Below are 72,089 nucleotides of genomic sequence, written 5' to 3' on the forward strand. Positions count from 1 at the left end.
TGGCGCCTCTCAATGTCAAGAGGATGATGCAACTTCCTTTAATATTACAAGATGGTGGATGACGCAATGTTCGCAGTTGTTACACTATGGTATTGAAACCTACATATATATATATATATACGGTGATTTTGAAGCCATGATAATGGAAAGAGGGAAAGTGAGGAAAACACGTATTTTTCAAATTCATATTCTATTTATCAAGAGTGTAAACAAAAACCTTTCTCGGTGACTGCAAAACATAAATTGCATACAACAAAATGTATTATGCGTTTCACCACTGAGACAGGATCTTGTTCATTGAACCGATCACCATTTAATACACGGGGATTCCTCGGTCAATGGGATTCGAAAATACGTTCTGAGGAGCACTAGTCCAACGTTCTACCAACCAGGCTCTCCCGGCCTTAGGACCCACTGAGCTATGCCGGCTGAAGCTCAGCTATTGGTAGGGTCTCCCAATTATAACAAGTCAATGGTAGGGCACCAGATCATGAGTAGTACCCTGGTCTTCTTCCCATGAATCCCAAAAATAAAAGCCGGACTGATTCTACCTGGACGACATGGATTGATTAAGGACTTGAGAATTAGATCTGGGAATGTTCGTGTGCTGTATAAAAGGGACGCTTTGAAAAAGCTGATTAAGAAGCATATCGTATATTATGACTTGAACTCTTGCAAAGATTAGAAGACCCCAAAGATTAGAAGATCTGGGAAACAAACTTTTGGCAACAGGTCAATGGTGAGGCACCAGTTCATGAGTAGCACCCTGGTCTTCTTCCCTTGAATCCCAAAATAAAAGCCGGACTGATTCTACCTGGACGAGATGGAAAGGGACGGATGGATGGGACGAGATGGATGGATCTTCCGCAGTAGTAGTAATACTTAATTTACTTAACATTAGAGCTGCACAATGAACTATTAGCGACCGTATCGAAAACTCCCCTGAGGATGATCCGAAGACGCGTCAAGTAAATTTTGATCCCTTGTGGAAGGGACAGCTCCCTAACTTTGTTAGCCCGACAACCTGCGAGCGAAATCAAGCCCCTTGCGGTAGAACAATTTAGTGTGGACAGATACCCCGCACCCTCGTTCCCTTCGCAGTCTAATCAAATTGATCACTCAACTACTTATTGACCACTGCCAGTAATGCTTAATTTCGGTGATCTACTGGGAACCGTGTGTTGCGATCTGTTCAGTGTGAAATGTATGGATGTTTCTTACAAACTTGAGAATGGGAGCACGAATTTGGATAGGATTTTTTTCGTGTGTCCAATATTTATGAGGCGGTTTGAAAACAATTACCCCTTTCCGGAGTCTTGTAGTTTATTCTAAATATTGAGAGAGAAAAATAAATAAGAATAAATTACTTTGTTGAAATTTACGGATTAAACTTTCCTTCATATCTTTGGAATGAGTTAACTTAAGAGCACAGCTGTTTTTATTACAGACTAGCCGCCTAAGGCGGCCAGCTGTCCGCCACGCTGAAGGTTTTCACAAATAAAGTTTTTTAAAACATGGCCGGAAATCTGAAGATTAGTGGACAATTAAAGTGTTCCTGTCCAGCAATTTTGTCTTCATATCCAGTTCTGCTGCAGATGTGTTATAGCTCTTGAGGATGTTTGAAATTATATAGCTACAACGCTTAAGAAAAAAAAAACTAAAATGCTAAATACATGAAAAGAACACGAAAACGAATAAATTTTTTATGGTATCAATTTCTATTTCTATATAATTTTTTATGGTATCAAATTCTATTTCTATATCTGTTACGTCAAGCACTCAGGTATTATAATTTGATCTAGTTGTGCTTGTATAATTTTGATCTAGTTGCGCTTTCTACGTCATTTTGTTAACATCGTTTGGTTTGTTATTTAACATCGTTTGGTTTGTTATTTCTAAGTTAACTTTCAAAAAATTGGCTGGCATCAGCATTTTTATTCTTTAAGTTGTTTATTTTTTCTTTTGGAATTCGTTCCTTTTTAGCGAAATGTTTTTCAACCTAATCGAATTCTTTGCCGACTGTTCTCTGTATATATAAAGAAAATAAAGTAAATATTTTTAAAGTGTTGTGAAAAGAATTTTTAGTTGTACAAAGTACTACAATATCGCTATAAAAATTATCGTCTTCGCTTAAGAAAAAAAAAAAAAGAGCGTGGAAAGAAGAAGAAAAACTTATTATAACAATTATGAACAGCGACAAATATATCAAAGCGAAGCGTTCTATTTACGTATCGAATATGTTGCCACATTTTTAATACAAAAGTTAAACTTTTCTCCACTTTAATAAATGTAAACTAATGCGAACTTTACAATTAAATTATTAATTCCTTCGTATATTATTGGTTTAAGTTGTCGAAAATTAATATTTCAATTGTAAGGTTCGCATTAGCATACATTTATAAGAGTGGGGAAAAGTATATGCATTTTTTAATAGTTTTTTGAATATGGCTCTTTGAAGACGAAAAAGCAGACGAAAAGCATAGACTTACAAAATGACTGATAACTAAATAACTAATCAAAATTTTTGAAAAAGAAAAAAAATACTTCTTCATTATGTCAAAACACAATTATGGGCCGAGTTTCGTGCCCGGGCGAGGCTTCTGGGGCGATATATTGTGATTACAGACACACACACACACACACACACAGCTGCGTTTATTATTATGTATAGATTACTAATATTTCTCGAATCATTTAGCGAATCTACTTTAGCTTTTTAAATACAACATTGAAAAAAATATGCTTTTTTTGTTTTGTTTTTTCAACCAGCATTATATATATATATATATATATATATAGAATTGCAACAAAATGTTTTAATTTCTAGCATAATTAATAATAGCAAATTGATTTCACCAGTATTGTTTTAATCCGTCGAAAGCGTCATTTAGCCAATAAGCATATTTTGTTTTATTTAAAATGTTAGCATATTTTGTACTGAACATTTTAATAACAAATTCACCACGATACCAATTTTCGCCAAATCTGAAATATTGGACCAAAACGCCTAAATCAGATCAAGTAAGAGATAATAATTAAATACCCTCTCACTTTTGCAATATGATACATATTGTCTTCGTTTTTGACTGTATGAAATTAAATCTCGAAGTACTGGAAGTTCTATTAATTCAAAAAGGCAGACCAGCTGGTCACTGTTGGCGGCTAGTGCTAAATATAAATAAGCATACTAAATGGCTAAATAAGCAAATAATGTCTTAGTTTTCTATAAAAATATCCATTTGAAATAGTCACACATTATGACATTTAGAAATTATCACTGAATTCTATTATTTCTAATCGAACTTTTTTTTAAAAAGCTAAGGAATTTTAACAATTTAAATATTTACTTTAAATCCGAGTTGACAACAAATTTTTTAGTTTTTTCCAAAATAATTTACTAAAAATCGGCTTCATTTTCAACTATATAATACGAATTATAAAAAATTTTAATAAAGGAAAATGATAAGAATAAAATGAGCTCACCGAAATTTGGAACGTGAGAAAAAATTTCGCACGCCTTATCCAAGCTGGCTGAATTCGAAAAGACCTCTTTCATCACAGAGAATTCATTCAAAACCACGGTATACTTTGTTCCTAAATATACGCTAAAAATACAGAAAAAAATGAAAGTTTTTAGCTAAAACTTCGGTATAAGAAATAAAATAAATGAGTCATAAATTTGTAAAATTCGTTTACACAGAAGTGCCATTTGCTTGTGAATTAGTCGTCTTTGAGAGGGAAGAGATTCTAAGCTCTTGACCCTTGGGTCATTCAATTTGCAATGCATTCAGATAGCTAGATTTTTCCAGTCTACAATATACCGAGAATCGGCGGATTATGGAAGAAAGCCAAGTGATTTGACAAGAAATGACATGTGACATTGAGAGATCGTGGTGAACGCAATGAGAGTACGTACGATTCCATATAGCCTGCCAAATAGCACGTAGCCAGTTGCTGATGCTTGCGTGTCCATAGATTTTTGTTTATACAGAAGTGCCATTTACTTGTGAATTAGTCTCCTTTAATCGTGGAGAGATTCTGGGCTCTCAACACTTGGGTCATTCAATTTGCAATATATTCAGATAACTAGGATTTTCCACTCTACAATATACCGAGAATCCATGAATTATGGAAGAAAACCAAGTGACCTGACAAAAAAATGACACGTGACATTGAGTAATCGTGATGCACGTAATGAGTACGATACTACATAGCCTGCCATATAGCACGTAGACAGTTGTTGTTGTTGCTTGCGTGTCCATGGATTTTCAAAGAATATCAAAAGTCAGTACAGATTGCGGCAGCCAGCTTCGGTTCCTCTTGAATATAGAGACCAGATCTTAGATTGTCCTCAATTGACACCATTCCAAATTTCAGACCATGTGGTGTGAATGCTGGGTACTCGAAAATGTGTCTCGGTGTTCCATAGATAATGGAAATGTGAAAATGTGTTCCATTGATAATTCTATGTCGTGGCACGTAGCCAGTGAAGTCCAAAATTAGATCGAATTGTCAATATGGGTCTCCGAAGCTGTAGACCTAACTCGTTACTAATTTGTTATCTCTAATTCAATGGCACTTGTGCTATCTCTAATTCGATGCATTGTACAAATTACATGTTTGGTGTTATTTTTTATTAATTTCCAATGCCCACCACATTTGGCCACCATATGCCATCGTGGTACTCAACGGGTGAAATTGTTGATCTCTCTTTTTTATGGTCACCATATAGGTGGATCAACGTCACCCGAACAACCTAAGCAAGACAGAACAGAAAGAGAAAATTTACATCCGTGCCCAAAGCTGTATGCGAACCCGGAACTTTTCTGACATGATATCAGCTCCCTGACCACCGTACAAACTGTCGGGTGGGTTAATCCTAATAATATGAGCAAATGCAGTTTATTAAACTTGAAGCAAAAATAAAATTGTAATTGGAAAGAAAGACAAACAAAAATGATTGTCAAAGTGAAATAATTAAAATTAATTCCTAAGAATTAAAATTAATTATCTAAAATTAATGCGATCACAGTAAAAACAAATTTCGTAAATATAAGATATTAACTCTTATTAAAAATAATATATTTTTTTACATTTTTATAGATAACTAAGCTACTCCACTCCTTGCATAAAATCCATGAAAATGGTGACCTAGAATTATGTCATAAAATAAAGTCTTAAATTTAGTTAAAGGAATTAAATATAAACTTACCCTATGATGTCACCGTACTTTTTCCTCATTTTGCTCAGAGTTTTATGAGGTTCTGAACCTAAAAAGGGTAGACTTCCAAATATCGGAATCATGGGTGGCCCCGGGGGCAGTTTTTTACCCCTTCTAATTTTATAAAAACTTGCTAGAAAGCATAAAATGGCACTCATTGCTATTAATAGCAGTACATTTGTAACAGAATAAATTTCACAAATCGAATTTAGAATATACATGTTAAATTGAATTTTATATAATACTGAGCACTCTTTCAACGTTAATTTCCTACTCCCCCGCAAGAAATAAAAATGCATCCAAAATTGTGAAAGATTTTTATAAATCTACACAAACAATGCGCAGGTGGATAATCGTAACTAGCTATTGAAATCGTGACGACAGTTTTTATGTATGTTAGACATTTCCTTATTTTTTTTAATAGTCAAAATACTTATAACATCTTATAGGATAATTTAAGATTATATGAAAGGAATATAACAGGAGTATAATATAAACAGGATATAAACAGGAGTTAGCCTAAATACCGGAAAAATTTCTATGCTAAAGCATTTTTTTAACTTTCTAAAAAAATACATAAAGAATCCTTTTATAAGTGTTTAGGTTATGATATTTCTCATACTTAGCAATGAAGCTTAAAACTTTTAGAGGTCTGAGAGACTGACAATAAATTACAAACACAAAATAGTGTTTTTGAACACGCTATGCCAAAAAATGTAACAAAAAATTATAACTTGTAACAATTATTTGGTTATTATATGCAATAATCTCACATAATAACCAAAATTAATTAATTTTCGTGACCCTAGCTTAAATTTTAATAGAGATCTGGACATTTTATAAAACAAACCAAAAATTTTGTCGTCTTTCGTTTTTTCGTGATAACTTTAAAAATATGCAATTAAATTATTATACAAAATTTTGGGGGCAATTTAAAATTAATTGCAAAATTATTGCTCTGAGATTTTAAGAAATTCCGTTTAAAACTTCACAAGATATGAGTAATTAAAGTAGTTTATTTTTACGACACATGTGAGCAAAAAAATTTTTTAAAAAAATAATAACTGTCTTAATTCTATTTGACATACTAATAAAAAAAGTTCGAATTGAATATCTTAAAAATTTTTAAAAGTTTCTAACAATTTTCGCAATATTTTTCGTACTTTTTAAAATAAAGCTCAAAATGATAAGGGGTTTTATACACATTCCTTTGTACTATTAAACAAGATTTATGAAAAATAAACCGGCATTGTAGGGGATCCTCGCCCATGCAAGTATCCTTTTCTTTCGCCTGTTTTCTTTCCTTATTAAATCACATATAGATATTATCATTCACGTATTATCATTTGTTATTTAATTCTGTCTCATGATACAAAATAATATTTGTAGAAGGTCATTTTGAGCTTTCAACTGTACAAAAACTACAGTTTAAACTACAGTAGTTTTTGTACAACAGTACAAAAACTACTTTGAAAATTGCTTGAAACTTTTTAAATTCTTAAGATATTCAAATCTGGCTTTTTTCATTTCGCCAAATACAATTCACTACAAAATTGTAAATAAAAAATAAATAAATAAAAATAAATAATTAAAAAAAATATCCGCACATGCGCAGTATAAAATAATTATTTTATGTACTTAAATTGTGCACGGTTTTAAACGATTTGTTTTTTTTTTTTTTTTTTTTTTTCTTTTTTTTTTCTTGNTTTTTATTTTTTTATTTTTTTTTTTTTTTTAATTTTAATTTATAAAAAATATTGTATCTATTTTTGGTGTCTTCGAAAAAATTTTTTTAATTTTGTTGAATATTTTCAAAGTTACAGCAAAAAAATCAGTTTTTTTATAAAAAAGGTTAACATCTTCATAAATATTTAAGCTCGGCTTACGAAATTTTGTGTAATCATTGCATATAATAACAAATGTGAATTTCAATTTTATTGATACATTTTTTTGGCATAGGGTGTTCAAAAACATTATTTTCCGCTAGTAATTTATTGGTGTCCTCTCTAAGAGCTTTAAACTTTAACTTTCTCAAACCTCTACAACCTTTAAACTTTATTTTTAAGTATGAGATATTGCATGATGTTATAAAAAGTTATAAAAAGATTCTTTTAATATTTTCTGAAGTTATAAAAAGATTCTTTTAGTATTTTCTGAAGATATAAAAAGATTTTTTTAGTATTTCTTGAGAAATATAAATAAATGTTTCAGTATAGAAGTGTTTATATTATTTTGACGACCTTAAACGTACCGAAATTATACAGCCGAATCATACGGCCCGATAACCAGTCAGCATAATGCCTCATTGTCATCAATAATAAAGACAACGTACATCACTTTTATGCAAGCAAAAAAAAGAAATATTAAAGAGTTGAAAAGATTTTTAAATTTCAACTCTGATCAGGCTACTTCACAAGTATGTAAAAGACTTTCTTTTTATACTATAGATGGCAGCATCAAGTTTTCAAAATTCACTGTTTGCTTTACTCTCACGATATGCAAAAACTTTAACTTTCGAAACTAAAGCTCTAGTTTTTTCAAGAGTTATTTAACTCCCTGACAGTAAAAGAAATTTAAAATAACTGAAGCTTTTAACGGTTTAAATTCGCCAATTAAAAACTTAATTAATCAGGTCGTAATTAACTCATTTTTTAAAATCTTAAGTGTTTATCAATGAATATTCATCAATTCATCCTTTTGGTATTTTAAATATAAAATGGGTGTATTTATTTACACATTATTAAATTATAGCGTTAGTTCAGGAAAAATTTGTTTCGAATACATTAAATTTTTTCGTTGAAGAGCATTCGCTTAACACTTGTAATATTTTTCAATATCGGAACAGATATTTGAGTGCATATACTCTAGATGGCAGCACTACTTTAAAGCACTTAAGCTTCACTGAAATGTGTTTAAAATGAATCGATGTAGTGGCGTCATCTTTCATAAAAATATCTGTTTTATAAATTTGAATTTAAGCTGTACGATGGCATCTTTCTCACTTTGCTTTCAGTGAAATAATAAGAAATAAATATTGCTTTTTTTTTTGTTTTTTTATAGCGGAAAAAAACAGAAAAGTCTAAGTTTTTGCAGATTATTTTAATCATTTTCCAGTTTTTATAAATTCAATTTTTGCTGACCCATTTTCGCAGAATTAATTCAAATTGAAAAGTTATAAAAGCTCTCTATCTTAAAATTATTTCTTGAATAAAATTTTGAAAGCCTGTTTTACAGGCGGTTCTTTTCCATTCAATCGCTGATTTATATTTAGAAAATCAAAGTATTTAAAAGATATGAAAAAACAGAACAAAATTATCTTTCTCTGTGGTAGAATCAGTAGTAGAATAGCTAAAAAAAGTAAATGTAAAGAAACTAAATTTCCTTAAATTTAAACCTACAATAGTTCTTAGAATTAATTATAACTTCAGTTCGTTTTTTTTTTTTTTTTTTTTTTTTTTTTTTNTTTTTTTTTTTTTTTTTTTTTTTTTTTTTTTTTTTTTTACCCTAAAAGTAGAAATCAGAATAAATTGTTAATTTGAAAAAATTCTAATTCCACGATTGAAGATAAAATTAAGATTTTTTTTATTCGAGATAAATTTATATCAAGCAAATTAAGATCACAATACAAAAGTGAAATTATTCCCCCAGCTATATTTTACATCCATGCTAAATTAAGAGAACTGCATAAATATACTCGAGAAAAATCGAGAATAAACTTTTCACTCATTTAGTTTCTTAAAATATTCATTTGCTTCTCCACTATTAAAAAGGTAAGAAAAATTCTAAATTCTAAAATAAATTAATTAATTCGTAATTAAATTGCATAATTGGAAGCATCCGAAATCAGTCGTCATGATTCGTCATAAATCATTCATCATAACTAAATTTCTTATAATAGTTGCCTAACTTCCAATCACAAAGTTCAAATTACTAAGTCTTATATTTTTACATGATGGTTTATTTAGTTATATACTATATATGCATATAAATTTAAACGAATAAAAATCTACTTTAAAATGACTTAATAAAGCATGTTTCGATTTCAATAATATTTTATTTTTATTGAAGTACAATAGGTTAACCAATATTTTAACTTAACGAACTTTTTAAGTTATATATTTTTGTTTTACTTTGAAATGCTCTTTAAATTAAAATAATTTTAAATTTATAATTATTTTTTAAATTAATAGTTTAATATTTATTTTATATAATATTTTTTAATTTATGTATTATTTTATAATTTATACATTACTTTTTAGTTGGAATATTATTTTTCAATTACATTAAATATTACTTCAATTTAAATATTAAATGAATTTCAATAATATTTTTATTCCAACACAATTTTTTACTTAAAATATTATTTTCAATTTCCTATTTTTTTAATGGCATATTATCTATAACTTTGTATACTATTAATATTCTACATTATTTAGTCATTTAGGAAATGTTTTTAAAAATCAAAATTATTTTTTAATCTGAATAATATTTTTAAATGTAAACCTTAATTTCCGGCGAGACAAAATTTAGAAATTGGTTGAATATGGTTCTTCAGAAATACAACTTTAAATATGCGATTTTTTTTAAAAACTTGATGACTCAAAAAATATTCTCCCAATTGAGCTCCATTTTTTTTTTTTTTTTTTTTTTTTTTTTTTTTTTTTTNTTTTTTTTTTTTTTTTTTTATACTTTTTAATAACATTCTTTAAAAAGATGCCTAAATGAAGCAATTTTTAAAAAATGATTATTATTAAATAAAAACTTATTTCGACTATCACTAAATGGAAAATTATTGAAAATTAATTTCGCATGCAATTATCGTCAGATAGTCAATTTTAGTATGCAAATAGTGTGCAAAAGAAAAAATTTACAGTGTGCAAAAAAATATTACATAATGCAATTTTTTTTTCTTTTGATTGTTTAAAAAATTTACAAGTAAAATATTAGGACTCAATTTTTCCAAATTGCGGCCAACTTGAATATTTTGTGAATCATTTAATTTATACATATTTGAATATTGTGTAGACCCATCCGGATTAATAAGAATCCAAACTCGTTAAAAATAAAAAGTAGATAATAATGTTACTTTAAAGTTAATGTTAATTTAGCGAAAGAACATTTTTGAGTATGGTTTTGTATCGAAAATAACCACTCGCTACGAGACGAGTCAAATAAAAAAAAATTGTGACTTAAATCAACTAAACAAACGGTCACTTTTTTCCATCGCTTTTTTAAAAAACCTTCTAATGATAAAAATATATCAATGTAGAAAAAGACTCTGAGAAACATAATTTTCATTAAAAATTTCTACAATTAAAATTAATTATTTAACAATTAAAATCATTATTAATTATTTCGACACTTAAATGTAATTCATTATTTTAAAAATTTCTCCGTTCAAAATTTTGATCCTTCAGATTCCATCAATTTGTGCTGTAAAAGTTAATGTGGAAGGAGAGTTCCATAACAATTCACATATTTCAAAGTTGTTATGTGTATATTAAATGTATTTTACCTCCCCAAATATTAATATTTGGGGAGTGTAAAAGGTTAAAGTCATTATATTTGATTAAAATTTTGTCACATATTTTTATTGTTGAATTAACTTTTTGTAGCCGTAGATTATTTCAAATACAGTGAAACCTCTCAGAAGCGACCACTTTCAGTTCCACAGTAGAGTGGTCGCTAATGGAGGTTGGTCGATCTTAGGGGTTACCTTCATTGACTTCAATATGTTATCGAAGGTACGTGATTTCTCGCAGACTATTTCTATTTTACTCAGTGTTATTTTTTTTTTTTTGGTCCTGAAATACCACTTGTGTTGGTATCATGAAAATCGGATCGATAAATAAAATTTAGCGTCATAATTTGGTGTCATCTCGAGTGCTGTTTTCAAGTGATATCTTTCAGAGATCACGAAAAAGATCTCGCTAAATAAGAGCCACTCACAAATATATTAAATATATTTAAATAGCCGCGATGGCTCAGGGGATAGAGCGTTCGCCTTCCAATGAGGTGAACCTGGGTTCCATCCCGGCGATGGCTGGTCGATACGAATTCTTTTTCCGGCTCGCATCGACCACAGTGCTGACGCAAAATATTCTCAGTGGTAAACGGATCATGGGTTAGAGTCCCTTTGCCGTCAAGCTAACCGTAGGAGGTACTTGTGCTCTTCCTCTCCATGTAAGGCAAATGCGGGTTAGCTGTCCTCCACAAAGACAAATTTGTCCCAATACTCGATCCGGAAGCTCCCTTGCCTTCTGGATTGGGTTCAAAATTACAGGGCTATGGAGTTGAACATTAGTAGTCGTAAACCCACAAATTGGGTCGGCTGTTCAACGATGGTTATAAAAAAATATGTATATATATTTGAATGGGCCGGGATAGACTGGTTGGTAGGGCTCTGGGCCCATGTCCAAGAGTTCGTGGGTTCTATTTCTGGCCGGCCAAAGATTGATTTTCGACTGATTTGGCCGAAGATTGAAATTTCGACTGATGCACGTTAAATCTGTCGAGTCGCAAAGTCCTCCATGTTCTCATAACAAATCAATGCATCTGGAGGTACTGATTCAGGAGTTTCCTTGTCTTCTGGATTGGGTTCAAAATTACATGGCTACGGAGTTGAACATTAGTAGTCGTAAACCCAAAAATTGGGTCGACTGTTCAATGACGGTCTTAAGATAAAATATATTTGAATCTACTAATTTGTTTGTTAATATTTTTTGCTTTGATATTTTTCCGTCTTTCTTTATTTGACCTTTTTCGCATCTTGTGTAGAGGATTGCCGGTCTGTGGGAGACAAAATTCAACGAAAATCGTTTCAATAATCCGTGAAAAATCGAATTTTAAATCTACGACTTTTTTAATATTCAATTTTTCAGGAATATTCGATCGATTTCGCTCACATTTTGTATTTTGCCATGTAAATTTACAAACTATAATGTGATGCAAAAACATTTTATGCTTTACAATTCATTTTTGTTAGATTATTATGAAATAAAATTATAAAAAACAATAAATATTTTCGAAAATTTGTTACTGCATGGAATTATCTTTAGACGATCGAATTTTATAATTTTGTGCAAAAATTTTCATTTCTTAAATTAACATTAAGAGGTCCAAAATTTGACCAAACTATTGGGGCCATACTTTCCAGATTGTGGCTGCCCCATATTTTTTATGGGACAAAAATACGAATCCGTTGAAGAAAAGGTATGTTTATTCAGAGAAAGTATGCTTTGTGTCTGATTTCTATACTTAAAATATCGGCTGCACTAATTAATTTGTGGTCCCACTCTTGAACCATTAACATTGAGTTCTAGAAGGTGAAGATCCGATCATTAGATCAAAAGTTATTCAGAGTGATCCTTTCTTATTTTTTTATTTACGCATTTTACATGCGTTTGAAGACGCTGTGGATCTAACTGTTCTAACTCTGAGGACTCCGGTTCTCATGCTACATCCTAAAGAAAGAGTTTTCCGTTGGATTTACCAAATATTTTATGATGAGCCACTGCAGCTCAAGGGATAGATTGTTCGCCTCCTAATGAGGTAATCTAGATTCGAAATCCTGCTGTGGCCAGTTGCTACGAATTCTGCTCTAGGCTCGCACCAACCACAGTGCTGACTTAAAATATCCTCAGTGAGAGATGGATTATGAGTTAGAGTCTCCCTGTAGTGAGATTTAAGTCCCTGCCGTCGGTTTTTCGTGATTTTGCTCTCCATGAAACATAAATGCTGGTTCATTCCGACAAAAGTCCTCCACGAAGATTAGTTTTACCCAATGCTTAATCCAGGAGTATTTTTGTCTTCTAGGTTGGGATCAAAATTACAAGGCCACGAAGTTGAACGTTGATAGTATTAAACTCAGAATTGGGTCGGCAGTTCAACTCCGCTCATGATATAAAGTAAACTATTTTTTAATATTACTGATTTGCCAGCTTGCAACTCAAGATAATCTTAAAATATCGTCTATACTTATTAATTAGCTTATTTGAGGTCACCCGTTCAAACCATTAAGAATGAGTCCTAGAACGTGATGATCCGATCATTAGAGCAGAAGTTATTCAGGGTATTGTAATTATTTAGCTTCATTTTTGATCTTTTCTAAAATGACTGAAAAATTTTTAAACGATGCTGCATACTGTACCGCATACTGACTTACCAGTTATTGCTGACGGAGCTTGCCTTTTTCGAGCAATAGCATACATATTGTAAGATACTCAAGTTACGGCTCGAGAGGTGCGTGAGGAAATAGTGCAGCACTGATATAAGCATTGATATGAGTTTTCTGTCCTATCTCATGACAGCGATTGGAATAATTTTAATAATTCTGCTGCCTACTATGATGAAAGGTCACGAAATCATACCTACGGTGGCTTTTCAATTTAATGTCTGACGGATGGATTTGAAATTACTAATGAAATTCAATACATAGAAAACCTTGAAAGTATCACGAGCACTAGAGATTTACAATGGGCTATTTGCGACTGACTTGCTAACATCTTTGAGGATGGTCCGAAGACATGCCATCACAGTTTTTATCCTCTGCGTTGCGAATATCTCCCCCGCTTTGGTAGCCCGACGACCTGCGAGCACTTTAAAATAGAACAGTTTAACGAGGACAAATACCATGTACCCTCGGTTCTTTCGCAGGATGATCTATGTGGTCACCCACTCGAACACTGACCTCAGCCATGGAGGCTTGAATTACGTAATTAACTGAGAACCGTGTCGTAACGATCAGTCAACTGCGGAACTAAAATTGTTATCAAATTATAATTGAAATTAAATTGAAAGTACTTCGCAGCGGGCAAAATCTACGATGATAAAAATCTGTTTATCTGTTATTTAAAACTAATTGAGTTGTAAGGATTGGACGTGAAATTGAAAAATTAGAGTATTCAAATACTGTTCTGCCATAATTAAATACAGTAAGTTTACATAGTGCACAAGATAATTTTAAAAGTTGACAAAGCTGGTTATCAAAGAGACAGTTGTGGATGGTCCCCTAAGCGATCGACTTTGGAGCAGCCAAAGCGATAGAAACCTTTGACTTTCTAATTTTCTGAGTTAACATCGAGTTCCATATCGCACACCATATCGCTCCATATCCTCACATCGAGTTCCATATAGTGGAACGGGTTTGAACAAAAGTAAATCAACTGGTAATTTATTATTTGTGATTCTGATTAGCTTATTATATAATATAGTAGCACGTCTGGAGTTGGGAAACCTGGTTGGCAGGTTGCTGGACACACGTAAATCCAAGAGGGGGAATCGGATTTCGAATCCAGCTGGCCAAAGACTCCTCTTGTTGTAAATGGTGACTGGTGTACGTTAAATCTGTCGGATTGCAAAGTTCTCCTTGCTGCTATAACAAATTATACTTCAGAGGGCACTGAATTGGAGATTGATCGTTCTCTGGTTCAGGTCAAAGTTACGATCTGTATATGAAGGAATGGTTCCATATAAAGGGGTGTGCCGCATGAGTGCGACAGTAGTCGAATTCTCGGTGCCACTGGAAAGCAAGAACAATCGCAGTCCTTGCCTTAATGGCCTACGCCAACAACAGTAGCACGTCTTTCTACCACATTAATCACGGGATTAGTTTTGGCTTAAAACTGTAAGGGCAACACAGGGGTAGTTTCAACTCTTCCGGTAATGTTTCTCATTGCCTAGTCTTGAAAAGTCTTAAGAAGCTTTATCCCTTTAGCAGAAGTATGATCAGCACCTCAATACAATTGTTCAAAATTGGTTGCTTCTTCTGCATGGAGCTTGACCCATCTGTATAGATTACGTGGATCACTTAGTAATTTTTTCCTCTAGTATTAAGTGTAAAATTAATTAGTAATAAGAAGGGGTACGATTTAGGCAACTGTCCTCCATAGATGTACTACGAGAACGTAAAACAAAATTATTATGATGCATACACAAAGTGCCCGCTGACTCGCCGGGGGTAGAAAGTGTCACGAGTACCGTGATCCGTGATTCAAAAGATTAATGGTTCGACTCAATAGAAGTTTGAGGAAATTATATCAATTGCTGTATTACTCTATTGTTTCTATAAAAATGATTAAGAGTGTTTTTCAAAGGCTCCGTCGTCATATGAAATGATGCTTTTTTGCGAATAATATGCCATTTTCATAGCTGCTGTGAGTTAGCAACTGTTACTCATAACTGTTAGGTCAATCTAAACTAGCGGCGTCAGCTCTTATTTTGCAAATGGCGCAAAACACAAGTATTTAGAAAAGCCACAGTTTTGCGAAAATGAAAAGCATTTGTGGTCTAATTTTTAAATATTTAAAAATTTACTCCAATGCTGCATTACTTGGACTCATAAGAAATTGCAAAAATCGTGAATAAAGCAGAGATTTTGATAAGTTTCGTCTAGTTAGAAAAATTTGACCAAATTGGCAATTTTTAAAAAAATTTAATAACTCTTAAGATATTTAAGTTATTTGTCTGTTCTAAAGCCCACATAATTCTTCTCGGCAATTTCATTTATATATAGTTTAAAATCATCACATCGCTTCAAGTGTAATGCAATTAAACTGTGGTTTTCTTATTTTCCTTGGCAACAGTGCTTCGAAAAACAGCGTTAAATCTATTATGTATTCAGTGCACTTCCCTTTAATTATACATGAAATCGCTTAAACATAAAACGATTTCCGTAAAAATTGCGCCCACTTATTAAGAGTCCGTTGACACCCCGGTATTGGACAGTGGCAATAGCATCCTTCTGATATAATGAATATTCTATGATTCGATGCACCAGAAGATCGAGGCAAGTAATTATATCAAAAACTATGCTACTGTACTAAATTTCCGGTATATAGTCCTGAATGCCATTACTTTTTGCCATAAAATGCATCGTTGCCGCAAAATTTTATGTATTAAATAATTAATATACCGTAATTTTCGCAATAATCTTTACTGTAATATATACCGCATAATCACTAAATCTTTGAAATTATGTAAATATCACTGTAAAAATTAAGGCACAAAATTTTACCGTAATATGGATTTTACAGATGCTCCGCTCAGCGTAATTTTACCGGAATTTAATTCGGTGTTTTTTACAGTGCGTAAGGTTCCTATAAATGTTCATAAATTCGATATGCATTTAACGAACATCTGATCAACTAAACATAAAATTTCGTTAAAAAAGGACGTAACTTCTCAAAACCCTCACGAAGAAGGGGAAAAAATTATTATTAAATCTTTAATAAAAGTTATTATTACTTTCAGGTACTTAGGTACTTTTACGTAGCACTAGAGCTGCACTATGAGCTATTGGCGACGGAATGGGAAACATCTCTGGAGATGATCCGAAGTCATGTCATCACAATTTTGATCCTCTGCAGAGGGTCAAAGCGAGAGGTCCCCAACTTTGGAAGCCCGATGACTTGCAACCGAAATCGAACACTTTACGATAAAACAGTTTAACGAAGTCCGATACCACGCACCCATGGTCCCAGCGCAGGTAAATCAAAGCGGTCACCCACCCGCTTACCGACCGCAACCAGTGATGCTTCACTTCAGTGCTCCACAGTCCCGCAGTGGACTGATCGTTAAGACACGGTTCCCAGCAGATCACTGAAGTCAAGCATCACTGGCTGCGGTCAGTGTGCGGGTGGGTGACCACTTGGATCAGCCTGCGTAGGGACCGAGGGTGTGCGGTATTGGTCCTCGTTAAACTGTTCTGCAGTAAAGTGCTCGACTTCGCGTGCAGGTCGTCGCGCTACCGAAGCGGGGGTTCCATCCCCTCCGCAGAGAATCAAAATTGTGATGGCATGTCTTCGGATCATCCTCCGGGATGTTTCCCAGACCGTCGCCAATAGCCCATTGTGCAGCTCTAGTGTGACGTGGATTAACAACAACAACATAAAATTTTTCAAGGAAAAAAATTCTCTAAACATTAAAAAAAGATTATTATTTTTTTATTGAAGAAATTTTCTTCCGTACAATTAAAGTACAATTCCTTACAGACATATCACAAGGCTGCCTTTCTATGCGTTATCGCTTGCCAAACGCTCTGTACTATGAAGGTTGTGGGTTCGAATCCCATGTTAACAATGGACTTTCTCTAAATTGTGCTGTCTCTTTTATTATTTAACAATGGTGTTTATAGGCCATTATTAGCATCGAGCACACTAATTTGATACGACATAATATATAATGCTGTTCTTCTCTGAATTGTACTGACCCGCAGTGGACTGATCGTTAAGACTCGGTTCCCAGCAGATCACCGAAGTCAAGCATCACTAGCTGTGGTCAGTGTGCGGGTGGGTGACCAATTGGATCAGACCGACAAAAGGCTTATAAGCCTTAATTAAACACAAAAGCATGCAAATGCATGCTGTAACAATAAGTAAATAAATAAAAAGAAATACATGCCTATGTTACTTGTTGTCGCTTAAGTTAGACGATAAAAGCATATAGTATGTGCACACAGTTCACATATATGTAATATATACATGAGTTTTTATCCGTAATGTATTCAAACTAAATCCGGTTCAAAATTATTCACAAATTACTGTACTGATTACTGTAATAAACCCTCCAGCTTCTTAGCCCATCAAGAAAGAAATGTGAAAGCTTATTGAGATTTTTTGTTGTTGTTGAAAGTTTTAATTAAAAATAGTAGACTTTCTGTGTTGTGAGATAATGTCTTTAACGTTAAAATATCTAACAAGGATATTTATTTATTACTGTAATACTTTCAAACTTGATCTAAGTTCGATTCCTAAGTTCGTTTCTAAGTTCGATTTCTAAGACTAGATCAAGGTAATTGTTTATTGTTTGTGTATTGTTCTCTACCGTATATCTTATATATTGAAATATTTTCATCCATATTGTGTTTGACTCAATGGCTGAGAGGGAAAGTTGTCCCGGGATTATGGGCATATTATAGAGAGTCCGACCGAATTTCTTTAAAAAATTTAAAAAAAAAAAAATTAAAAAAAGTATTTTTGCTCCAATAAAAAAACCTAACTTGTTTCTAAAACATGTAAAATTAACCTAAATTATCGTTTGATGTCATTGTGCATCAAATTTTGAAATATTGTTTTGAGTCACTTAGTATATTCCGTTATTTTTCTCACATAAATTGTCAACTATACAAATAATGATTTTATTTACATAAATTATTTTCTTCTACAATCCACCATCTATATGATGTTTTCCATTTCTTTAATTTCTTCTAAGAGCGCATCTCTGCATCAGATTTTGGGAAGAAGCATTCTGCGTATTATAGCGTTCTCAACATTTGACGGTGTTCCTTTATCATCCACTTTTGATCAAAGATTTGATCACTTTTTACCTGCAAAAAAAAAAAATTTAAATTTTTATATTCTCCCATTTTTTATTGATTTAAGATGTACTATCAAACTTTGGTATAAACTATTATGTTCCCTAATTTAAAAACAAGCAATAAATACTTTAAAAAAATAATAGTAATTAGGTCTTTGTAAATAAGAGAGCATTTTTACATGCTAGCGAAAATGAGAAACAAAAAAAAAAATATTAGAAAATAGTAAATTTTACTGCCGTATCTACAGTTCAATGATATTTTATACTGGATTTTATAATAATTGATTATTTTAAAATTTCATTTTACTTAAAAAGAAAAGAAAAAGAGTAGTATTTGCAAAATATTTGCTCTAAAATTTGCAATTTTATTCGATTTTGCTACCTTGAATATGTAATTCAAGAGTAGTGTGATTTTTACTTTAGAGCATGGCACAGAATTACTTTGCAGCTTTTGTGCCCTTATACTCTCTCTAAAACTCTAACAATCAAATCTGCCTTTGAAATCAAAGCCTATTTACAAATTTTTAAATAAGTTAAGCAGAAAGGCTATAGAATTAACTACTTTCTATAGGTGTTTTATAATAGGCAATTGGTAAACACAGCGTGATCACTTTAACCTTGTGCCATACAAACCTGCATTAATCCAATTTATATAAAGTTGGAAAATCCTCAGAGGTAAGTGCGTTGTATGCCAATCCTTTTCTAACTGTGCGCGTAAGTGTAGAATTGTTAAAAAATAGCGGGGTGTTCTTTAATCCAGCCATAACCCCTTAAACTCCCCATTTGAATCTATGGTCAGTTAACAGCATGATATTTGACACTCTAAGCGTTTTCAATCTCACAATCCACTAAAAAGATTTGTTTTTATTGTAAACTGACAAAAATTCTAGTAAAGACATCTACAGGAAAATGACTTCGCCAAACAAAGCTAGAAAAAGAATTCTTGTGCACTGAGTGGAAGCCAATATATGCGACAAGATTCTGCCATAAAAGACACAGAAAACAATTTGATAGACAGGGTGACTATCTTTTTTGCTTGTCCAATTTGCACAAATCTCTGGTAGGTCCTTCCCACAATGCGCCGAAATTGACTTTTTAAATACATTTCGCACTTAGAGATTGCAGTAAGTCGTCGCCATACTGTGAAGAGCTTTTCATAAAGTGAAAAGTCATTTAGGTAAATCTGTGTCCTGGTTTAAACTCTACTAGGAGTGGCAGTTTATCCTTTCATAGATGACATGTTCAAGACGTGACTAACAAGTTGCCATGTATTGATATTATCTTGGTTTTATCAATAAAGAACAGCGGAGTCGTCAGTGAAGAAAGGACTTATGGCCCCATAAAGAGTCAAATAAAATCTTTAATAAATGTTACTTAATAAAGGTAAATTGCAAGGTTATCTATGGTACGTGCTTTAAAAATATAATTTTGACATTCAGTCTATGGAAATATCAAATACAATATGTATAAAAGTACAAAAATGTATAAATTTTTGAAGCATGTGAAATTTAGTTTTTAGCTCAGAAAGAAAAACTTAATTTTAAAAAATTAAAGTCAACATTTCTTTTAAAAAAACATTGTAAAAAATTCTGAATCAAATTACGTAAAAGGTACCTCAAGGTGCCAGTACTTTCTTACCGTAAAATTTTGCGGAACAAAAAAATCGGATATACCGTAATTCTTACAGTAATATTTATGATAAAATCACTGAGTAAAATCACTGAGTATGGTAAAATCACTTTTATTACGGTAATCAAATCAAAATCAAATTACGGTATAAAATTTTAGGATAAAAATGAATTTTACGGTTAAGTGGGTATTACGGATGCTGTACTCAGGAAGCAGCATTTTTTACAGTAATTTGATGTGGAATTTTTTACAGCATAATTATGTACATTTAATTTTAAAATCGTATTTCTAGTACAGTTAAAAAAAAAAACTCGGTTCAGGAGATAATGAAAACGCAAAATGTTTTCTAGTATTAAGGCGTGCATAGAAAATGAAGAAAAACATGATATATATAGTAAAAGTTTGCGTGGGGTCATGATTATTTTCGTTACGCGTTCGTTTATTAAATCATTTCTGGAAGAGTTTATGTATATTTATAAACACAGAATTTATAAATTCGGTGATTCATGAGTACAGAAGTTCCCGTCTATGGCCTTTTCTTTACAGTGGGCAAAATCTTTAAACTCCCCCCCCCTTCCCAACAAAAATGATGGTCTTAAATACCCAATTAATCTTAAGTAATACGCTAAGTGAATTTCTTTTTTCTTTTTTTTAATTAATCATTCTCCATTTCTAAGACTATTTTAACGCAACCTTTCTACAAGGTCCTAACTACAAAAAGTTAAGTAAAATTAAAAAATTAACCCGAAACTTTTGCCTTATGAAAAGAGTTCAGAGAAAAAGAGGCTAAAATCATATCTAATAAAGTAAAAAATACTCGAAATTTCATTCACGTAACTCACAAAATATGAAACGTTTGACAACTATTTCGTTGACATGAGTTATCACAACTCAGCGAGTAGGAAATATTTTTGCGCTCGGCTCGACTGAGTGCGATAAAGATCATCTCTATCTGCAGTACTGCATAAAAGAAGGCTAAACTCCTCACTTAAGTGAACCCACCAGGTAAAACAATGAGAATAATAAATAAAATAAAAAGAATATTCATATGTGCCGTGGCGACGTTTTGTCGCATATGGGCGTGTCAGTGGTTTGGATCTTTTCTCATTTGTTTTTACCGACCACCACGCCCTCTCAGCTATGAAATGACATCATCAATCGGCTTTCCGACATCCTCACATTTGTGTGTTGCCACATTTTCACAGCAATTCTGGAAATTAAATGTGCGTTAATGTAGGTCTCGGAAGTACGCTTTTTCTTTGAAATTCTTTGGTGAACGATTTTTGCTAGGAATTTCGCATAAAAAAGCCAGACCAAAGAAAGATTTAATTTTTTTTTCTTCCCTTTTCTTTAAAAAAAAAACTTTCTTGTGTAAAATATTCACATTGAGAATTTTTCGATTCGTCTATGACTAACTTAGCGGAACTATAAACAGTTAATGTAGGACAACCGCAAGGGGGTTACACTTGCATCCGTCTAAAAACCCAAAATTTAAAAAAATTGATTCCAAATTCACATTTTTCAAAGCGATTCTCAAAATAAATCGTCAGTTGTGTTAGTCTCGAACATGCGCTATTTTTATTTTGTTTTTGTTTTTTTAATTCTTTGGAAAACGATTTCTGCTAAAGAAGTTCATGTATCAATTCGCCTGTCCTATGAAGAATTTAATTTCACTTTTTTTTCTCCTTTTCCACTTTTCTTTAAAAAAAAAATTCTTATGAGAATTTTTTTATTCACAAAAGTAGTTTTGGAAAACATTGCATCACTCTAAAGCAAATTCAGACAACCTATAAACCAGTAATGTTGCTTCAAAATCAAGGACAACCGCAAAGGGCTAAAATACAAAAATTAAGTTAATCTAATTAAGTTAAACTGAATTAAATTAGTTTAGTTTTAGTTTTAAATATAATATAATATTCATATTTATTTCTCTTATGTGGCACCATAAACTTGAGAATTTCTCTATCCATTGAAAATATAGTTATTTTTCGATTTGTTAGGTTCTCTTAAGAAAAAATTTAAGTAGTATTAAAAAATTAGCTATACGTTAGATATTTCGATTCATTTTGTTTGGTTTTGTTAGGTTGTTGCAATGAAATAATTATTGATACTTTAAACACATTTTCTAGCAAATAATCAAAAATATATTGCTTTGAGATATTGCTTTAAAATTAAATAGGTAGAGAACAAAAGCATTTATACTGCTCGTGAACTAAGTAAATTCCTGTGTTAAAAATATTTCAAAATTCATATTGCGACTATAAAACTTCCATTCGTGTTACACAATCGAAATTATGCTTATAATCTAACCGAAATTGGCTTCATTTAAGATGCACAGTCGTACACGCTATTTCTGTTTGGAGCATTTTGGGAACACTACATGTCACATTTTTTTTACCTTTCTTGGGCAGACTACAAAAATGCTAGAAATAGTTGAGAAAATAACTTTTTTTTTAACTCATACCAATTGGGTATACTATAGCCTACGTCACAGATCGTGTTATTCCTACTAAATTTAACTAGTAAACAGCATTTTCTGCGAACCTGATTTCTATCATCAAGTAAAAGCATCAAACGAGTGTCTTGTTATAAGTCGCTACTCGCCAGGTTGGAATTGTATTAGTCTAGTTCCTTTGGAAATAATTTATATTGTTGTTTTACCGAAGTTTATGAATTTAGTAAGCATATTTAAAACTCAGTTTATTAATTAAACTAAAAGGTAAATGTTATTCCTAGTAAGTGGAAGTAGTTGTGCTTTTTTCATATTATACCCAATTGACTAATGTTCAATAAAATAATAATACTTAAGAAAGTTAATTATTTTTATTTTTTTATTTGCTTGTTTGTTTATTTTCTTGCTTGTTTGTTTATTTCTTCCTTTATTTATCTATCTATTGTAACGAATCAAGCTATACTGAAGAAACAGTTTTTTATAAATAAAAAATAAATAAATAGATAAATAAAACATTTACTTGGCAAAACAACCACACATCAAAGCAAAGATTAAATTGAAACACCCGTAACAGATAAGTATAAACTTTTCAAAAATAAATCTAAATATCCTTAACAGTGAGTTTATGTAAACCTTAAATACACGAAAACTAATGTTAATAAAACAAACTCATTCTTCAACGTTCCAAAACTTGTCTCGTTTTTTTTATTTTTTTTCTTGATCTCGTTATTTATATCATAGTACTGTTTTTCAATTCATGTTAACCAGATATTTTTAGAACTCTATAACTATCTATCAATTTTTTTGTTTGTTTGCCAATTTTTAAAGAGATTTCCGTGTTAAAAAACGCATCAATTTAAAACACCGATCTCTGTTGCAAAAACATTGCTGTAATCATGCGTTCAGACCAAAGCTTACATCGTCGTCTTAAACACACAAGTAAAAATTCCATATTCCATGTGGATATTTGAAAAAGATTCTATATCACAGATCTTTTTTTTTGAATACTTCATATCACATGATTATTTTTTGGGGGGAGGGGGTATGAAAATAATCGATTGAAGATGTGCATTCATGTTAACACCGAAACTTTGCGATCCATTTTAGACAAATACACCGATTCTTTCAATTATTTTAATGCTGTCAAACACAACATATTCCTAGTGGAAGATAATTCGATATTTTCATCAGTGACGTGACGGCCCAGGATGGGTCCAGGGTTTCTTCAGTATTCCGTTCCTTTAGAATTAGGTGCTCTTGATGATTTCTCTACGTTTAATAATATCAGATTTCTTACATAATATGTGCATTTCGAATCTCGCTTCATGATCAAACTAAGGAGGTAGATTTTCGTGGTTTTTCTTTTATTAAATTAAATCATCTTCAATTAAAGAAATCATTTTATTAAAATAAGAGTGAAGAGCTAGGTTTTTTTTTTGAAGAAACACTTTCTAAAAATTGACTATACGTACAACTTGAGCAATTCCTTTAGCCAATAGAAGATTTATAGAAGACTTCACGCTATTTATAACCAATAGATGTTTATCACTGCCTTCTTCACAAAACCTTCACATTCGTTTAGAATTCATTTTGGTTGAGTCCACCTCGGAAACAAAAGGGGTGTCGCAGATTTGGGAACTATTACATAAAATTCATCTTTCCTCTATAAAAGAACAACAAAACAATTTTTTTTAAAGTTATTAAAAAGCCTATCGAATAAAACTGGAATAGATATCAAACTTTTATTAGAATTGTTAGAATCTAAAGGTTAGCTGTAAATATTGAGAATGTAATTTATATTAAAAAAACAAGATTTTTTTTAAAACTGAAAGTATACATATTTTACCGAAGTATAGATATCAGTTATTTCACAAATTATTTAGGGTGGTCCTTAAAGTGCCGAAAATTGTTTTATCTCCCAAATTAAACTGAGTTAATCAGCGAACTGCCTAGATAATCAGTATATTTCTTACTAGACTCCTCTTTAAAATGAAATAAGATCTATCGTAGAGGAACTGCATCATTTCCACACACTTAAATAAACATAATCCTATTTATTGATTTTTCGGTGTCTGAATAATCAGGTTAATACAACCTAACAATCAACAAATTAGTTAATAGAATCAATCGTCAATCAATTAAAAACTTTAGTGCAAAGAATTAAACTGTTTGAAATACCATTACAATTAATGAAATTAACAAAATATAATTTATTTTCTCTGTGTTTCAAGTATCAGGCTAATTAAGAACAATCAAATCAACAATTTGCTTGGTAGAAAGAGAAAAGCAAACTTCTGAGCTTTAACGATAAGATAGCCGTTAATATTCGCCTTAGCCTAAGTAAAATGAGAAAAACACTTGTTTCCGCACTTTAACGAGCCATCCTAGTAAGTCTGCTGATTTGCTAGGTATTTTGCATAGTGATTGTTTTCGAGCTGTAGAGGTAATACATGCCGGATCTTATTACTGTAATAAGTACCTGTCGCCTTTGTGCGTCATCCGTAAATTTAATTTTACCGTAAAATCCCTTTTTGCTTTAAATTTCTTTTTCACTGTAAAATATTATACTGTAACTTTGACAGTAATATTTATCTAATTAGTGTGATTTTGCAGTAGTAATTACTGTACCGATTTTTTGTTCTGTAACATGCTCTGGTAAAAATGCATTGCATGGTAAACACTAACACGGTAAACACTGTAAACAGTAAGATAAAAAGTACCGGCACCTTGAGTGTCGGTACTTTTTGCCGGAATTTGATCCGGAATTTCAGAAAGTGTAATTTAATTTGTTTTTTTTTTCGATGTTCTAAGAACCAAGCTGTAACAATCAAGCAATCAAATTAGCTAATTAGTTGATAGCAAGAGAAAAAGCAAACTTTCTAGATTTGCAATGAATGTGTCCTTAACTAAAATGAGAAAAACTCTTGTTTTCTCACTTTCATGTATCACCCTATAAAGTTTACAGATTTGCCAGGCATTTTGCATAATGATGGTTTTCGAGCTTTAACGGTAATAGACACTGTAAAAAATTCGAATCTTAGTACGGTAAAAAGTACCAGCACCATTGGTGCATCATCCGAAAATTAATTTCGCGGCTAAGCTTTATAGCGTATATTTTAAAGTAATGATTATTTAACTAGTGATTCAATTATTTTTAAATAAATATTATTGTAAAAATTGCGATACATCAGATATTTTTTATTCTGTAAAATTTTATTAATAAAATGGATTTTACAGCAAAAGTACTGGAACACTAGGTGTCGGTACATTTTGCCGGAATTTGATCCGGAATTTTTTGCTGTTGTGTATACGGGGGTGAATGTTTATTAACTTAAATCAGTTATATGAATACATTTTTCATCGAAAATTATAAAAAAAAAATTCAATTTCTTTAATTGACAAATATTTTTTATTTATTCTGCAAATAGTAATCGCATCGGTTAAAATATCACCGAAAACTGCTGCGCCATTCTGCCCTTGTCCATAGAACTCAAGGACATCGCTATTAAGGGTTGTTATTATTCATAGCTTTGCGTGCTACTAGAGGAATAATAAATAAAATAAAAATAAATTACGACGTTCTGAATTTCATTTCCTAAGAGCATGAACTTTTGATACGCTTTCTGCTCTCTATGAAATTTTGATTGCTCATAATAGTTATATCACGTCTTTTGATACTCTTTAAATAATTATGCAGATTATGCACGCTTTGTATTCAATAGTCTTACAAAGATGAAATGTTTACACATGCTATGTTTCCGTTATTACTAAGTTATTTTTAATTCGCAGAAAATTAAATGTTATAGAGTCAAATTGACATTTGCTGGCGGAATATAGCCATCGTGAATTCTGACAAATATAAATGAAGAGATATCAGGCATGGTTTTATTTCATGGTTTACCGTTCTTGCAATTTGCATAAAGGTGCAAATATCCAGCTCATTTTTTTAAATTAAAATCGTAGTTTTCATATAAAGTTTGTTTTATGTGAGAGCAAGTTTTATCCTTCATATATCATATTATTTTTATATTTCATATTTTATACATGAAAATAAATAGAATGAATTCGATCTTCCACGTAATTTGAATCAGTAATGACAAAAAGAAAAAAAAAGAAAAAAAACTGCTTTTTGTACCTACTGGAATAAGAAAGCGGGAAAGGCCGCTTTTGAGATGGGCTGACTCAGGGGAGGCTGATTTTCTTGCAATTAATGAAAAGAATTGGAGATCAAAGATAAATCGGAAGTCGTCATGGAGAAATCTTCAGAGGAAGGCATTGGCTCACATTGGGCTGTCTGGCCAACTATGATGATGATGAGAGTTAAATTGACGTTTGTTGGTGGAATAGAGCCATTGTGAATTTCAACATGTATAAATGAAGAGATGTCAGTGGTTTTATTTCATGGCTTACCGATCTTGTAATTTGTATAAACGTGTAAATACTCAGCACATTTTTTTAATTAAAACTATAGTTTTCTCAAAAAGTTTAATTTTGAGTGAGAACAAGTTTTATATTTAATACACGGAGCATCAAAAAACCACTCTAAAAATCTTTAAAAAAATCGAAAAACTAATGCCATTTTAATTTTTAATTTTATTGTCCAATAATAAACATACTTTTTTAGAAATCAAAATTATTTTTATTCAAAATGTTAATATTTTTTATTAAAATATTGCATAATTAACTATTCACATTAGTTATACTAGATAACTTTGGTAAATGAGGACTAATTAGTGGATTGTGCATTAAAATATGCAAAAGCTAATAATTTTTTTCATTTAAATCTGTGACAATAAAATTCATTAATTAACATAATAAATGTATCTTATTTAAATATTAATATAAATTAATAAATGTTTCTTATTTGTGCTATATTATATTACCATAAGTCAAGTTTTTTTTAATTATTGTTTATATCAAGTTTTTTATTATTTATTGCATTGAAGTTTGTTTATTAAAAGCATCGATTTTTTTTTCTAATAAAAAGTTTTAAAAAATGCTTAAGAATTTTTGGCTTATGTGTGACAAAGATGCATGCAAAATAATTATTTCTTAAATCTAACTTCTGAGATACTCACAGTTTAGCGGTTTTGAGCTTTAAATTTACTTTAAAAATGTTTTTGAATTTTATTGACAAAACTGTTCAAAAGGTTAAGCACCATCGCAACACCCTAATTAGTGTTAGTATTTTTTTTTTTTTTTTGTTACCTTAATTTTTACTCTAGTAATCTAATTTTAACTTCAATTTCACATAAAAGATATAACTTTTCATACAACAAAATGTACGTTTTAATTCATTTAATGAAATTATTAGTAGAATGCTCTTAAGAAATCCTATATATTTTTTATTCTATTTTCGAAATTCTTAACTTCTGAAACTGCTTGAGAAAAAAAAATCGAACTTTTTCTTTCTCTTCTAAGCTTAATAACAAGATTGAATTTTTTCAAGATATTTTCGTTCTTTAAAATTCATTTGTTTCACTTTTTTGCTGCATTTTATAAAAAAAAAATTAATAAATAGGTAAATTTTAGTTTTCTACCTAAGGATTATTAATAACTTCAGGATAATTTTACTGTTGTTCCTAAGGATTTATACCCTTCTAACTCCTTCCCTGTTAGATGCGTAAGTAATATTTCAATGGCCCTATAAAAAGCAATTAATCTTGAATTTTGCTTTTTTAATTTCCTATTTTTTATTTATTTTGTAGAAATGCAGTTTCTACTTGTCACGTGCTTCTAAAATAAAAATGCAGCATTTTTCAAAAATGCTACTTCTTGCTACAAAAAAAAAAAAAAAAAAAATTTATATGCATGCGAAAAATTTTGAATATAATTATGAAGCAAAAGTTTTTTTTTTACTTTATTTTGTTTTGAAAAAAATAAAGCCTTGAGCACGATTTTAAAAAAAATTGTTTCTGCCTAAATCTTACAATCAGATTACTAATTCATTTTAGAATTACAAATCATGAGTAGGAAAAATAAAATATTCAACTTATCAGTTTGAAATAATCTACAAAATAGATTTAATAAATAATATTTCCTCAAGAAATGACTTCATTCTTTTTTTTGTAATTTAATCATTTTATAGCCAAACCCGAAATGTTTGTCGTATGATATTCTATATTTTCTTCTTAACTTCCCATAAATTATTGGTAATAGGTTCCTAAAGTAAAATTAAAAATTAAAAAATCATTAAGAATGTTTTTCGAAGGCTCTGTCGTCGAATGAAATGGTGCTTTTTTGCGAATAATATGCTATTTTCATGACTGCTGTGAGTCTTCAATGGTTACTCATGACTGTTAGGTAAATTGTTAGGCAGACTGTTAAGTCTTTAGCCAATGCCCTCTTTGTTGATTCTGAAAATGGAGAACATTAAAAAAAATGAAAAACTTTCGTCGTCTAATTTTTAAATATTTAAAAACTTGCTTTAATGCTGCATTATATGGGCTCATACAAATTTACAAAAATTGAGAATAAGGCAATGATTTAGGTGGAATTGTCGTAAAATTGGCCGATTTTTAAGAAGTTTAATAACTTTTAAAATATTTAAGTTATTTGCTCAGATAATTCTAAGGCCTGTATAATTCTAAATTCTAGAAAATTCTAAAGCCTAGATAACTCTAAGCCTAGATAATTCTAAAGCCTAGATAATTCTTTGCGGCAAGAAGGTATAGATAGTTTAAAATTATAGCTTTGCTTTAAGTGTAAGTCACTTGAACTGTGGTTTTTTTTAATTTTCCTTGGTGAAAGAGGTTTGAAAAACCATGATAGAGGAATGGGTAAAATATTAAAATTAGGAAGAAAAAAAACTTACGTAAACCTTAATACTAAGCAATTTTAAGACTGATGCAAACAAATTTCATATAATTTTAAAAACTACATAAAATCTTTATTTTGATTTTTAAATATTTCTTAAAGAGGAGAATATAAAATTAAGAAGAAAATCTTTTTTCGTTTTCTATCTTTTTTCTTAATATTTCATAAGTTTGAGAATTCTAATGCTCGAATCCGATTTTGTGAAATAACACTTAACAATAGTAGAAAGTAATTCGTTTTTTAAGCATAAACTTCTATGTCTTGGCATCAATTTCTCGTGAAAACTTTTCTGTTCATATGGTAATGGTAACTATAGATCATGGTAATTAATGGTAATGGTACTTTTTTCTTTTTCAACTTTTACTTGGTAATGGTAACTTTTCTATTCACACATTTTTTTTTTTTATTCATATGGCGGTATTTTCTTTTCATATGGAAATAATAGTCCTAAATTTCATTTAAACTTTCTTTTAAAAACTTCGGAAATAGCACAAAAGAAATTAATCTTGATACTTAAAATTTGTTTTTGAAGAAAATTTAAAATTTAAAAAGAAATTTCTTATTCCATTTTGACCCATTATCTTTTTAGTTTTGTAATAAAAAAAATTAATACTCTATTGTGATTTCTTGAATTAATATATGATTATAAAAAATAAATACCATTTTCTTTTAATATTAAAATGCAAATTGTACGTTTTTTTCCCCCAAAGATTAACTTCAATGTTTTTGCAGCAATACCAATATTTTTCGAAAAATGTTTAACTCAAATGTAAGTCGTAAGTTTAAAAAAATAATAAAGCACAACTTCAATGCTGCATATTATCAATAAAGCTTTAATATCAATTTTTTCCACAAAACTTTCTTTTTTAAATGTAAGTTGTTTTGAAATTTTTTAATTCAAATGTAAGTTGTAAGTTTAAAATAGAAATAAATAAAACATTTCTTCAATGCTGCATAATATCAATAAAGCTTTAATATCAATAAAGCTTTAATATCAATTTTTTCTGCAAAAGCTTTCCTATTCGTATGGAAGTTGCACGCTTAAAAAAACTAAATAAAATCAAACTTCAATATTTTGGCATCAATGCCAATTTTTTACGACAACTTCCCTATACGGTTGTATGTTGTAATTAAAATAAATAAATAAATAAAATTCAATGTTTGAATGTCTTTTTTTTTCTCTTTTTTTTAACCTAGACTTCAAAGTCGAAGTATAAGTTACTCTAATATTAAAAAAAAGTGACACAAAAACGAACTGCAAGACAGCTATTAACAGGTCTGAACTGGGTACTTCAAAAAGAAAACCATTGTTTTCGAATATCGTCATCGTTTTGATATGACAGCGAAAACTAATCCTTCGCTACTGTCAACAGTTAAAGACCTGGTTTCGGCGGAATATTTTTGCCCCCTCCCCCCTCTAGATATTCTCATTCCATTCCTTCTTTCATGTGAACTGCAGTTTTTCCAAATAAACATCTGTACGGGCAATTAATTCTGAAAATGCAGAGAGTTGAGCTTCTTCGTAGAAATTGCGTATACGCATACTTGTATAATTACACCACTTTTCTTGATTTTGTATTATTCGCCATTCTAATATTTTTTTTTTTTAAATAAGGAATAGCCCATCTTTATTTATGTTGTGTTACTTAGAGCAATTGTTTTCCTTGAAAGTATCTGGAACTTACGAATTAACTGTAACTGTAACTGACAGTTGAAGTTTGCTTTATGTAATGTCACTATACCGTTTTGTAATCTTAATTAAGTTACAAATGCAAATTACAAATGTAGATTACAAATGCTGATTACAAATGCAGATTATTTTAGCCGATGCTCTGTTAAAAATTAACACTCAAAATTTACTTTATTTTCTTTGTTTTCTTTCTTTTTTTCTTCTTTTTTTTTTAATGAAACAGTTTCTTGGTAATGCTCCGAGCGAATATTTCGTCAAAATGACGAAATAACTATCATTATTTTTTCGAGGAAATGAATTTCGGCAAAAGTGAAGAATTTTTTCGTTATTTTATTTTTCACCTAAAAGAAAAAGAAAAGAAAAACACCATGCGGCACTCCTAGTGCCTCACGGTATTATTTTTTTCAGGGTACCATACAGGTGGATCAATGTCGCCCCAACAATGCAAGGAGAAAATGTATAGAGAGAAAAATTACTTCCATGCCTGAAGCGGGATTTGAACCCGAAATCTTCCTGGTATGAAGCCAACTCTTTGACCATCACACAGGGCTTGTTTCGTCTCTCTGGAAACGATCGTCTAGTCTTCATTTTAGCTAGATAACTCCTACAGTGCACTGCGATAAGGTTCCAAGTTGAGAAAACTTTTTCGTCATTTATTATGGGGACCGGAAAGTAATATCGTTTCGTAAGTAATAATGAACTCAATCTTAATAACATGGGGAACAAACAAAGCTCTTAGTCATGCTGTAACTGTCAGACTCAAGACGTATGAGTAAAACGTATGAACGAAATAAAAAATGAAGGAACTAACTTTCTTAGTCTTATTCGATTTAAAAATACTTTAAGAAAATTAGAGCAAATTAGCTTTGTTGTTAGTAATTCATTCTACACAATATTTTTATTTTTAATAATACGTTTAAAGATATTGCCGCCATAAGTGTCGAATTACAGTTTTGGAAAAATGAAAAATCAACTTCATTAAATAATTTAATTCCTAATAAAATTTTAGGAATTAAATTTTTTGAAAAATTATGAGAAAGTACTTTGTAATAAAAGATTTTTAAAATTAATTATAATTCTTTTGCATAATATTGCTATAAAATTATAATAATAAGTTTTGTATTATAATATTAGTGGTAATATAGATATTTATAAGGAAACAATATAAATAATTATTTCAAATTTATTATCTACTAAGGAGCACATAAACTTCGTTATTGTTTGTGTTTTTTGTATCTTTTTAATACTTTTCTTCTTTTACGCATGATTGAAAGGCATGTATAAAAATCTGAGTAAAATATTAAAATACTTCCTAAATTAATTGAAATAATCCACTTTTCTTCTCTACATTATTATATACTGATTATTACTAGAAGAATAGAATAGCTTCAGAATTTAGAATACGAATTAAAGTGAAAAATTTCATTTTTTAAACTTCATACAAAATTCTTTTCACAAATTACACTAGAAAACAAAATGAATTAGGAATAAAATAAGAAAAAAATATTTTGAAACAATCTGCAATGAAAGAAAAATTATTAAAAAAGATAAAAAGAACATCTGTTTCATTCGTCAATTATTTAGTTTTCAAGCAGATGTTAATTATTTAATAAGGTTTAGATGCTAATTATTGAATAAGGCAGGTGCTTATGTGCTACCTCAACTTGTTTTAAAATTTATTTACTTATTTTTTAGGTATTGTGATTTTTTTTATATTTTATATTTTTAAAGTAGCTAAAAAAAATTTACGATCTTTTTTAGATCGTTACTATTCACTAAATTAAAATATTAATCGAATTTGAACACAGTTCATTCACTGCATCGAAATATCTGAATTTTTTTAGAATCTACATATTGCAGGCATAATTATATTCTTAATTTATTTTGTCTAGTTATATAATACTCATTCATCTTGTATAAATTAATTACTTTCAGAGATCGTTATGATTCATTAAATACAAATTTCAAATTATTTATTAAATTAAAATTTCAAACAAATTTATACACCGTTCATATATTGCATCGAAATAACTGAATTTAATAGAATCTGTATATTGCAGGCATATTTTGTCTAATTATATAATACTCATTCATCTTGTATAAATTAATTACTTTCAGAGATCGTTTGATTCATTAAATAAAAATTTCAAATGAATTTGTACACTGTTCATACATTATATTGAAGTAACTGAATTCTGTAGAAACTACATATTTCAGCCATATTTACATTCTTTCTTTATTTTGTATTATCCATCATGAAATCTAGTGATACAATGCTCATTCATCTTGTATAAGTTAATTGCGCTGCTTTAACTTATCGTTAGGATTTACTAAATTAAAATTTCAAACAAATTTGTACATCGTTCATATATTGCATCGAAATAACTGAATTTAATAGAATCTGCATATTGCAGGCAAAATTTCATTCTTTATTTATTTTGAATTATCCATTTATCATCCTTTACTTATTTTGTATTATCTATCATGAAATCTATTTATATTGTGGGGAGAGTAGATATTGACCATGTCAACTTTCATCTATGAAAAGGTACCCCGACATAGAGTCGAATTAACATGTCTTATATACTAGTGAATTGTAGTTGTAATTTTGTAGTGGTAGATACGCTACAATATAATACTCATTCATCTTGTATAAGTAAATCACGCTGCTTTTCATGATTGTTAAGATTCATTCAATCAAAATTTCAAACGAATTTGTACACCATTCATACATGTATCGAAATAACAGAGTTTAATAGAATCGGCATATTGCAGGTATAATTAGATCTCTCATTTTACCCCTATTAATCTTTTACTAGTCATCATCTCTTTTGAATGAAAAAGCAGGTTATATTGATAAAAGCACCTGGATCTAGAGCACTATATTCACAAAAAGACAGATTAAATGGATTTATTCTAGTACAACATAGGTATTGCTATGAGCATTGTGTACTGTACGCAAAACAGTAGAAAACGTTTATTTTTATTAATTAGTGTCTAAAATTAAATAGTCTTTCCTGTATCAAAAGCTTGCTCTTGGTTTGACAATAGTACTTTTGCTACTACCATTAGTGCCATTACCATTACTACCATTTTTTAGTACCATTAAGTATTTTAGTTAAAGCATCATTAAACATGCATTTTATCTTCTTTATAAATCCTGAATAATCCTTCTTGGCATCCCAATATTGCATATAACATTGTATATAACATCATTATATATAACATCATTGTATATAACATAAAGCATTTTACAATGGTTGTTGTGCATATGATTGAGCTTTTCATATAAAATTTGGAGCTTTTTTTTAGACAATTTAAGTACGCTTTAAATCTTCGTAAAATAATTGATATTTTATCTCATAATATTTTTATTCTTTATTTTGCTTTAAAATGTTAAATAATTAATGAAAAGTTAAAGTATTTTTTTAAAAAAATTATTATTAAAAAAAAATAAAAAATAGAAAAGTGGGAATAAGAAATGACGTACTCTTTCCTATAAGATCGATTTAAAACTTTTTTTTTCCTATGTGAATTATTAACAAAATTTTATTCTTTTTTCAATTGCTCCTTCAAATTTTGTTCTATGCATTCTACAAAAACACACTTTGCACTTGAAAAATTTTACACTCCCGTTGGAAACTATAAAAAGGGTTTCGGTTAATTTTTATCCAACCCAATTTAAAATAAAAGTTGCAAGAGTAAATATCTAAATAATAGAGTAATTTTCTGATTAAATATTTTACTGTCTAATTTTATGCCATCTTCCGATAAATTAAAAATATAATTGCTTTTTAATAATCGAATTTGAAATAAATTGAGTTTAGTATTATAAAACGCAAGTTCGCTTTCTTGAATGTGAAATTTATTTCTATTAACGAGACATAGCATAAAATTCATGTTGAATTTCACAGCAGGTGTTATTTTTCTGCATATTTTATGCTGATTAGCTAAAATAAGATTATTGAAAAGAAAAGCTGTGCAGCAAACAGATTTTGATCGATGGGTTTATTAAACCCATTATTCTATGATATAGCATAACAATATAATGATCAGTGACAAAAAATATTTTTTAAACTTTAAAAAAGAAAATCAGGGTAGAAGTGATTTCTTTTGTGTGATAGAATGAGGATCACTTAAAAATACCTCTGCGAGCAATTAAATACTTTGAATTGAATGTCACCAAAACAGAGAAGGCCACAGGCTAGAAAGGACCGAAAGAAAAACCTCTGATTTTAAACCCATTAGTAAGCCACCTAGACTGCATTTAGAACTTAGTAGGAAGCAAAATAAAACGTAAAAAATCCTCACCGCATTTCGTTTCCCATCGCCAATTAGCATGCCTCTAACCACCGTCCACGCCCAATAAGGTAGAAAAAAGTATACACACACACAAAAGCGCTCGCCAAACCCCTACGGGCTGTATTTATAAAACAGCCGCCGCCATGTTAGGCTTAACTGACGCCAGTACGAGTGACTTTTTTCATTATACTTTTATTTTTCTTGAGTTGTCTGTCAGTCATGAAATGGAATATTAGGCATGCAGACATGTCACGCGTAATTATACAGTTTTTCTTCTTCTCTCTTTTCGCCATTACGTCTGTCTGTCCATCGCGTAGAATTTTTTCTTCGATTCTATGACAAGAGCCATTTTTTTTCTTTTCTTCATCTGTCATTTTTCTGCTGTGTGTGAAAAAGCAGTACCCTAAAGCGATCTGTAGCTGAAATTTCATCAGAATCAATATCAAGTAAGAGAAACCGCATTTAGGGACGGATCAGGACAAGGTAGGTGGACGCATAGGACGACCCAAGAGGCTGGACGGGACAACCTATTTGTGTGAACAGAGTTTGAATTGTAAACTCGCACGTCAGGGTCAAAAACGCAGACAACCGTAAAAAATGAAGGTCCTCTTTCACAAAATGTATGTTTTTGTGAACTCTCATGTAATGTTAAGAGTAATAAATACGTGTAATAAACTCGTCAGGGAGTTATATTGCTTTTGAGAGCCTTATGTATGATGTTCCCAAAATGATCATATCTGCGTTTATTAATTTTCTTGCAAAGGGAACGAGACTGTCGCTTTGCTTTTTTTTTCCCTATTGTGACACCCTGATATGAGTGGTTGATTTTTCTTTCTAAATGCAAAGGAATGTACATTTTATAAAATCAATTTCTTTCTCAAATAATTTTAATGTTGTCATTTTACTGAACAGTCGAACTTAAGGGGAGAAAAAGAGAGAGGAGAAAGGAAGAAAGGATACATCAAAGATACATAATAGGTTTACTTTTAATAAATAGTTTTTACTTTTAATTAAAAACAATTACCATATATGTCAATACAGACAGTACTAAAAGTACAGACAACTGTTAAGAATGACAATAAAAAAAAATTGCATTCACAATTTAGGCTAAATTAGAAACAAACTGCATTCTCAATTTTCGTAAAAAATATCTTACATTTAACTTTCAAGTTTTCACAACTCCTAAATATTAATTAATAATTATTTATTAATTAATAATTAACAAAGGAGAATTATTTATTAGAGGAAATAGCAAAAAACTATATTTCCTATTTGTTTTATAATGTTTAAAGTATCAATTAATATTATTATTATTATTTTACAAATACTTGGACTGTTGGTTTAGATCGATAAATGTATACAATTATTAAGAATTCGTTCTTCTCATTAAATTTAGAAAAAATACATACGCTACATACCTGAACGTAGAATAGAGCTCGTAAAGTAGACATTTTTAGCAATTTTGTTTTTTTTAAAAAATGGTAAAAATTGTTGTTTTTTGGAAAATGTATAGGTATATAATATTTCTGCTTGCATGTATCAATTCTCCGACGTACTCAAGATACATATCAAAACAAGTTAAAATGTACGCAAATGCGTCATATTAGAATACATAGTTTTTCGTTAGGAATAGACATGTTTTTTTATTTAAAGAAATATAGCCTATCTATGAAATATCAATTGATCGTTTTTTAAAATAAGTTAGAAAGAGTATTTTAATGATTTTGCTCCTAATCACTTGTACTTATAGTATCAACTAGTATTATTATTATTATTATTTTACAAATATTTGGACCATTGCTTTAGGTCAATAAATGTATACAATTATTAGCAATTCGCTCTTCTAATTAAATTTAGTAAAAATACGTTCGCTGCACACCTCATAGAAGAATAGATCTCGTAAAGTAGACAAGTTTAGCACATTTTTTAAAAAATTATATCAAGTACATTATATTCAGCACATTGTATCAATTCTCCGATGTACTCAAGATACATATCAAAACAAGTTAAAATGTACACAAATGCGTCATATTAGAATACATAGTTTTTCGTTAGGAATGGACATGTTTTTTAATTTAAAGAAATATAACCTATCTATGAAGTATCAATTGATCGTTTATAAAGTAAGTTAGAAAGAATATTTTAATGATTTTGCTCCTAACCACTTATACTTATAGTATCAATTATTATTATTATTATTTTACAAATACTTGGACTATTGCTTTAGATCAATGAATGTATACAATTATTAACAATTCGTTCTTCTCATTAAATTTAGAAAAAATACATACGCTACATACCTGAACGTAGAATAGAGCTCGTAAAGTAGACATTTTTAGCAATTTTGTTTTTTTTAAAAAATGGTAAAAATTTTTGTTTTTTGGAAAATACATAAGTATATAATGTTTCTGCCTGCATATATCAATTCTCCGATGTACTCAAGATACATATCAAAACAAGTTAAAATGTGCACAGATGCGTCATATTAGAATACATAGTTTTTCGTTAGGAATAGAGATGTTTTTTTATTTAAAGAAATATAGCCTATCTATGAAATATCAATTGATCGTTTTTAAAGTAAGTTAAAAAGAGTATTTTAATAATTTTGCTCCTAATCACTTATACTATGTACTCTTATTAGTTTCAAATATTTCAAATTAGAAATCAAATAAACGTTATGAAACTATGTAATTTTTGATAAATATTTCTAAAACGTTAAAACTAGTCTAAAGTCAAATGTTTTTATTCATTTATTTATTTCATTTCTGTCAATATTAAACAATTTGAACCAATCTTAAAGCAATTATTTAAAGAAAAAAATTTAACATAAAATTTATACCCATTACAGAAACAATTTATTTCATGCTTCCATCATTAACAAAAACAAAAATACTAGTTAAATATACATTTCCTAGTGTTTATATAGAAACTTAAGTAGTGGGTTTATTTCATAATCAAAATTGTTTTTAAAACTTACGCTTTAATTCCTTAATACGTTTTATGAAATTTAAATACATAACCAAGTGCACTGTTTCTATTGAATTAATAATAGTAGTAAAATATTATCAAATTAAATTGAAAATTCTTAGCAAAAAATTGTTAATGCATACAAGAATTAATCAGATTGCAAATTGATTAAATAGCCTTGAATTTCGACAATAGTCTAGATAAGGTTTAATACCTAAAAGCAATATAATTGAATAGACTATTGTTTATTTTCTATGAATAAAAATCAAGGTTTATGCCTTTTTTTCAATGGCTATAATGTAAATCGTTTTAATGAATTTTACCAATCCAATTTAAAGATGCATTATGCATTTTTTAAGGGAAAAAAATATCTGTTTGCTTCAAATAATTCTTTAACAAAATGAGCTTTAAGTTTTTGTTTTCATTGTTCTTAATTTTGACCTTTTAAAGAGGAACTTAAAAATTCGGTTCCTTATCTAAAAACTAATTGTTTTTTTAATAAATAATCAATTATACAAGAGGAAAAAAAGTCTGGTGAAATTACCATACTACATGGAAATGGCATTTCTAAAAAAAGTAGAAAAAAAAAACATAATTCTGGTTAATGGCATTTCTAAAAAAAGGAGGGGGAAAAAACATAATTCTGGTTAATATAATCAAAAGATACGGTATTAAATCAATACATTCGGTAATTTTTTCCATTCATATGGCAACGGTTTATCAAAATATTTGGTTTTTAAAATTTTAGTTCTTACAACAACTTATTTAGTTCAAAATTCAAAACTGAAAAGTAAAAAAAGTTTTTTTTTATGCTATGCTCTAATTAAGGCACCATGATAAAATTACCAAAATTAACCACATGTACCAAATTTTAACACACATTATAAAACAGTATTTTATTGTTAATTTTACCAAAATCATTACCAACGTGCTTCGGTAAAAATTACAGATGTTTTGGTGTTTCCATAGAGCTGGAAACATGATAAAATTTACCATATTATGGTAGTTTTGAGCATAATTTTTTTCTCAGTGTAGCTAGTAGTGCTTTAGGTTAAGCAAAATGAATTTTTTTTTGCTGTTAACGAAATTTTTTAAGCGGAAAAAAATTTATTTGCACCAATCTAAAAATATGCTATAATAAAAAATAAGAATTTTTTAAGAGGCAGATATTTATGGGAGCAAAGAAAGAATTTCTTGAAAAAGTAAAGAATAATGGAAGAGAAACTATCCCAGAATTGTGTTTCATTGTTATGAACTTTCTTTCATGCTTTTTAATCTCAATGAAAGAAATAAAAAAAAATTTCATTTGGCATTACATATAAGAATTTGTGTTCGATTTTTTGACAACATAGTTTCCCATCAAGCTAATTTAAACAAACTATTCTTTTACCACGAGGTATTTTTCCTGTGTAATATTTTTTATCTCGGGATTTTATCCGGATATCATATCATTTTGGATATCGTGCTATAAGTGGCATTACATTTCTAACACGCGATATTTTGTTCATTACGCGTTAATTTAACTTCATACATTTCTATCACTCGATATCCAATTTTCCAATATCTAATTCAGATTAAATGAATTTATAAATAATTTTATTACTTTTGCAAATATTGTATAAAATGAGACAAATCTAAATATTTTTCGCTTTAATTGAATTTTTAATAAGGGAAAAAATCTGTTTTGAACCAATTATAAAAAACTACTTTCATAAGAAATTAGTTATTTTTTGAGAAAGATATTTATAGAGAAATAAGTAAAAAAAGGAAATTAATTAATTTTATTTAAATTAAAATTAATTATAAATTAATTAATTTTAAATATGATGAAAATCCGATCGATGTGAAATCATGCGAAAATTATTGTTCAAATTTTTATAAGGCACACAAAGTATTGTGAGTTTAACTATTTTCTGTCTGAAAATTTTATCCTAAATATAAAATTTTCCAATTTTTTTTTGTCAGTACATACAACAGTGTGTGTCCGAATTTTTTTTTACAATACGTACAACAATGTATGTCCGATTATTTTCTATACTGTATGCAATAATGTGAGGCCGATTTCTTTTAATTATACATACAACAATGAGTGATCGATTGCTTATTTTCTTTTTGAAAATACATATAACACTATGTGCCGATTTTTCTTTTTGATAATTCACTCAACAATGTGTATCCGATTTTTTTGTTTGTTAATTCATACAACAATGTGTGTCTGATTCCAAATTGTCCGTTTGATAAAACATACAACAATGTGCGTCTAATTTGCTTTACTAATGAAACATACAAATGTGTGTCCGATTTTCTTTGATAATACATATAACAATGAGTGTCCAATTTTTTTTCTTTTTTTGATAATATGTGCTAATTTTCCTTTTTGATAATTCACCTACAATAATGTGTGACTGATTCCAAATTTTCCTTTTGATAAAATATACAACTATGAATCTCCGATTTTATTTTATTTATTTATTTATTTTTTTGATGATACATACAAAAATGGAAGTCTAATTTTTTTTGCTAATAAAATATACAAATGTGTGTCTGATTTTATTTATTTATTTTTTTTTTGTTGTTGATAATACATACACAACAATGAGTGTCCGGTTTTTTTCTTCTTTTCTTGATAATACATACAACAATGTACGTCTGATTTTTTTTTTTTTTTTTGGATAGTGCATAACATAATGTGTTTCAAATTTGTTTCCCTAATAAAGCATTCAACAACATGTGCCCGATTTTTTTTCTTTTTTAACAGTACATACAACAATGTGTGCCAGATTTTTTATGCAGTTATCGGATTTATTATAGTTATTTATAAATATTTTGAACTTGATCTTGTTTGAACAAACTCTACTTTTACCACAGGGCATTTTTTTTCGTGTAATGTTTTTTTTTGTTCCACCCGATATTATATTTTTATACACAGCATACCAATACACGTATTACAACGAATACTGTATCCAAAACAGAATTAAATCATTTTCGTGATTATTGAACTTTTAAAAATAAGAAAAAGAATAAAGAAAAAACTATTTTTTGAAAAGAAAAACTGCTACCGTAAAAGAATCGAATCTTTCGTAAGGGAAGAAAAAAAATATTTTTCAGTGTCAACTTCAGTCATGCAGGAAATTATGTAATTCAAGAGTAGTTTTTATTAGGTAGAAAATACCATCTATTTGAAATCGCGCAAAATTATATGTTGACAGAAAGCCCCGAAGATTGAAGAAGTGGAAAAAAGAGAAGAAAAAGAAAAAATCGCTACATGTTCCATAATTTTCTTCATTTTTCAAAACAACGACACAAACGCAGTTCCACATTTTTTGAAATGTTAATGATCGCTCAACCGGAACTTGTAGGCGTTAAAATGGTAGTTTTTAAATCTAAATATCATCGAACATCTCAGCAAATATTAGTAATTTACGAATTAATTTCTTTTCTTTCTGGAGGAATCATCAATAAATTTTAAAGTGGTTTTTTAAGAATAACTAAAATGTGCACTTCAAAATATGAAAAGTAATCATTATTTTATATGAAGAATTTCAAATGAGTTTTGAAGACATATTGGGATTTCTTATAAACTAAATTAATACGTAGAATAATAAATTTTAGCGAAAAATTTAAATTTCTAAGTAAAATTTGTGGCTTTTTTTTTTTAAAAGATAAAATTTAATGTTTTGATTATTATATTTCTTTGTTTATCTAAAAATTAATTCTTATTTAAACAATCTAAATTTTAAATTGAAATGAAATTAGGATTCTTTGTTAATCCGTTAAAAATTATTTTAAATAAAAAATTTGTATTTGAAGGTTTCCATTAATGGGCCATTTAAATAAAACGATCTCTGAAGTATTCTAATTTGACAAATTTATAGTTCTGTACATGTTAATGTAAATATTACTTTCCATACTATGCATATTTAGATATAAATATAAAGATTATTAAATATTAAATAAATATTGCAAAAATAAAAACAAAGTGCATTTGGCCCAATGACAGAAACTGGTGTTAAATGAATATTGGAAAAATAAATACGAAGTGCATTTGGCCCAATGACAGAAACTGGTGTTAAAATAAATATTGGAAAAATAAAAACAAAGTGCATTTGGCCCAGTGGCAGAAACTGGTGTTAAATAAATATTGGAAAAATAAAAACAAAGTGCATTTGGCCCAGTGGCAGAAACTGATGTTAAACAAATATTGGAAAAATGAAAACAAAGTGCATCTGGTCCAATGGCAGAAACTGGTCACCTCTACCGAGTCATTATCAATGGGACTTTAGCTATTACAAAATACTAGCATCAGTAATATGTTTACAGTTGGGCCACAAGTAGCCCAATCATAGCAAGTAGCAGTCAGTAAATAACATGTGCGTGAAGAATTCAATTATATAATTATTCCTAATATATTTAAATAACTCTGATTCAACACTCTTTTAAATATGCTATTATTAGTAACTATTTAAACAATTTCAACGTCTCACTGATATCAATGCTTCGATTACACTGAAAACTTAAAACAAAAGTACGAATTAGTCCAGGAACATTGTTGAATTAACTCGTTGTCAAGTTTGTTATTTTCAAATTTCATAACATATATGAAACAGTCATTAAATTGTGCTTGGCTTTTAATAAATGCAAAATATTAGAAGTGGCACAACTAAAGAGCCATTTCCTTCCTCAATAATAGTGTAAAACATTTATGAAACTTAAAATGATTTTTGAATGCAAATTTAATGTAGTTGGAGTAAGTTTTTTTTAATTATTTTTTTATTATATACATATCCGTCGCTGAACAGCAGACCCAATTTTATGGGTTTACGACTACTAATGTTCAACTCCGTAGCCCTGAAATTTTGAACCAATCCAGAAGATAAGGAAACTCATAGATCAGTTCTCCCAGAGGTATTGATTTGTTATGGGAACATGAAGGATTTTGCGACTCGACAGATTTAACGTGCATCAAACACCATTTACTACAAGGGGAGTCATCAGCCGGCGGCTATCGAACCCACGAACTCTTGGACATGGGCCCAGCTCCGTACCAACCAGGCTATCTCGGCATAGTTGGAGTAAGTTGTTATAATGCTTTGCACCATTATACTATGCTGTTAGAATTTTCATTCTAAATTTATGGTAAAATAACCGTCAACAGTCTGTTCAGTCAATTAACTGTAAAGTTTACGGTAAAGAATATTTTTCATCTTAACGGTTTTGAAACCATTTACAACTAGTATAGTTACTAAATCATGAATACAAAACTACACGGTTTTTTAACCATTTACAGCTACCACGGTTTCAAAACCATAAAAAATGGAGATTTTACTGGACATAGAAGCTAGACTTTTCGTTAGGTAATGGTCAGTGGAGGGTGCAGGACACTCTTCATGCGTTAAAGGGAATGGAAGCGTCAACGCTGGGATTCGAACCCCCCTTAATTCAGTCATGTGATTAATAGATAAGCTATCTCGGCTAGAATACATACGCAGTTGCATGGAACTAAGTTGCATCATTAAGTGGGCTTGGTTGATGCAATAAAATTCTAGTTAGTTTACCCTTTTATCTTTAAAAAAATGGTTAATAAACGATTTTTCTCGCTGTTAACAATATGAGAACCTTCCTATTTATTGTTATTAGACTGTTTTGTTTAAATATGGTAAAATAACAATTAAATAGATTGTTATGTAGCCATTTTTTTCGAGAAATTTCTAACTAAGAACTAAGTTGCATCATTAAGTGAGCTTAGTTGAGGCATTAAATTCTAGTTATTTAACACTTTTAGTTAAAAAAAAAAGTTAATGAACGATTTTTCTCACTGCTAACAGTTTGATTACCATCTTATTTATGGTTATTAGACTGTTTTGTTTAAATATGGTAAAATAACAATTAAATTGATTGTTATCTAGCCGTTTTTTCCGAGAAATTTCTAACAGTGTACCATAAGATACTTAGCTGGGAAAGTGACCTAATCTTTCAGCCTTTTTTTATGTTAGCATAAATTTTAGAGTTGAAATTTAGTAATTCTGTATATAATGCAAAATTAAATTTTGTATTTTTCAGTTGTATACAGTAGAATGAATTTTAGGTTATTTTTTATAAAATGCAAGCGATTTCCAAAAGAAAGAACTTCAATTGAAATGAATTTGCTTTCCTATGCTTTCATAACGCATGGATTTTTTCTATCATTGCTTACTCCTTTCAAAATCCATAAGTTAATTCTTATATGCTTTAATCTGTAATTCTATGTGATCTAATAATTCTTGTGTATCAAAGCGATTCAAGAATAAATGAAGTTTGAAAGTTAACTTCGAGTGAAATCGAAATTGCATTCCATATTTAAAATTATTATCTGTACTCAAAATTGGATTTTGTAAACAAAATTTTATTCTATATTCAATACACTCAAAAGTTAATCTCATATTAAAAATTTATTTCCTTACTAAAAATTAGATTCCATATTCAGAATTAGATTCGATATTCAAAATTAGATTTCTAAATTAAAATTAAAATTTTCGATTCAAATTTTAATTTATTTTAATGGCTTCTAAAATCACTATAATAGGCACTAATATGCTAGGTGTGCGTTAGATCATTAAATCTAATGCAAATCGAAAGGAAATTTTGAATTAAAAAGTATATAGAGCAACAAAATTATAAAAAGAGGTGCAATTAAAAGTGACAAGGTTTTAAATTACTAATTTTGAACAAAAGAAAAATATTAAAATGACGTTTTTATACTAATTAGCGCAAATGTAAAATGGGCTACTAGACATTTCCAAATCAAAATCTGTTTTTTGGGTTTCCGACTACTAATCCTCAACTCTGTAGCCTTGTGATTTTGAACCCAATCCAAAAGACAAGGGAACTCCTGGATCAAGTATGCGGAGAAATTTGCCTTCATGGAGGACTTTTCGTTGGAACTAACCCGCATTGGCGTTACATGGTGAGGAAGACCTCAAGAATCTTCCAAAGTTAGCCTGATAACAAGGGAATTTTAACCCATGGTCCGTCTACCTCTGAGGATATTTCATATCAGCACTGCTCTCGATGCAAGCCGGATGTGAAATTCGTATCGACCAGCCATGGCTGGGATTCGAGCCCGGTTTACCTCATTGAAAGGCAGACGCTCTACCATTATTTGAATTATTTTATTTTTATAATTTTATATCCGTCGTTGAACAGCCGATCCCACTTAATGGGTTTACGACTACTAATGTTCAACTCCGTAGCCTTGTAATTTTGAACCCAATCCAGAAGACAAGGGAACTCCTGGATCGAGTATTGGGAGAAATTTGCCTTCGTGGAAGACTTTTTGATGGAGCTAACCCGTATTTGCGTTACATGGAGAGGAAGACCACGAGAACCTACTACGGTTAGCCTAACGGCAAAATTCTAAAGAGAAACAATTCAAATTTACCAATTTTCAAATTAGTTATTTTCTCCCGATAAGATAAAATCGCAAGGACCACTGCTGTTTTCTGAATGCACAAAGGCTGTATGCTGAAAGGGCCATGCTTGCAGAGGAACTTATTAGAGTTTTTTTCTTTTTCTTTTTTTTTTTTACGAAAATCTAATTTTTTTTGTAAGTTAAAGCAATCCCAAGTGCTTTTTCGCTAGTTTTTTCCACTCCTTTTTTGCTTTACATTGCATTTTATTTTGCCATGTAAGACTTTGAAACTTGAAATTACGAAGGTGCGTTGAAAAATTTACAAGGAATGAAAAGAAATAAAAAATAAAAGTAAATTCGATTTCATTATTAGTTCCAGAATAATTAACCGTTAAACTTTTAGTAGAAAAAAAAACATGTTGGCTGATCTACTGTCTGTTGAAATGCATGAAATTTGGCGCTCTGATAAAGGACCATTATGAATTTAAAAAATTAACTGGAGTTTCTTGGAAATATTTACTTGTTCAAAAGTTTTTGCAATATTAAGTGTTTTTTGTACAATTTTTTTCCCCTTTAAATGATAACTACTTAACAATTGCTGTAAAAATAATGTATATGTCGCAATTTATATTTTGTAAGGTCTCGCTTGACTTCATGTCAAAAGTAATTAAAAAAATTTATTAATTAAATTATGAGAGAAAAATTAAATTTTGCCTATTAGAAATCTCAATTTATATCCAAATTTTTAACGATAAAAACTGAAGAAAAATAAAAACTTTTTTCCAATGCTAACTGTTTTACGATTTAAGGTCGTCGTTTCATATTATTTACAAGTACTAGACGTACTTTTTATTTATTACTTCTTATTGGAGTACACATTATACATTCCAAAGTTTAATTTTTTGTTCTAAAGTACAATTGGATATTTTTTAAATCCAGGTATCTTTTCCTTTCGCAACGGTTTACATGTTAATAAAATGTGTTTTTGCAAAATTATACAAATGACATATTTTCTGAACTAAATTATCTTTTATTATCGACTTCATAAGGAAAAAGAAAAAAACAACGATAAACAGGAAGCAACTGGCTGATGAGCGGAGCAAACAGGGAGCTAGGAATGAGCCTCCTTGTGTTAAAACGAAAGTAATAAAAGGATTTGTTACATTAAATAAGACAAAAGTTAAAATATAAAAGCAAATATCAAAACAAGACATAATGTTATAGTTGCAGGAATTATTTTTTAAATAGAAAAGAAAAACGAGTTCGACTATCATTAAGTTCTTAATCTGGAAAATAGTTTTTTATTGGTTTCAATAATGATCAATCACCTATCCTAAAATATTTAAAGTAGACGTCGTATAATGCAAATTAAATATTAATAAAAAATTTAACTAAATATTGATGTACATTCTTTCCATACACGATATAAGTTTACTTGTGTAATAAAGTAATATTTTATGCATGGAAACAAATTTAAAAAACAATCGGGAGATAAAAGAATATCTTACTGTTTATTTATTACAGTAAATTCAATTAAATGAATTCAAGCTCAAAAGGTTTAAATTATCTAGGTTTATTAGCTTTTATTTTATAAATATTTAAAAAATCTAATGTTTTGGTAATTTTTGATTTTTTTTTTAAAATTCCATTTATTTTGAAAGATTTCTCGTTAGATTTTTAGGTAAAATTTTCAAATCAGAAATCTATAATGAAATTCATCATTCTTTCTAATATGAAATTCAAAAGAATATTTGTAAAAATAGTTCATTTTTGTTCTTAAATCTTCTTGATTCAGAAACAGATATTTTCTTTTAAACAATAGAAGAAGAAAAAGTGTTAAATTCTTTTTCTTTTAAATTAATTGCCATTTTAAGTTTTGTATTGTTTCTATTATATTAAAGATCTATAAATGTTAACGTTCAAAAAATGTTTGTTAAATATTTTTAATGACTTTTAATTTTTTTTTTAAATTCTAAAATATTTATTCGTAATACTGAGAATATCATATTTAATTTAGTTAAAGAGACGTATATGTTTATTAATGAACTAAATTATTTCTTCCTAACAAAACAAACATTTTTCAGTCAATATATTTTATTACAAAGCAGTAATACTTTAAATTTATATTTTACAAATATTTACGAAAATTAGTGATATGTTTTATACGATTTTCTTTGAAAATAATTTGTGAAAAATTAAATATACAAATATTGTATGATATTTATATGCATAATACACAGTATTACTTCAGATATAAATATTTTATTACTTTAGCTAATCAAAAATATTGCTTTATTCCTTTAAAGTATGTTGTTAATACAAAGCAAAATATTCCAAATGAAAAGATATATTTTGAAAAATATAAAAAATACATTATTTCGACAATATGCATCAACTTTAAATCATACCTACATCAAATTACACAGTAAAAAATTCTGGATAAAGTGATGTTAAAAAGTACTAGGACCCTGAATGCAGTATCCTTGAAATCCACTTTACCGTAATATCTATTTTTAGCGCAAAATTTTATACCACAATTTTCGTAGTGACATTTATTTAATTTTGCGTTGAAATGGATTTTACGGTAAAAAGTACTGACCCCCTGCGTGCTGGTACTTTTCACCGTAATTTGAACTGGAATTTCTTACGGTGCAAGGCATCAAATTAATTTCTTATTCAAATTAATTAATTAAGAAATTACATCAAATTTTGAAAATAAGGACATTTCGAAGTGCTAAGCAATTACAAGTTACTAAGCCATTTCTTTAAGCGCATCTATTTAATACGTAATTCAACTAAATTTCGATGCACCTATTATATTTGAATAACAACAAACTCAGATGTAAGTTTTACTGAATTCAAATTACAACAAAGCCATATCATTCTACATTATAATGAATACTTAATAATTAATGATACGTAACTAGTAATAGTTAATGATGCATAATTAATAATAATTAATGATACATAATTAATAATACATAGCGATAGAATATTACCTTACGTTTTAGTTAAATGAAATTTCTTTTAAGAAAAAGAAAAAACAATTTAAATGCAGTTTTGTGTGTTTTTATGCACACCTGTCGGAAAAATGACACTAAAGCCGCCAGCTGTCCGAGTTCCGCGGCGACATGACTTCAACAGCGTCAGTCTTGACAAATACGGAAACTTGTCCAAAATGACAGCGGCACGTAGGACGTATAATCCCGCTACCGAATCAATACCTTTACGTCAATCATCTCGTATGTGAAAGAATGACCACCGACGTTGATTTTTGCCGTCGAAATTAAAAACAAAACGGTACAAAAACACCTGTATATCAATTTCGCTAGCAGTAAATAAGATATAAAATATGTCTATTTATTATACCACTTTCTTATTTTGATAAAGAATTTTTTTTCTAATTCCAAATAAGATATATTTAGATTGTAAATAAATAAAAAATATTTAGATAATTACAATTAATGAATTAATTTAATTTTTCTTTATAAATTTTATGTTAATCCGTACCTGTCCGCCGGAGAGTTTAAACTTAAAAAAAAAGAAGATTTGAAATATATGTTCATAAATTATGATTAATTTTGTTTCTAAAGATTATAATTATTAGAAACAAAATTGTAGAAAACACCTGCTTATCAGTTTCATAGATAGTAAATAAAGTATGAAAAATGTATTATAAATAGTACCACTTTCTAATTTTCATAAAGATTTTCTTTTTAATTTTAAAGAGTAAATAAATGAAAAAACAATTTTCATAATAAGAAGTTAGTAAACTAATTTAATTTCCCCTTGTAATTTTTAGATTAATCCGAAACTGCCACCTTGAAGTTTCAAACTTAAGATTTCGCTTAAATAAATCTTAAAAATCATTGTGAGATTAGCTGCTTATTTTTATCATCTAGCAAAAAGTTTTGCATTAATAAACACATTCTTATTTTAAACTAAGTTTTAGTTTGAAAAGAATTTATCTGTATACTATCACCTTTTTATCGATGAATCTAGTAAATCTGGCAAGAATCGATGACAAAGCTTTGAATTGATATATTAATTCATCTTTTCAATTATTTATCTATTCAATAATCATTTTAATATTTTAAAAAAATTATGAAATATAGTTTAAAAAATTTGCTGAAACGATAACTTTTTAACAAAAGCTATGTGATGTTAATTCTATTTTTTTTTTAATTTTCCAACTCCTATAATTGAAAGTATTCTGTAAATATACATTAAAAAACAATATCATTTCCTATTTTACAGTTTAAAACTTTTCTGAAATGTTCATTTTTTTAAATATTATTAACTAACATGCTATAGCGTTTTAACAATCAAAAGAGAGTTGTGTATTAATTGTATTCATTTATCTTACGGTTTTTATTGTTATAAAATTTTTCTGGAATATAATTTAGAAATAATTAGCATGCACATTGGTATTTTTTTGTTTATCCTTAAAGTGTTAGCCCTGTATTATTTACACTTTACATAATTAAAAACATCCCTGACATGAGTTATGCAAAGCCAGTGAGCAGTCATGGCAACATTTCGGCAAATATTAGGGGTTGGGAAAATTATTTTCAATTCATTATTACTCACAGTATGTTTCTTACCTTTCATTCAGACTGAAATTTAAGACCAAAAATTATCGCATTTCAAAATTTCATTTATAAAAACATGTAATAAGTCATTAAGTTGATTGAATAGCATGTTTCATTGCGACCTGCTAAATAATGCAACTAAATAATGCAACTCAGCGGTGAGCAGAGCACATTTATTTTTACCTAGCAGACAAAAAATATTAACTACATATATCTATTCCCTGTTTTTGCAGATAAATCTTATAACTTTTCCACTGTGTCAATACAGAGCTTTGCCCTCTTGGGATGGCATGTTACAATAAATAATTGCAGTAAAATTATTTTTAAAATGTACTGAATGACCATACCATCACCAACACTGATTAAAGATAAAACAAGAATTATTATTTCATATTCAAACTTCAACATATTTTGATTTATTAATAAATGCTGATAAATGGTTTAATAAGCTTTAAAATGAAAATCTGATGCACAAACATTGTGCAATGCAATTTATTCTTATATTTAAAAAAAATTTAATCTAAATAAAAGGAATCAATAAAATGTATATAATAATAATTAATTTACCATTATGCCATTGAATCAAAATTATGAACTTATATTTTAAGATATAGCACAGGAAAAATGCACATTGTACATAATTTTTATTGAAATATTTATTAAATTTTATTTTAAAATTACAGATGAAAGATGAAATTAAAATGTACTTTTTTTTTAAATTTGTTGTGTTGCCTAACTGCTGATTTGTGGCTAACAGTAGAATAAGAATAAAATGTTTTAGATTTCAAAAACTGTTAATTTTAAGTTTTATTTATTTGTTATTTTTTTAATTTTATTTATTTATTTACCTTTTTTTTTACTCAAAGGTATTTAAATTTATGTTAATAATCTATAGATACTCCATATAAAGAAAATAATAATGACTGTATTTTTCCGGCGCTTTTTTTGGATTGCAGGCATTTCGAAGTATTTTTTACTATTATTTATTAATTGATTTATTTATTGCTATCTATTATCAGTATGAATTTCATTTTTTTTTTTTTACTTAGTTCAATGAATAGTCGAACTTATAACTTTTATAATTTCAAGGCTAATTAAAAACATATCGATTTTTACAACTATACGTATTAATTTCAAATCATTTACTGAAACAATATATGAAGGAAACATTATTCGGACTGCGTTTGCAATTTCATAGAACTTTTTTGGTAGCATGCTTGTCCTAGTACTTTTTTCTTGGCTTTTTATTTATTTATTTATTTATTTCTATTACTAGATTGAATTTCATCATATTTATTACTTATTTGAGCAAATAACGAAAGTAATAAATTTTATAATTTCAAAGCTAATTGAAAGGATAGTATATGAACACATTTACGGAACATTTACTGAAACAGTTTATGAAGGATACCTTATTTGGATTAAAACTGCATTTTCAAAGAACTTTATTTTTTATTGCAGGCTTTTCCTAGTACTTTTTACCGGGCTGTTTATTTATTTCTATTACTAGTATGAATTTCCCCTTATTTATTACTTACTTGAAAAAATAAACGAAGTAATAAATTTTATATTTTCAAAGCTAATTAGAAACATATTAATTTTTGCAAACTATGCATATTATTTGCAAAACATTTACTGAAACAATGGATGAAGGATACCTGCATCAAAACTGAGGAAAGCGCCATTTATTTACTTCAACAAATAATTGAAGTAATAAGTTTTATATTTTCGAAGCTTATTAGAAACATATTAATTTTTACGAACTATACATATTATTTGCAAAACATTTACCGAAACAAAGAGGAAGGATACCTGCATCTAAACTGAAGAAAGCTCCATTTATTACTTACTTGAACAAATAATTAAAGCAATAAATTTTATATTTTCAAAGCTAATTAGAGGCATATTAATTTTTACGAACTATTCTTATTATTTGCAAAATATTTACTGAAACAAAAAGGAAGTATACCTGCATCAAAACTGAAGAAAGCTCCATTTATTACTTACTTGAACAAATAATTATAGTAATAAGTTTTATATTTTCAAAGCTAATTAGAAACATTTTAATTTGCAAAACATTTACTGAAACAATGGATGAAGTATACCTGCATCAAAACTAAAGAAAGCTCCATTTATTACTTACTTGATCAAATAATTAAAGTAATAAGTTTTATAATTTCAAAGCTAATTAAAAGCATATTAATTTTACAAACTATGCATATTATTTGCAAAACATATACTAAAACAATATATAAAGGATACTTGCATCAGAACTGAAGAAAGCTCCATTTATTACTTACTTGAACAAATAATTAAAGTAATAAGTTTTATATTTTCGAAGCTAATTAGAAACATATTAATTTTTGCAAACTATACATATTATTTGCAAAACATTTACTGAAACAATATATGAATGATACCTGGATCAAAACTGAAGAAAGCTCCATTTCCTCTCACCATCAACGTCTGGAAAGAGATACAAAGTAACTCTGCATCATAAATCTGATTGTGCATTACAACGGAATTATGCACACTCTTAATGTTGAATGATAATAGTAATGAAATTCATTGCACCACACCCCTGGTGGGGTGGAAGCGGGGGCATATACTCGATCACATTTCCTGTGACTTTAATACACACATATGCCAGAAATAATATCCATAAGTTCTCGTGCAGAAATGCGTGATTGGTCATTAGCCAGCCTCTTTCCAGCCAGAGGGGTTCCATTCATTTCGGAACACGCCAAAATGACAATTCAGTAATAACAATGATGCTTCAAGACTTCATTGTTATGCGGGGGTAAGATTGGCGATACCAATTTGAGAACTTTTCCGACAAAAATTGCCGCTCTAGGGAAAACATCCAATACAGTTGAATTCGTTTGCCGTTCGTTATAAATAAAGATGATTTGTAATTTTACGAGCTTTATTCGGAATTTAAAGTTCAATTTTGGTTTGATGGGATCACTATTAGAATTCTTGATCTATGTTTAGGGAGTTATAAATATAAATGTAAGGATTAAATTGCGTCAAAGTTAAGTTAATTGCGATTTGTGGACATTGATACATTACGCTTCAAACAGTAAGAAATGCTGCTTAAAAGTAAATTGCGTGTATTTTTTGCAACAAATCATCTTGTAAAATTATTCATTGCAATCATTTCAATGTAGCTGTTCAATCATACAGAACAAAAATAGGTTTTCCCACTTAAATGTAACAGTTTAATTAAGTGAGTATTTTGGTTGTATTCGGTTATTAGCATTAAAGCTAGTTTTTTGCCTTACTGTTGTTATTTTACTCATTGATGTAAACAATTTCTTTTAAAAACGAAAATGTTCGTCAATAGAGTTGCAGAGCATATTATTGGATTTATTTTAATTTGCAAATTTAAGACGAACAAAACTATGGTAAATTAAGCTTACGTAATCAACTTAGCTTAGCATGAGATAGTATTTTAATAATTATCAGTTTCTCATTAATAAAAGTATGTACAGCAAGTATCGCTTTTGAATATTGTAATTATATTCTGAAAATTTTTAAATTCAATCTATCAAAAAATAGTAACCTAATATTTTGCAAACCATTTACGATGATAATTAATTTCAGAAATGTTTCAATTTATGAATAAAAAAAATATTTTTAGTATTTCCAACTTTTTTGTTATCTACTTTACATTTAATTGGCACTCTTTATGGACGCACTAGTTTAAATTGTTGGAATCCTTCCAATATATACCTTTCACAAAGACACCTATACAGTTATTAGTTATTTGAGAAGAAGTTACCCTATTTATAAACTATTTAATTATAGTTTATTGAATGTTTTCAAATTATTTTCTAAAATCTTTTAATAATCTTACTCAGTTTGAATAGCTAAAATTTTTCTAATTTTTAAAAAGAATAATCTTTATCTATGAAACATTTTTGTACAAATTTAATGAGTTGTCATTTATCACCTTTTAAAAATTTTATCGACTTATACTTTGTATGGTTCTATATGATCTAAGGAAAATATTCTAGAATATGTTAATGCAAACAAATATTTAAATTTAACGTGGTTTTGCGAATAAATGAACATCACATCTTTTGATTTCAAAGTGATTTTTTTCCGCCCTAAACATTTTCGTAAAAAATAAATGAATAAATAAAAAAAATATTTCAAGTTCAAGAAGCTGTGTTTTAGTTTGTGCGTTAACATATAATCGAGCGTTTATGTACATTTAAAAAGTGTCTACATTTAAATCTTAACACCAATAATTAAATATGTTTACAAAAAACTCATCAGCATTCACACGATTTGTGAATTATTTTCGATTCCTAAAACATCAATTTTGGTGGACATTGTATGTTATCGATTCATTGTAAAAACCGTGGTACAATATCTCTTCGAATTTGGTGAATGAAAACTCCAAAAATTGTGGGTATGTTATACCGGATCGAACGACAAGTCAGCACTTGCAGACATTGTGTGAAATTTTTTCCAAACTTAATACACACTTATAAAAATATTTCGAATGTAACAATCAGGGGTTTGTGACTGATAGAAATTTGAATGTGAATAACTGGTACAATTTAGACAACTCTCTTCAATATAAAATCGTAATGCATATAAATTGTTAATCGTAATGCATGTGAAATGTTTATCAATCGAAGGTTACACAGGATGTATATTTTTAGAAGTTCTAAATATTATTCGAACCAATTTAAAAAGTGTATTAGCGTGCATCTTCCAAAGAATAAGTAAAGCGAGGTCGGAATACGAAACAATCAGGAAAGAACTGTGAAAGCAGTTTAGGAGGTTGGCGAGCGCAACGTGAAGAGGGTGTGCCCCAATAACATTAATAATCTTATAATTTGAGTAATAAAAAAAAGCAAATTTTATTTTTCATTATAATCCACAGAGGAGGGCCGAGATAGCCTGGTTGGTAGGACACTGGGCTCATGTCCAAGCGATCGTGGGTTCGATCCCTGCCAGCCGAAGACTCCCCGTGTGGTAAATGGTGACTGATGCACGTTAAATCTGTCGGGGTCACAAAGTTCTCCGAGTTCCTATAACAAATCAACACCTCTGGGGGTACTGATTCATGAGCACCCAAGTCTTCTGGATTCGGATCAAAATTACAAGGATACGAAATTGGACCTAAGTAGTCGTAAGCCCAGAATTGGGTCGGATGTTTAACGACGGTTATAACATAAAATCAAATCTAATCCACAGAGAAGCATGGTGGTTTAGGAAATAGATCACTGGTGAGGAAACCCGGGTTCGAATATTAGCGATGGCTATACGAATTTCCGCACCCTACTCGCATCGACCGCAGTGCTGACGTAAGAGATCCTCAGCGGTTGACGGATAATGAGTTTTGAGTCCCCTTGCCGTCAGGCTAACCATGATGGTTTTCGTGATTTTTCTCTGCAAGAAGCTCGAACGCGGGTTGGTTCCTTCAATTAAATCCACCACCAAGGCAAATTTCTCCCAATGTTTGATCCAGGAGTTCCTTTCTTCTGGATTGGGTTCCAAATTACAAGGCTACGGAGTTGAGCATTGGTAGTCGTAAACTCAGAATTGGATTGGCTAATCAATGACGGGTATAAACTAATACACTGTAAACCCAGCTAATGGGGCAGCTATTTAGGACAATATTAAATCTAGATTGAGTGCCATAAAATAATTTATGTAATTAAATTCTCAATTCGCTACTCTTCCGATTCTCCATTCTTACTAACACAGAAATTTGAAAAATCTCCAAACACTGAAACATATAGGATTACAATAACTAAGTCATTAAAAACAAAATAAAATTCAAGTCCTTCTGCAACGCCAGAATACACACCGAAATTGGTTAAGCGTGAAAGATTCCTCGGCTGAATTCAAGTCTATAGATTCTATCAGTGCGGATGCGAAACCAGACTTAAATAAAAATGTTCTATTTCTGTTCGAATTCTCAAACCCACGCGTCACCCCCTTCTTTATTGGTCAAAGATATCAAAAGATGAAATCCAAGGTTATGCATACTACAGTGAACTTTCATACAGAATTTCATTCAGCAACTATTAAAGTTAAAAAAAATTTGAAAAATATATCTTTAAGGCAGGAAAATCACTTTGAGGATGCACTAATACATTTATTTGCGACCTATTTTATTTTATTTCATCATATAAGTAACAGAAATCAGGCAAAAGCGTTTGAACTCAGATTTGTTATGATGCTAAACCGAACTACACTGTTAGAAATTTCTCGGAAAAACTGGTTAAATAACGATTTATTTAATTGTTAATTCACCATATTCAACAAAACAGTCAAATAACCGTAAAAAAGATGGTATTCAAACTGTTAACTAAGAGAAAAACAGTTTATTAACTATTTTGACCTAATACAGCTAAACAACTGGAATTTTATCGTACCAATTATACCCATCTAGTATATTTATTTAGTTCCTTGCAGTTGGGTACATATTATAGCCGAGAGAACTAATCTGTTAATCCCATGATCGGCAGAACCGGGGTTCGAGTCAAAAGGTTGACACCATAACATTTCCTCCATTCTCTTCAACACATGAAAAATTTATAGTTCCCGGATCTCCCCAATTTGTGATCTTAGACTATTTGAATACTATATTCTCTTTCACAGATAGATGGCAGCACCATAAAGATGCTTAACAAAAAAAGTCTAGTATTTCCCATCTCTTGACATAGGGGAAGCAACCAGATAAATAAATTAAATCATATTCCACGGTTCATTTGAAAAAGCACAACTTAAGCACAACCTAATTCCAATTCCACTTACCAAACAAAAAGCTAAGCTCCATTTTCCAGTTAAATGTCTTTTTTATGGTTTCGAAACCATGCTAGTTGTAAATGGTTGAAAAACCGCATAGCTTTGCATTCATGGTTTTTTAAACTATACTAGCTGTACACAATTCAAAACCATAAAGGTAAAAAACGTTCTTTACCGTAATTTTGGAAGAAACATTCTAACAGTGTACGGAATTCTTAATATCCAGCTATCACGAGATCTCCTCCCTAATGAAAGTCTGAGTTTGTCTGCTGCTGTGAAACAAGAATATAACAGTTTCTTTTGGAGGATAGTTGAACCAATGACACAATTGTTGTTGTCGTATGCCATTAAGACAAACGGGGTGAGCTTCTTGTTTTCCAGGGGCACCATCTATGACCAAGAATTCGTCTTGGGCCACACACATACGTCACAGTTCGTTTATAGGGCGGACTCATTCATACATTTATTCATTTATCCACAGATCGTAATTTTGGTCTGAATCAGAGAACGACCAATCTTCAATCCAGTAACCCCAGAGGTGTTGATTTGTTATGGGAACATGGAGAATTTTGTGACCTGACAGATTTAACGTGCACTAGTCACTATTTACCACACGGGGAGTCTTCGACCGGGGGGATCAAGGTGTATAGTTGCCCCCATTTTTGGTGTTTAGGTAAACTAAATGCATTAAGTGCAGAACTATCGTTACAGTGTAAAAAATTATATGAAATTCACAAAATAGTAATTGTTTGAAAGAATTAGTGTACTCAAAATGTGCTTTATTTTTAAATGAAATGTTTTTGCAATGTTTTGCTATGAATTGATTCGATGCGAATGAAAATATGTGGTATTGCTAAGTAAACAAATAAATAAACAACGAATAAATAAACAAATGAAGCTATAACAGTGAAAAAGTAAATAAAAAATGGGACTACATACACTGTACAAAAAAATTTGTTTATCTCAACATCAAAAATGGTGGCTGCTGTACATCAAAAATTTTTTAGAGTACACTGATCATAATTCTTAAAAATAAATTTTATTTTTCATAAACTGAGTCCTAAGCTGGGAAAAATTGTTAGAAGCGAATGTTTGTATATATGAACAAACTATTCTATATTGTTTAAATTATGCTTAATTACACTGGGAAACAAATTACAATTGATCTTGCCTTAATTCATGTGTAGGGATTTCAAATCTAAAATAGTTCTGTTCTTAAAACTACATATTTTTTAAATGACATTTTAGTCCATTTTTTGTCGAAATGTTCGAGTTTAAAAACGTTATGTACAACAAGGGTAGCGTAAATGTTGCGACAAACATCTAGGGAAGTTAGGACACATCATCAGGATTAAAAATGTATAAGAGCCCATTTCCGAAAATGTCATTGCACATCCCTAGACGAGTCTGACAACATTTTCGGTCATGGTCTCTATGAAATTTTAATCCTGATGATGTACCCTAACTCCCCTCGAACCCTGATAAAAAAAAAATGTTTTTAAACTTCTACATCTAGGCAAAAAAATTTAATTTTTAAAAAACAACTGTATTTTAGAGGAAGAAACCGATTACAAAACTAAAATCAGTGGCATGAAAATATTCAAAATCGGTTAAAAAATATCATGCAACGGAAAAAAAAAAGTGTTCTCCAGTATTATTTGCCCCAAATATAATTTTCTGTGTAACACTGGAATTAATCGAAATAAAATCGCAATGTAAATAAATTAAACTAAATGCTTCCAAATCAAAAGTTTCACGGGATATATTCGTTGCATACTTTTAGAACTTTATTACTGAACTTTATTTTAACAAACTGCAAATATTCAAACATTTAATGTAGGCTAGGCGAAAATACGAAGTATCCAATGAGAGAGGGAAGCGAGCTTGGAATTGCGAAACAATCCGAAAGAATCTGCGAAATCAGTTCAGGGGGTTGGTGAACTGACGAGCAGGGGATTATATATACATTAAAAAAAAATGTTCGTGTAACTACTACGGAATATGTAATAAAATTATTTCATTGAAAATCCTTTGTATGGAAATAATGAAACAACAGACAAAAACATGCATACAAATACAATATGTAATGTAACATTGTTTTTGTAATTTACGACGTCAACAGATTAACAACTAGATAATGAATATTTGTTCAAAAAGTGTTTCGTTTCTTGATTTCACAAGAAGAAAAATGAAATGAAATAAAATTAAATAAGTCGGCAATTATTTGCAATGACAGTTGAAAATTTTAGTAAATGCTTGATTGCATGAAATTTTTTTAAGCTAATAAGAAATAAGATAAAAGACCCTTATTATCTTCAAAAATTATCTGTATTATCTTGAAATTTATTAAAAAAGACGGAAAAACTGTTAAGAGATATAAAACTAAAAACCAAAGAGAAATATAAATAGGCAAATAAAATTTAGAATGGCGCAAACTAGTAAAATGTGATTTAAAAAAATTTAAAAAATAATAAGAAAAACAACAACAAAAAGGCAGACGGGTGCATCACAATTGTCAAAGCAAAAGACTAATACTTAAACAGAACGGCATTATATAGTAACAGTATCAAAAAAAAAATTGCTTTTTCTTCAAATCTTATAAAATTATTTTTGTGCTTTATAATACAACTGATAACGGTTGAATGTTACAAAAATATCAAAAGCTTTTTCTTAAAAAGAAATAATAAATAAATTGGTACGACGCACAACACACCTAAAAAGAGCGCTGCATAGTAATTTACTTTTCTTTCGTTACATGGCAATTTACTTCTTCATCGTAATTACTTCTTTTATTAAAAATAAAACTATTGTTTAAAAATACCTTTATTATAGTGAATGGAATTTTTTAACGCTTTTTCGTCTTGAATTATTTCTGAGTTTTAAAATACAAATTATGGCGGTTGAAACGTTGTAGGATATTGAAAACTTTGGAAAAAAAAGTTTGCATGGTGCGTTACAAAATAAGTTGCATGATACCTGTATACCTGTAGCATGAGAAGCTGTTGTCCCGTTAAGACTTCTTGTTTTCTAGTAGCATTATCTATGGCCGAGAATTCGACTCCTGTTTCACGCATACATCACAGCCCGTTTGTAGGGTGGACCCATTCTTCCACCCATTCATTCATCAACTGATCGTAATTTTGACCTGAACTAGAGAACGATCAATCTCTAATTCAGTACCCCCGGAGGTATGATTTGTTTTAGCAACATGAAGAACCCTGTGACCCGACTTATTTAACGTACACCAAACACTGGCCTTCAACTGGCAGAGATCGAACTCACGATCTCTTGAACAGGGGCCCAATGGCTATTTGACATGTTATCTGATAATAAAATCCCCTTAAATTTTCTTTTTTACGAAACTACATCCCATTCAGCTCTCGTTTTTGTTCTAATATTTTATTTTGAAGATTGAGATTCATTCAAATTTAAAGAAACATCAGATTTAAAGAAAAAATTCAAAGAAAAAATGTCTAAACCTCTATTTCAAACAAATTCGTTGCAAATGCCTTATTTGTTTATAAATTTAAATTTATAAATTATCAAATAGGCAATTCAACGGGGTAGAGCATTTTCTATAAAATAATGCCCTATTCAAAAATAAATACATAACTATGTTGGTTTAAAAATTTTGTGAACAGCGGCAAACTAACGTCCTATATGAAGAGAGTATAAATTATTTTATGTGGTGTTAGTGTTCTAAAATATAAAGACTAAATTGTTCCAACAATTTCCAAAAAAAAAATAATAATAATAATAAATATATATAATAAAAATGAAAATGGAATAAAACGAAACTCTTAAGGCGAAAGTAATTTAAATGGATTGGAAAACCCTTTACAACTGTTAGGAATTCAAACAACATCTGACCGAATAATATTAATTTCATACTATCTCATCCTTGCTTATAAGTTTAAATATCAAATGGTTTTAAATATCAATTTGACCACTCATTTTACATCTGAAACATAATAAAAATTTATGTTTCGCCCGTTATTCTTGATAAATAATAAATTATTCAGAAGTATTTATACTTGATACCAAATTATCACAATTTACTTCATCAACTAAGCACGATATTATAAAAAAATAATAATAATCGTCTGCCTGCTTAATTTAGATTTCATCAGAATATTTTGACCTCATCGCTACGTTGCTCAGGGCAACAGACACAAAACTCTCAAAACAAGTAATTCTGTGAAGGAATTTTGGTAAACCTTCGCTGCTTATTGGTTTCCAGAGTAGAGCCCTATAAATATTCTAATCTTGGGTTCGTAAAATGAATCTTTGTAACAGGGCGTATTCATAATGCTTCTGTGCAGTTCTAAATCATTCAAGTCACACCTAGTTCAAGATCGGTCAAATTTGAGAATTAACTGAGATTTTTTTTAAGGGTATCATGAAATAAAGATATTTTCTCAACAAATTTTCCATCATTTATATCCTCTTTTAAGTTCTTTATTAGTGAAATTAAAAGCGGATATAGATGAAATATATCTATCTGTAAATACGGATATCTTGAATTGTTTTATTATTTTTTACTTTTATCTTTTCCATTTTTTTCAGTTCATATTTTTTTAATTCTATATTTTTTTCATTCCATTTTTTATCCTTTCCTAAGAGAGCTTGGAAATTGTTTTTTATTTGCAATAGTTACGTAAGAATTTATTCAAAAACAAAAGTTTTTAATAATTTATTGGCGTTTATATTTGCCTATGAGTCTTTATTTCGTGTGTGTGTGTGGGGGGGGGAATTTGCATTTATCATTTTATCTAATATCCTTTCATATTTTTTTTCTCTTCTATTTTTTTTACCCTGTATTTTATCGTTCAATCATTTGTTATTTATTTTTCAGTAAGCTTATAAATTGCTTCTTATTTGTAGTTTAATTAATAGTTTAATCGAAATTAAGAAATTTTAATTGTTTTTTGGCATTTATATCTCCCATGAAATATTTATCTTGAGAATGAAATTTCTGCATCCTTTATTTTATATCGTATCGTTATCACACTTTCTTCTTATCTCTTCTACTTTCTTAATTCCATATTTAATTTTCTTAATCCTTTATTAAGCAGTAAGGAACTTAAAAATTGTGTTTTATCTGTACACTTAGAAATTGCTCAGAAAAAAATGGTTAAATAACAATTTATTTCATTGTTATTTTACCATGTTCAAACAAAACTGTGAAATAACCATAAAACATGGTATTCAAACTGTAAACTGTGAGAAAAACCGTTCATTAACTCCTTTTACCTAATATGATTAAACAACCGGAATTTTATTGCACCAACTAGGCCAACCTAATATATCCACTTAGTTCCTTGAAGATATACATATTATAAAGGAGAGAAATTATCTGTTAATCTCATGATCGACAGAACGGGGGTTCGTGTCAAAACGTTGACTCCACAATATTTCCTACATTCCCTTTAACACATGAAGAATTTCCAGTGTCCTGCACTCCTCAATTTGTGATCCTGGACTATTAGAATGTGATATTCTCATTCACTCATATATAGCAGCATCATAAGGATGCTTAACAAAAAAAGTCTTGTATTTCCCATCTCTTACCAAAGGGGAAACAACCAGACAAACTAACTAAATCACATTCCATGGTTCGTTTGAAAAAGTACAACTCAACCACAACCTAACTGTAATACGCAATATCCAAAAAGTCGAACTTCATTGTCCAATTAATTTTTTTTTTGAAACTTTGCTAGTTGTAAATTATTAAATTATTAATAAAGAGTATAGTTTTGTATTCATGGTTTTTTAACCATACTAGATGCAAACAATTTCAAAACCAAAAAAGTAAAACATTTTCATTACCGTAAACTCCGCGGTAAATTGGCAGAACAGACTGCTACTGGTTGTTTTACCGTAATTTTAGAATGAAAATTCTAAAAGTGTAAGATATACGAATATATTCAAAAATATAAGTACTTAATTACTTAGTGGATGACAGGAAATATTTTGATCAATTATATATATAACGAAATAAAATAGTTTTAATGTTTTATGTTAGCCAATCTGATTTATTGAACAAATGTACGTCAAAAAATATAAGTTTATAATATAAATAATAGGTGTATTCACAAAGGTTTCTGAAAATTTTTAATCACTTATATCTGTTTTCAATCTCTATTTTGTGGATAAAATATTTTATTTTATAAAGCTTAAATATATTGTTTCAATTTATTTTTATCTTTTCTATTTTTTTTTCTTTCTATTTTATCTTGCACATCAATATTTTAATGTAATGAGTTCTGTTATTTGTGCTATAAATAAGAATAAAATAAAAATCAAAAATCTTACTTACTTATTCGCATCTATTAGTTTCAGTGACTATCATAAAAATAAGTGCTACTTGTTAAAATGCTCATAAAAATGATAGTTTTAATTTTCAATGTTGACTAATTTTATTTATTAAATATTTCCTAATTAAATGTTGATAATATTTTGCTTTTTACATATGGGATAAATATTTAAATAAAAATTTTATGGCAACATAAGATTTTCATACACTTTTATTCAAAATTTAGGAGGTTCCACTGCATTTAAAATTCATGTGTATTTTTCTTATTTCTCTCTCTATTTTTTTTTTTTTTCAGTTTAAATTTTTTCACCCAAAATATATTAGACGATATTGTTTTATTTTATTCTTTTCATATTTATGTTATTTCAAACGTAAACCTTGCATTTGAAAAAATAATTTCCCTTTAAAAAAATTTAAAAATAAAGGTTAACTGACGCAAAATTATTTTTGAAGATATTTTGGAGAAAAAAAATTTTGCAAATAAAAAGTTTCTTTAAAAAATATTTTTTTCCAAAAATTTATGATTTTTTATCAATGTAAAATTATCTAATTTGATTCAGAAAATATTATATTTTCAATATTGCACACTTTTTAAGCTTTGTTACTCGGAGGTATTGGCATTTCTAATTTTTTTTTTTTTAATGATTTTGGTAAATAAATTCAAAATAAACTGTTGGTAAATTTTTCAGTTCATATGGTAATGGTTTTTAAACTGTAAAAATAAAATTTCTGCAAAGAATTGATATTCTTATATAAAATTTTCAAATGAAAGGTTTAAATACCGTATATTTTGGTTTTTTTAACTGAAATTATGTTATTTTTTAATTTTTTTTTACCAGAAAATTTTTTACTATACTGTTCGATAATTTTACGAGACTTTTTTCCCCGCGTACACCAATATTTTTGGATAAAACTGATATTTTATAATGAAAAAATTTTTGTTATAATTTTTTTTTTATTTTTTATTTAATAATTTATCTTTATTTATTTTTTTCACTCCTTTTCAAATTTTTTATTTGTTTAATTTTTTGTAAATTACGCGCGTCTGGTGCCCCTTTTCGACATTATTATGTTAAAAACGCGCTAATTGTTTTACATTTTTTATGCAGTTGTCGTCTCATATAATAACCATGCAAAAAATTTTACAAACTTTTTAATAAAATTTCTTAGAAAAATATTGCCTTAAAAAAATTGATTTATCACCATTAGTTTATATAATAATAGATTAAATTGTTACATTTCTAAAAGTTTTAAAAAATATATCGATTTTCTCTAAAAAATCGCAAAAAATAATCATTTGTGATTAAAACAATACAATTCAACATTTTATGCATCAAAAACAATTTTTAGGCCTTCTAACGTATTCATATACAATTTCTGTAGCAAAAACTATGAAACACAAAATATTTCCATTTTCCAAACTGCTTTGCAAATTTTATGGTGATTGATATGGGGAATAGAAAAACCACAAGAAAAAGGTGTGTACCACACCTTTTAAAGGTATGGTACATTTGGCTTAATCAGCTTTGAATCACCTACATTAGCTCACCGAAATTTGAATTAATGATTGTTTGTGGTAAAAAAAAATCTTTCTAAAGTTGGGCAATAACAATAATGTGACTTATAATAAGTAAAACAAGATGTCATTTCCTCTTGAAATCATGTGTGACAATGACGAAGAGTGCTTGCACTATTTAATATTTCACGGAGAGAAGAATTTTGGTAAAATTACAGTACTGTATGGTAATGACATTTCTGGTTTTGGCAATAAAACCGTAGTATACGGTATTTACGGTATTTGGTAATTTTTGCGTTCATTTGGCAACGATAAAATTATACTTATTATTATAACTTATCACATATATAGTAAAAAAATACAAAACTGAAAAGTAAATTTAACCGAATAAATGGTTTTATTACCATATTTTAAACTATCATGGTAAAATTACTAAATTTTAACACATTTACCAAATTTTATCACACATTATAAAAAACCATATTGTATTGTTAATTTTTGCAAAATCATTACCAAAGCTCTTCGATAAAAATTACCGAGCTTTTTGGTGTTCTCATTGAGACAGAAACATGGTAGATTTCACCATATTCTCGTAGTTTAGACTATAATTTATTTCTCATTATGTAAAGATGAATGAATGTAGAATGAGTATATAGGATTATATAGAGTATATAGGATTCTGTAGAGTATATAGATTAATGAAGTGTATAGGATAAAATTTGCTACTTTATTTTTTTCTCTTTCATTTTAATTTTTAACATACACCAGTATACTTCAGATCGAAAAGTCTTATTCATGGTTCAGAAAGATTTTTATTGTTCCAGCAGTCCAGACGTTCTCCAAAAAAGTTTAGATGTTGATTAAAGATAGTATATGAAACTTGATATTGCTTCTTTTTTTTTCTAGTATTTAATTTCATAATCACGTATTTATAACAATAAATCACTGACTCTAAAAAGTAAATATTATGAAATAAAATGTTTATATTGTTTGACACCTACTTGCTTCATTAAATCCACTTTCTCGTGACTTTTCAACTTTCTCATTTGCTTGGAAATGAAACAATTAATGGTTATAAATATTTTCCTGAAAAACTCGTGAAATACGATTTGCTAAATAAAATTTTATTTCACCTTATCCGTGCACATAATAATTATAATAAAATAATAATTATTGAATAATCAAAAATAATTATATTCATTTAAATTTTAGTTAAAATCATGCATTGAAATGATGTTCATAGTTTATCAAGAAATGATTGAAAATCACTCAAGCTCGACTTAAAACGATCCACTCAAGTAATACTGATAGCCAATCAAACACGATTGAATTTCACTCAAGTTCGATTTAAAATTATCCCCTCAAACTTGAGTTATTTCAGTTGAGTCTTTGACTTGAATGAAGTTAACTCAAGATGAGAAGGCTCCTTTTTTCCAGACGAATGAGTTAAATTTCACTCAATAAAATATGGTAAATACTAAAAGTATGATAGTTACTACTGTACTTCCAGTATAGTCGTGGCTATAGATGTTCTATGGGTAAATACTAGACTATGGTAGCAACTACAATATGGTAAAATTGACCGTATTTTTAGCTCGATAATTTTTACTGAAGCACTTTTCTAATGATTTTGGTAAAATTAACAGTAAAATATGGTTTTATAATATGAGATAAAATTTAATAAATGTGGTAAAATTTGGTAATTTAAGCATGATACTTTGGAGCATGGCATAGAAACCAATTTTTCGATTAAATTTACTTTTCAATTTTGTAAACGGTTTTTAATAAGAACTATATTTTAGAAAATCAAAATTTCCAGTAAACCATTACCATATGAAGGAAGAAATTACCAAATGAATAGTTTAAATAGTGTATATTTATGTACCGGAATTATGGGCTTTCTTTTACCTAAAAGGCCATTACCATAGAGTACAGTAATTTTACCAAATTTTTTTCTTCGTGCGAAAAGAATTAAAAATTCCATTTTTTTTCCCTTGTATTTCAACATTATAAATGAAATTTTGACTTACTGTTAATTATTCGCCTTAATCGAATCTATAAAGCTAAAAATAATAGAAAGAAAATTTAAAAAATATCAAATTAGGCTTGTAGGGATAAATACTAAAATCATCATCGCACGTTCTTCTTGCCAGAAATTATACATTAAAAAATATTTAACACTTTTTTTTTAAGTTATTGTCTTCATTTTTAATCACCTGAATTTCATATTCAACAAATCTGTTCATATATTTGCAATTCATTATATTTAATTTAAGCAACATAAGTCATCAAATCAAATCAAACAGATAAATCACTTTCTTTTCAGTTTTGCAAACATCATATTTCCAACGAGTGTACATCATTAAATCTAACATAAATATCAACATTTTGATAACAAACAAGTAAATCACTTCATTTCTTTAAATTTTGTTATAACTTTAAATCAAACAAACAAACAACTTTATTTTTAGATTAAACTATCGTTTCAAACGAATATTAAACATTAAATCAACGAAATAAATATTGTGATTTTTGAACCAAATAAAAATATCACTTTATTTTTAATTTTAATATCTTCATAGTTCAAGCAAATATAAGTCATCAAATCTCACAAAAAAAGTGTTGAAACCTACAAATCTGAAATATAAGTAATATTTTTATTTATGTTCTTTTTATTTAAAAATTTTTTGTTCTTCAAGCAAATGCAAGTCATTAACTCACACAAATAAATGTAGAAACTTTGAAGTCAAAAAATATGAATAATCCTTGCTTTTTATTATGATGTTTAATCTCCAGACTTCAAGCAATCGTCAAATTAAAAAGTAAATAAATAAATATTGAAATTTTTAAATCAATAAAACAACTGTTATTTTTTTTAAAAAATATCTCTAAATATTTAGTAAATAAAACATAAAAGATACCTAATCTGAAATTTTTCAATTGAATTTTAAATCAAATTCTATAAGAAACATGTACGCGAGGAAATTTAAACTAAACATTTTAAATTTATACTTAACTTGTCTGTGAGAATTCTTTTAAAGGAAATCGAATCAAATCACTATAATTCCCACTGAAAAATCGGGAAAAAAATAATAATATCGATGTAATCAAAGCCGAAGCATAATAATTTGTTTTTCTTATTTCAGTTTTTTAAAAGAAAATTTTTATACGCATTTTTTTCTATTAACCTACTTTTTTTGAAAAAAAGAGATAATAAATAATTTAAAAAACGAAAACCTGTTTAATCATTGCGGTGGTCGAAGATTTTTACATTGGGTGTAGGCAAAGGTCACTTTTTGTCTCCTGTTAGTCGTGTTCATTCTTGCGTGTATAAGAAAAAAAGTAAAAAAAAATAGCTAAAACGAAAATATACTATACGTATGGAAAAAAAAGTAAAAAATAGCGCTTTTAGCAGATATGTGACTGTAACCATAATTACAGGATAAGATTGGAAGATGTGTAATTTCTTCGAAGTCGAGTGTAAGGGGAAAAAAAGGGAGACAAAAATTGTGCCGTGCATGCTCAAAAGTTCTTAATTTGTCGTTTTATTTCCGCAGAAAATCGTTTGCGTTGCTCAATTTTACTGTTTTCATTTAAGAGGAAAGTTGGTCACTGTTCCTAGTAGCAGGTAAGGTAATTTTCTCACTTCTCATTGGAATGATGAGAACATTAAAACTAAATACGCAGTTTAAGTGTAATATAGTTTTTACCGTATCTCATAGATGGCGCTACGTGTTTCATAAACAACGCGCAATAGTTGCTTAGAAACGTCGCAATAACAGTAACGGAATGGAAAGAGAACGATTGCGAATTCTTTTAGGATACAAATGTATTTTTTGAGATATGATTTATTAATGTCAGAATGACATGAGTCCTTGGCATGTCTCAGAGTGATGTATCATAAAGTATAATTCTATAATTCATTTTCTGAAAAAAAGAATAACAATGGAGTGAAGCCAAAATGTTATTACTTTTGGAGATAACTTCAGTAAAATTATATCTAATTTAACTAACTCATTTTAAACTCTACTGCTTTTCTAAATGTCATAACAAATAAAAATTAGTTAATATACGCAGGTATATTTCTCTTTTTTCAATTAATTAATGGATTTCTTGCACCAATTGCTTTGTTTCATTTTAAATAATTATGGTCCAAGATAAGAGTTATGCTGGAATCGCTTCGGAGTAAAAAAATATAAATAAATATTTTTGTTTTTAATTGTCATTTGATAGACAATCTTTTAAAGAAGATCCTCCTCAAAACATTACTCACTACAATTTTTTTTATTATTTTAATTATAAGATCATAATGCGAAAAAAATGACCTATTTTTTCTCGGTTACAGAAAGTTTCTATGCAAGTGGACATTTTCAGTTCAGCAATGTCGTCAATTTTTTTTTTTCAAGTAACGTAAAAACTCGTTATTAAGCTTCAATTTCTACAAATTAAATTTCAATCTGAATAATTTTAGTCAAAGATTAAATATATGCCAGAACTACATAAAAATAAAAATTTAAAAAAAAATAGAATTTTCGATTTAATTTCTTTTTTTTTTTTTTTNTTTTTTTTTTTTTTTTTTTTTTTTTTTTTTTTTTTTTTTTTTTGCTTGATTCACTGTCTTGTACGGAAGATCCTTTCCCCCTCCGTTTTAAATACTACACAAAAACGATTTTTTTCTTCCGAGTATAAAATACTGATCCGAAAAACATGTTTTTCCATTATCCATTTCGGCCTCTTATAGAAAAATGTTCCACATTAATAAACATTTTTAGTTCAATAATTTCATTAGTTTTATTATTATTTATTATTATTATTTTTAAAAAGAGCTTTAGTTTGCTTCATTTTTTTTCCTACAAGAAATCAGTGTTTGAGCATCATATTAAATTTAAAACCCATCGAAAAATAATACGGTTCATTCAGTGATATAATTAGAGAAATATATTAAAATCTCTATTTTTCAAGACATATAACTAAATACATAAATGTTGATGTTTCGAATCACTAAGTTCATTCACGTAGAGACATTCTTAAATTAATCAACATTTAGTTGCTAAATTTCTTTAAAATTTGCCACTAACATTAAAGTCGTATTACTTTTTTTTTGTTACTGATATGACTAAAATAATTAAACATATCTTATTGTATTTAACCAATATTTTTAGTAATTAAATATTTTTAATAAACAATCAACTTACAAATATTATTTAAAATTAATTATCTTACTCTTATTTTAATAAAACGTCAAATCTGTGCTTGAGCATCATATTAAATCTAAACACATCGAAAAATAATGCAGTTAATTCAGTGATATAATTAAAAAAATATATTAAAATCTCTTTTTTTCGAAACATATGACTAAATACTTAGATGTTGATAATTAGAATCACAGAAATAATTAAACTCATCTTATTGTATTTAATCAATATTTTTTTAGTAATTAAATATCTTCAATAAACAATCAACTTACAAATATTATTTAAAATTAATTATCTTACTCTTATTTTAATAAAACGTCAAATCTGTGCTTAAGCATCATATTAAATCTAAACGCATCGAAAAATAATGCAGTTAATTCAGTGATATAATTAAAAAAATATCTTAAAATCTTTTTTTTTTTCGAAACGTATAGCTAAATACATAGATGTTGATAATTAGAATCAAAAAAATAATTAAACTTATCTTATTGTGTTTAATAAATATTTTTTAAATAATTAAATATCTTCAATAAACAGTCAAATTGCATTTAAAATAAATTCTCTTACTCCTATTTTAAAAGTGTCAAATTTATTAATAAAACTCAAGGATCTATTCAATATATATGTGGTGAGAATGGTCTTAAAAACTCTCAATCAAAAAAATACCTAAGAAAAATTTAGGATTGCTTAGATGATTTAGTCAGTGTTTTGCTGGGCTGTACAAATTGAGACATTATTTTTATACTTTTCTTGCATGAAACTTAGTGGGTAAAATTTAAGTAATAATTGGCATGATGAGTTCGTACATTGTTGAGCGATTAATATAAAAAATATGCTATGAAATATCTAAATATCTTTATCAAAATATTATGAATTATTAATGAAATTAAAATAATTAAATATCTTTCATAAGCAATTAACTAATATATAATATATAAAATTTAAAACTCTCTTACTCTTGTTTTAATGGAATGTTAAAATAAATTAATGGAATGTTAAATTGTCATTAATAAAATCTGAATATATATTCTATATCTAAAGGATAAAATTCGTCTTAAAAACTGTTTAAAATTAATAAACAAAAAAAAGAAAAGAAAAAGATAGAATTTAGGATTAATTAAATGATGTGTTTCGCTTAGCTTGTAAAAATCGGGACATTATGTTTATACTTTTCGTTCATGAAATATTGATTGGAAAAGCAAATGTAATAATTAACATAATGAGTTCATACATTGTTAAGCGAATAATATAAAAATATGAGCTATTAAATGTCTCAATAACTTCAATAACACATTATGAATTATGAATTAGTATTTTCTAATTTAAAAATATAATTAAATATCTTTAATAAATAATTAATTAATATATAATATTTGAAACTCTCTTACTCTTATTTTATTTAAACATTAAAATCATTAATAAAATTCAGAAATTTTATTGATATTTATATGACGAAATTGGTGTTAAAAACTGCTAAGAATTAATAAAATGAAATAAACACTTAAGCAAAACTTAGGGTAACTTTTCTTGCATGAAACATCAGTGGGGAAATTAACGTGAAGATTTACATAATGAGTTAATTTAAAAATATTTTATAAAAATTAAATTAATTAAATTAATTAAATTAATTAAATTAATTAAATTAATTAAATTAATATGAGTCATATTTATTTCATTGTCTTTGTAGCTCAAAAATATGTATATGTTAATAATAAATCTGTATTATTTTCTCACTTATAAAATAAATAAAGCATCCCCAGCTTTTATCCTAAAACTACTGAAAGACACTTTAATATTTAAAGATATTTTCTTAAAAATCTGTATGCGAGAGAACTAAGAAAAAGTTCAAGTTTAGGCAGTTATTAATTGCCTTAACGCATGAAAAATTAAACTAAAACAGATCAAAGCACCAGATAAA

At 28.7% G+C, this 72,089-nt stretch overlaps 1 protein-coding gene and 1 long non-coding RNA gene across 2 annotated transcripts in view; both read right to left on the reverse strand.

The window, feature by feature from the left end:
• Positions 1–5,540, reverse strand: part of LOC107448652 (cytochrome P450 2F2-like) — a 16,118-nt gene extending 10,578 nt beyond the window's left edge. The window contains exons 1-2 of the mRNA XM_016063954.3: positions 5,213–5,540; positions 3,484–3,605 (exon numbers count right to left, since the gene is read on the reverse strand). Coding sequence (XP_015919440.2) covers positions 3,484–3,605; positions 5,213–5,520 — 430 coding nt within the window. The 5' untranslated portion in view covers positions 5,521–5,540. The remainder of the gene's footprint in view (positions 1–3,483; positions 3,606–5,212) is intronic.
• A 12,802-nt stretch (positions 5,541–18,342) lies between these two features.
• LOC107448626 (uncharacterized) lies at positions 18,343–53,094 on the reverse strand. Its single transcript, XR_001584673.2, has 3 exons — positions 52,791–53,094; positions 24,089–24,279; positions 18,343–18,545 (listed from the first exon to the last, which is right to left on the reverse strand). It is a non-coding gene; the product is annotated as an uncharacterized lncRNA (long non-coding RNA).
• Positions 53,095–72,089: the final 18,995 nt, after the last annotated feature.

Source organism: Parasteatoda tepidariorum, chromosome 6, assembly GCF_043381705.1.
Source record: "Parasteatoda tepidariorum isolate YZ-2023 chromosome 6, CAS_Ptep_4.0, whole genome shotgun sequence".
NCBI lineage: Eukaryota > Metazoa > Arthropoda > Arachnida > Araneae > Theridiidae > Parasteatoda > Parasteatoda tepidariorum.